The 72089-nt window shown below is 34.3% G+C and overlaps 6 protein-coding genes across 6 annotated transcripts; 2 read left to right on the top strand and 4 right to left on the bottom strand.

Moving 5' to 3' along the window:
• The first annotated feature begins 17900 nt into the window (after positions 1-17900).
• LOC131611898 (3'-5' exonuclease-like) lies at positions 17901-18945 on the top strand. Its single transcript, XM_058883733.1, has one exon. It carries the CDS (start codon positions 18023-18025, stop codon positions 18752-18754), a length of 732 nt encoding a protein of 243 aa, XP_058739716.1. The 5' UTR covers positions 17901-18022; the 3' UTR covers positions 18755-18945.
• Positions 18946-20585: 1640 nt separating this feature from the next.
• On the top strand, positions 20586-22154 carry LOC131611897 (uncharacterized). The gene has a single exon (XM_058883732.1). It carries the CDS (start codon positions 20708-20710, stop codon positions 21419-21421), a length of 714 nt encoding a protein of 237 aa, XP_058739715.1. The 5' UTR covers positions 20586-20707; the 3' UTR covers positions 21422-22154.
• A 241-nt stretch (positions 22155-22395) lies between these two features.
• On the bottom strand, positions 22396-24605 carry LOC131611896 (uncharacterized). The gene is made up of 3 exons (XM_058883731.1): positions 23956-24605; positions 22786-23340; positions 22396-22663 (listed from the first exon to the last, which is right to left on the bottom strand). The coding sequence occupies exons 1-3, from the start codon at positions 24568-24570 to the stop codon at positions 22565-22567; spliced, it is 1269 nt and encodes a 422-aa protein (XP_058739714.1). The 5' UTR covers positions 24571-24605; the 3' UTR covers positions 22396-22564.
• Positions 24606-39058: 14453 nt separating this feature from the next.
• LOC131614162 (3'-5' exonuclease-like) lies at positions 39059-45018 on the bottom strand. The gene is made up of 2 exons (XM_058885788.1): positions 44910-45018; positions 39059-39650 (listed from the first exon to the last, which is right to left on the bottom strand). The coding sequence occupies exons 1-2, from the start codon at positions 45016-45018 to the stop codon at positions 39142-39144; spliced, it is 618 nt and encodes a 205-aa protein (XP_058741771.1). The 3' UTR covers positions 39059-39141.
• Positions 45019-46156: 1138 nt separating this feature from the next.
• On the bottom strand, positions 46157-47410 carry LOC131609341 (3'-5' exonuclease-like). The gene has a single exon (XM_058881024.1). It carries the CDS (start codon positions 46786-46788, stop codon positions 46162-46164), a length of 627 nt encoding a protein of 208 aa, XP_058737007.1. The 5' UTR covers positions 46789-47410; the 3' UTR covers positions 46157-46161.
• Positions 47411-58491: 11081 nt separating this feature from the next.
• LOC131609340 (cuscuta receptor 1-like) lies at positions 58492-67150 on the bottom strand. Its single transcript, XM_058881023.1, has 10 exons — positions 66795-67150; positions 66543-66683; positions 66251-66421; positions 65987-66136; positions 65759-65902; positions 65602-65676; positions 63512-63586; positions 61944-62093; positions 60899-61048; positions 58492-60749 (listed from the first exon to the last, which is right to left on the bottom strand). Exons 1-10 carry the CDS (start codon positions 67129-67131, stop codon positions 58558-58560), a joined length of 3585 nt encoding a protein of 1194 aa, XP_058737006.1. The 5' UTR covers positions 67132-67150; the 3' UTR covers positions 58492-58557.
• Between the last annotated feature and the right edge of the window lie 4939 nt (positions 67151-72089).

The raw sequence follows: 72089 nt of genomic DNA, 5'->3' as shown, positions 1-72089 counted from the left end.
ATCATCATAGTCCCTCGGAATAAAAGATCATAGTCCCTTCGAGTTGCCTACGAATAAAATGATCTCGTCCCTCGATGTTGCCTCGATTAAATGGTGATAGTCCCTACGAATGCTAAGGTATCCTTATTGTTGCCTAATGACTATTATATCCTTCCCCGAGACTACCTGCCCTCTCTATGGTGGGGACAGTCTTGTGGCGAACGATACCTCTCGATGACCCTTCGATGACCCGTACATCCAATTGAAAGACTTCCTGCCCTCTCATGGTATGGATAGATCCTTTCACCCGAAAGACTTAAAGAACACGAAAGACAAACTTAGGGTAGGTAGTTCTTAATTGCTTGCTCAATACAAACAAATTCAAATGCTTTTCACACCTCCTTTTCAAATACTTTCAAACAAGGCTACGCTTATTTACAAGCTAAAGTCCTTAATGAAATATTTTTACTATTCACACACGACACTTCAAACTTTTCAAACAAACAAACAAGTGAGCTAAGCAATTAAGAGCCCATGGATAACCATGGATGCAAAGGGTGCCTTACACCTTCCCTTTGTATAATCTACCACCCGAACTCAAAATCTTTCAAAGGTCTTTCCTGTTCTTTTTGCCTTTCCAATTGGATAAAATAAAAGTCGGTGGCGACTCTTGCTTACCGCGACATTTCGATCGATAAAAAGTCAGTTCACCGTATTACACCCTGGAAAGGGTTAGCCTCCAAAGTCAATTAATAAAAATCTGTTCAAAATATCAAAATTCCCTGGAAAGGGTTAGCCTCCACACATTCCATTCATTTTAAAAAAAACCCCTGGGAAGGGTCAGCCTCAAAAAAATATGACAAATATCCAGCCTTTTACTAAACAATTTCTCCAGCTGAGTCAAAACCCCTGGAAAGGGTTAGCCTCCAAAATCAGTCTTTCAAAAATCAAAGATTCATTCTCTTAGGAGATAATTTCCCCAAATAGAGTCTTCCTAAGTAGAGTCAGCCTCAATTCTGGGCTTCGTACAGAACACCAAAAACTCCTTAGTTTAAATTCTCCCCAGTAGAGTTATCATTTCAATAAGTCAATAAAATCAATCAAAAAGCCTCAAGCTTGGGCCTCATGCAAGCCAGCTAAAGTCAAATCTTTTATACAGTAGATAGACATATCTTATCTCTATAGAGAGATATTTTTACTACTCTACCACATTCAAACAAACAAACATTTCAATTTCAATTTCAATCAAGTCTCCCATTTAGGACTCTGAAAGACATGCTCTGGCACATCCCCAGACTTGTACACTTTCCCTAATTTGGACGAGCATCTTTCTTTCATTTAAGAGGCATCTGACTGGCATACTTGCACACACAAGTAAGGTCCCCCTCTTGAATGAAATGAATCCAGTTATTCTGTCACTCCTTTACAATGTTTGTGGTAGAATAGTACAAATACCTCTCTGTAAAGATGATTTCATGTCTCTTTATTGTAAACAGAGATTTAATTCCAAGCTTCAACCTTGAGTTTCAAGCAAGGCACCAAAAACAATTAATTTCCCTAGTTAGTTCCCCGAACTACATTAAGCTCTGACTTCCACTAGGGATATGTAGGCATGAGGTTCACAAGGAATCTCAGCGAGCTAATAAAATACCAAAAATAGTCAGTTTGTCTATCTGTCTGTCTTTTCAAATCAATTCAATTCCTTCTCCTAACACAAAGGAGAAACTTTCCCAATCATTAGCAATAAACACAATCACAATGACACAGAGAAGGTTCCTGTAGAGTACTACAGATATGTAGGGTGCTTAAACACTTCCCTATGTATAACCGACCCCCCGGACTCCAGAATTTCTAGTCTAGGTGAAATCCCCACACTTAGCAAACTCTTAGGGTTTAGTTGAGATCTTTTTTCCCCTTTCCTATTCGTAGGACAAATAAGAAAGTTCGTGTGATATCGTAGGAAGAACTGAAACAAAATTCATCCCACCACGGGCGCATTCTCCTTCCAAATTTCGCGTGAAGGGTCTAGCGTGCCGTCCTCCCAAGTGAAACGGGGAGGTAAAGAAAACGACACCACAGTTTGCTCGACTTGATTTACAGACAATTCGACTAACCCATGGTCGACTATAAAATCAGCCACAACTTGTCCTTTCATAGCTTTTAAAGGAACATATGTTAAGGAAAATTCAGTTAGCGCTAAGGCCCACTTACCAATTCGACTATGCAAAATTGGCTTAGACAACATATGTTTAATGATATCAAAATGAGAGGACACATACACATCAACAAGATTTATATATTGCTTAAGTTTGTTACTTGAGAAATATAAGCATAAGCATAATTTTTCAATATCATTATACCTAGTCTCAGCATCTACTAGGGTTCGACTTAGATAATATATAGCTCTTTCGACGCCATTATCATCTTCTTGGGACAACATACTCCCAATTGTCGAGCCTGATGCAGCTATGTATAATTTCATACTTTTTGTCCTATTGGGGGGTAGTAAAATAGGAGGCTTGGTTAAATAAGCTTTTATTTGGTCGAATGCCTGTTGATGCTCTAGCTCCCATTTGAACTGATCTTGGTTCTTGAGCTTTACAAGTGGTGAAAAGATCTTCGTCTTGCCACTTAGATTTGAGATAAATCTCCTCAAGAAATTAATCTTCCCCAACAATGACTGAAGTTGTTTCTTTGATTCTGGCGCCTTTAGCTCCAAGATCGCTTTCGTCTTATTTTGATTTATTTCAATGCCTTTCTTGTGAACCACGAAACCCAGGAAATCCCCTTCATGTACACCAAAAGCACATTTTAAAGGATTCATTTTGAGTCCATATTTCCTCATTCGTTCAAAAGACTGTCGAAGATGGTCTAAGTGACCATTTTCAGAGTTAGATTTTATTACAATATCATCAATATAAACCTGCATAAATTTGTCAATAAAATCATGAAACATGGAATTCATGGCTCGTTGGTATGTAGCTCCAGCATTTTTTAAACCAAAAGGCATTACTACCCATTCATAAGTTCCCAAAGCACCTTGGCATCGAAACGCCGTCTTCGGTACATCCTTGTCAGCTATAAAAATTTGGTTATAACCTGAATATCCATCCAATAAGCTTAGGTATTCAAATCCGGCTGCAGAGTCGACTAACATTTCAGTGACCGGCATGGGATATTCATCTTTAGGAGTAGCCTTATTTAAATCTCTGAAATCTATGCATACACGAAGGCTACCATTTTTCTTTATGACAGGTACTATATTAGCTAACCATTCGACATACCTCGCAGTTCGAATAAACTTGCTTTTCAGCAATCTTTCAATTTCCACTTTGATTTTTTTCATAACTTCCGGCGCAAATCTCCTAGGAAGCTGCTTGATAGTTTTCTTCCCTGGGTTTAATGGTAGTCGATGCTCCACCACCTGTCGACTTAAACCAGGAATTTCATTGTAATCCCATGCAAAACAATCTTTGTATTCTTTCAAAAGTCGAATCAACTTGGCCTTTAGGTCATTTGTAAGCCTTGTACTTACATAAGTAGGCCTTTTAATGATCCCATCACCTAAATCAATTTCCTCAAGAGGGTCTTGAGCTTGCATCCTTTTTACTGATCCTGATGGATCCATTTCGAAACCCAAAGGTTCGTCATCGTATATCCCGTCGAGTCGTTCGACTTGGTGATTGACTTCTTGATTGTTTTCATTCTTTACCATCATCATGGCCTCAGCAGCCATTTCTTTCTCTAATTCGGCTTCTAAAGCCGCTCTTTCGTTGTTTTCGGCCAAGTAAGCCGTTATTCGAGCCAGGTATTCTGACTCAGTGGTCATCGTCTTTGACCGTTGTCCTCTGTTCTGGAGGACTTTCATGGTTCAATGGTTCATTAGGATCTTCTTTATTCCAAATGAAACCATAATTTGGATCTAAGTTCAGATACTTAGACACGCTTTCATCAGAAGGATATACATCTTCTGCTTTATAGCAAGGAGCTACATTTGCCAAATGCTGGTCGAAATGTCTGCGACCGCTTTCAGTTGTAATAACTTTGGTCAGCTTCAATATTCTCCACTATACCATCTGACCTCCAAATGGCCACACGCTGATGTAAGGTGGAAGGAACTGCTCCAATCCCATAGATCCATTCCCGACCCAACAGCAGTTTAAAATTTGCCTGAGATGCGATCACCATGAATACGGTCGACCTAACAAACGAACCAACAGCTAGTTTCACTTGAATTACTCCAAGTATTCCACTTGTCTTACCCTCATAATTAGACAGTACCATATTATGGGGTCTTAAGTCTTTATCAGTCTTTCCTACTTTTTGTAGTGAGGAATAAGGCATTAAGTTTACTGCAGCTCCACCATCGACAAACACTTTGTTTATAGGCACTCCATCCACTTTTGCCCTTATGAATAGGGGCTTCAAATGATACATCATTCCTCGACCTGGCCTCTCAAACACAGCTTTTTGTTCTTCTACCACTCCTTTTCCCATCACATAGTAACAAACAGGTGTTTCTTCCACAATCTCGTCAGGAAGAAAATCATCTTCGTTCTCAGATACCTCAGAGATTCTGTCGAACTCAGCCGGGAGTACAGAGACAATCCCACAGTCGATTAGCAATTCATCTGACTCTATGTCAAAGTTATCATCGACCTCTTCGTCCGACAATGGAGAATACTCAGGCTCTTTTTCTGTATTGAGGATTGGAGCATCGTCGTCAACCAATTCTTTGATCAATTTCTTTCCTAGGATCATCCCAGCAGCTAATCTTTCATTTGCTATTTTAGCCCGCTCCTCATTCAACTTCCTATGAAAGGGTTTTGACTGATAGTGAGAAAATCCTGCCTGCACCATTTTCGAACCCTCTTGTCCATTCTTGTGGCTTCTTTGGTAACGCCTCCATTGCGTTCGAGTCATGGGGTTATTTCCTTTGTAGTTTGGAGATATGTAATCCTTTCTTTTCGATCCATTATTCGTCCAAGAACCTTCAGCATTGGTTCCATCGCCCTGTATCTGCCATTCTGGACGTTTACCTTTGAAGTTAATGGGTCTCACCCATTTGTCTTCAGGGACATCCGTTTTGGGACGGAAAGTCCTTCGCTTTTCAAACATCTTCCTGTATTCTCCATCCCTTCGACCACTGTTTTCTCCTGTATACATGAATTGACGATTCTTGCCTCGACGAGGGTCGAACCTCACTTTATTTGCAGCATCAACGTTGAAAACAGCATCACACCTTGGACATAATCCAACTTGAGAGTTGTTATTGTGGCATCTCTCCAGGAATTTCAAAAGACTTTCTTTTGGTTCAGGATAAACCATGTTCAAAACTTTGCCATCAGTAGCACCGTTTTGTTTTCTAACGAAACCATCAGTAGCTTCGACCATCATCACATCAGCAAGCTCAGTATAGTGAGCCTCTTCGACTTGCAAAGGATCAGTATCAACTTGCATTGATGACTTTGGCTTTTCTCCAAACTGTAACCTTCCTTCTTTTAAATCCTTTTGCACCAAATCCCTGAAAATGACACATTGAGAAGTTTTATGACCCAAGAAATTATGAAATTGACAAAATCCTCTTTTTTTCTTTTGTTCAAGAGGAGGATTTTTTAGTCCTGGGGGTATCATGATTTTTCCGTCAGAAACCAACAAATCAAATATTTCATCACATTTCGTTATATCGAATGAATACGTTTTACTAGAAAATTTTTCATTTTTACTTTCGACCAGACTTTTATCTTTTGAAGGTTTAAGCAATTTACAAATATATGGTGGCCCTGGCTTTAATTCAGCCACGTTAACCTCTCCCTCTTCGTATTCATCGTCGCTATTAGAGTCGAACTCACTTGTAGTAACATAAGCTATTTTCTCTTTCTTATGATATTTACTAGCCCTAGCCTTTTCCGCCTTTAGCCTTTCGACCTGGCGTACTCTGTCTGCCAGTTGTGCCATATCTCTCAAATGTTGGGTGTCTAACTTCTTCCTGATAGAATAATCTAACCCACCTGCAGCCATTTCGACTAACTCATGTTCAGGAATTTGTGTAAAACATCTAGCTTTTAGTAACCTAAAACGGTTTAGATAGTCATCGACTGGTTCTGTACCCTTTCGCCTAACTCCAGCTAATTCTTTCAAACTAATTTTCGACTGTCCCATATAAAATTGTTCATGGAACAATCGTTCTAATTGGTTCCATGAGAACAAAGATTGGGGAGCTAATGTCGTGAACCAAGTAAATGCATTTTTCGTTAAAGAACTTGGAAAATACTTCATTTTTAGATTTTCATTGTTTGCTATTTCTCCAGCCTCTGTCTGGAACCTAGCAATATGTTCAACTGTCGACTCGCCAGTCTCACTAGAAAATTTGGTGAATTTTGGAACTTTCCAACCCCTGGGCAATTCTGTTTGCCTTACATATTCTGACAACGGGGAAACGAAATTTGGTCTATGCAAACCTACATTTATCCCATTCTGGACTAAAATTTGTTCGACTACATTAGAGATATTATTGTGTCCAACATTGACATCCTGCTGGATGTTCCTAAGAACATGGTCAGCATCTTGATGCCTTTGTACTATTCTAGGTATCTCCTGCTCAATTTGATCTCCTTGTCCTAAAGGTTCGGCCCCTCTCGTGTTCGACCCTTGAACAGTCGACAGGTTTGGTTGTGGGGGCGCTCTAAAGAAATCTGCAATTCTGGCCATCTGTCCAGCCAATATTTCATAACTTTGATTCGTGTTATTTATCATGGGAGTAAAAACAGTTCCCATTTGTTGAGTAAGGGCATTCACCATTTCATGATTACTTTCGTCCATTTATTGTCGAATTGACAACATTGACGTGGTACTTAAAGATGGTAAAGTCTGGTGATTATATCCTATGCTTATGGGTCGACCCCCCAGATTTGATGTGCTTGTAGCCTTCATGCTGTCAGAATATAATGAAGGATTTGTGTGCAAACCTTGCATCATAGACGTGGGCATCCCAAACTGAGGGTTAAAACCTGGTGGAGGTAGCATTCCATGAAATGGCGGTCGTAACGGGTTAAATGATGACCGTACATTCGTTGGTGATGATACCATTATTGCTGCCGTCGATCCACCAGTATTCGTTGCTCCAACTGGGGATGAATCTGCGGCATTTTGTGGTGTTGCTCCGGTCAGAACACCTCCTTGATTTCCAGAAAGATCAGAATTATTTGTATTAACTTCAGCCATGTTAGTTAATTTCCGACCACTTCTTAATATCATTCATAACTATTATACATAACGAAAAATAAATAACAATCGACGAGTCCCACTGGGCGTGCCAATTTGTTTACCCAGAAAACTGGTAAACAAGCGCTAGTTTCCTTTTTAAAGGTTACTTTTGCGGAGTCAACTAGAATACTCCAGGACTGATTGCTTTATTTTGTTATATTATATGTATCTGGTTTGTATTAAATGCAAATAGTGACTTTAACGTAAAAGTAAACACTGAAATTAAAGGCTTTAAAGTAAACCAAAGCAATAAAAAGGCAGTAAATGTGCACTGAAAGATAAAATGTAATGTAAAATGATTGCATTAATTAAATTGGTACGCATACGTACATTCCAAAGTTGCACTCGTTACTCATTATTGCGCAGAGGTTTGAGTTTACTTGTGTTTATGTAGAAAATGCGGACCCCTAACTATTCCTATGAAACTTGCTTAAATAGAAAAAATAAAATAACTACTACTAACGGTCGACTGATTGTCAGTCAACACATGTCTTCGACATTCAAGATCTTCAATTGTGAGACTTCCACGCGTCCTGTGAGAACTGCCAGAAAACTGCCTGGAACTGCCTCTTAACTTCTAATGCCTCTCGACTTCCACTTCAGTTTCTGCAGCCAAAAATCCTTAAGTCTTCGCATCCTTTTGGTCTGGTCGAACGTTGAAACCTCAGATGATCTTCCTAGTCGAACAGCTTCGACTGCTAAGCGTTATTTAGTCGAACTACTTCGACCCAAATGGCAATGGAGATATTAACTCGAGGCCCAATTACCAATTTAGGGCCTTCTTACCAATTTGAGGCCCAATTGCCAATTTTGGGCCCTAGTTGCCCATTTATTAATAAGTCGAAATCCTAGGGTAACAGCCACTGAAAGAGAAAGAGAGACCTATGAAACAAAAGAACCCTAACTTTCCCTTTTATAATAAAAATGGGAGTTGATTTTAGCATAGGTAGTATCAAAGTACATTAAATGTCTAAAATTTATGGAAAACAATGCGTGCGTAAATCCAATCTCAGACCGGCCTATGGCTACCTACTCAAATACAATGTTAACTATAAATAAATTTGTAAGACAAATGAATTGGCAAAAGATCCATAAAGGCATGAAATCAAAAAGCCTCAGAAGGGCCATGTTTGGAATACATACGGGCGAATTCAAAAGGAGGACATAGTCACTCCACAAAAGACATTACATAATTGCATCCATAACAACTGACTAACATAAAATCACTTAAAACTTAATCAAACATTTTCCTGGTTGAGCTCGGTATCATTGGCGGGTTTGTTCAAGGCGGGTGGAGGAGAAGGAGTGTGTTTCGGGTCCTGTAGCTCCACGAGGCGGCCATCCTGCACCACCTTAAAGAAGTCTACCTCAGACAAATCCACTTCAGGATATAGGCACAAAACTTGCTCCTTAGCTTTGTGAAAGGCCTCATCACCAACTGTTAGCACTTCAATCTGCGACTTCCTCAAAGATTCCCTCAAGTACTCATTAGAATCTATCACCGGCTTTAAGTGTTCATTCAGGTCGGCAATAGTATTATTGAACTTGGAATTAGAAGATTCCTTTTGAGTCTTCAGCTCAACAAGGTCCTTCTCTAAACTAGAAGCTTTATCCTCCGCGTCCTTCAAGCTTTTTTCCAGCTTGAATATCTTGTCCGACTGGAGCTTATGGTCTTTCTCCATATCACGGGTTTTCTTTACGTAATCATCCCAAAATTCAAAGAGACCTCGGACCAGGACCATACTCCTCATGAGATAGGAGCTGAGGTTCTGGAAGAGTTATTAAGGACCCACCTATTTAGCTCTTTGGACATCTCCGTCAAGATTCATATGGTCATAAGCATATTTGACTCCATCAAAGTCATTTGACCATAACCTGAACTCCCCGAGATTACCACCACTACTCTCACCTTGGCCTCGCATCAAGGCAAGAACGTCCAAGTCTTTTTTATAGACGTCATCGTTCATAACAATTTGGGCCTTCTTTGGAGTAGGTTGGGGAAGCTCCTCGAGTATTTCCTAAGCAGATATCTCTTGCTCAGGAAGTTCCACTAGCGAAGCTTTCGAGCCGATAATATTTTTACGCTTCATGGTCCGGGTCTCTAGGCTGGAGAGATCTGACTTGTTCTTGGACGGTCCACCAGTGCCTCTTCGGGCAGCGCGGGCCGCAGCCAAAACTTTCCTCTTCTCGGTAAGAGACAAGTTAGTCATTTTATCTGCATAAAAGAAAGTCACATGGATTATAAATGCATAAAAAGATAAAAATCTCTATACATCCGATAAAAGGGTCATTACCAAGAAAAGCAAGGAGTTCCTAGTCGGGAATGGGAAGCAAAGATTTAATTTTCATCACACGGAAAGAATCTAGAGCTTTCAGGAAGCTACGCTCCACTTCACTCAGCTTCTTATATGAAAAACCACATATAGGGACCGGGTCTGTAGTCCAATAGTGGGGAAAGCAGGCATGGCCGTCAGCGGCACAGAGAACTTGTGGACAAGTCAGACTGCCTTTCACCCTCACGAACTTACCCTTATAGTCTTGTAATTGCTGGTGAAAGCTATCAGAAAGCTTCTGGAAGGGATGTCGATTATCTGGATCCAACTGCTTTTCTCTAAGCCCTTTACTTCAAAAAAGGAGAAAAACAAGCCTATCGTGGGTACAATCGAGATAGCCTCGCAAACCCTTTGAAAGGCCTTTATAAATCCCAAACTATTGGGATGAAGTTGTGAGGGTGCCACATTCACAGTTTTAAGGATGTCAACTTCAAAATCCGTGAAGGGGATCTTCACATAAAAGGTCTTTATCACACTCGGATAAAAGTAGAACAAGTCGTCCTTAGAACTCGGAGGACGTAGGGTAAAATCTCTCTCTCCTGGTCGACAAGGTTCCAATGTGACATCGTTTTCATCCCCGGTCGAGGTTATACCTCTAAGGGAACGAAGCTTTGCAATCTCTACTTTGTCAAAAGAGCTTATGTAGTAGCTCATAACCTCATCGTCAAAAGGGGCGGTAGTCTGCATGATAAACTCTATAGAACCTAATGAAGAAGAGAAAGAGGAATCAGAATCATTATAACCCTTATTTAAGAGTTGATTCATTTATTCTCTGCCTAAACTCTCCTTCATGTCTCTCAAAACAAATCCCATAACTCTTTCCTCTTGGTGGAGTTGGTGGGATTGGGAATGCCAAACATTTTGTGGTACTCACCCATGCCTACCATATTTCTAAAACGCCTATTTTGGAAAAAAAACTAAGAGATTAAAGGAAGGAAAAGGGGGAATACCTGAGGTTGAGTACTTGTTGAAAACTTGAGAATCGGGGGAGGAGAGAGCGTTTTGGTGAAGAAATTGCTTGCGGAGAGTGATGAAGGAAGATAGTGTCAAAAGCAAGGGTTTATACAGGGTTTAAAGGCAATGATGAGGGCTAGTTGAATAGTTGTCTATTTAAGCTTGCTCCCCATAAAAGCCATCATTGCTAGTGCCTAAAAACCCGCGAGACACACAACCTTCCATTCACACTGACACGTTGCAACGACTATAAAAGAATCCGAGAACTTCATCCGAGTACATCTTCTTGACAAACAAGGACTCATACTCGGGGGGCTTGTTCCATACTTGAGATTCTTATAAAGCCGCGGCCTGAGTCGAATACTGTGTAGGTAGGCATTTGAGTACCTAAGCCGAGTATTGTCCACAATATAAGCCGAGTACCCTAGTCGACCAGCAGGTATCGTCAAGCACCAGCATAGGCCGTGTCCTAGAGGCATATGAAGGGTCATGGTACAACCCAGAAGTAACGCCTAGCAGTTACGGTCAAGCCGATTGTAACTTATGATTGAATGTGTCATCAATGAATCTCGCATTAATGATAAAGCCAACGCCTGTAACGATAGAAGGCCAAAAGGCACCTCTTTGATGAGGTTCTGAAGGTCAAAATCTATTATTAATATATAAAAGTAATAGTACTTGGAAATTCCAGTAAAAGCCCTCTTATAAATGTACTGAAACTTTTCTTATTCCACGGGTATAAAAGTCTTTTGTCAAAATAACACAATAATATTGATTTGGCATTTATTGTTGCTGATGTGGCAGTCTCTTATTTTTTTTGTTAGTTTTTTATTTTTCCTAATTGGTTTATTTATTTCTTCAAATCTACACGTTAAAATATGTAATACTTATGGTTATACCCTAATAATTATTTCATCATTGAATGGATAAGTTTTATTACTTTGAAAACATCAATTCCTCCACTACCCAAAAAATCAATTATTTGCACCCTTTCATTTTTCTATACGTTTCTAAGTTTTGATTCTCACTTTCTCTTTTACACATTTATTGAAAATGCATAGCCATGGAACATGAAAAGCCACTACTCAATAACCATAAACACACCTTCCCATATCTCTTTGATCCATTTTACGAAGTGCATCGTTACAAAAGAGAGAAATACCTCTTCATTTCAATACCACGAAGCATCTGCCTCTCCAACCTTCAATTTTTACTAACAACAAATTTGCAGAAGAAAATAAATGCAGCATCCATCACCAATGGGTACAACAAATTTGCAGAAGAAAATAAATGCAGCATGGTATCATTGTAGCAGTGCAATTTGATCAAACAACTATTCTCTGTTATTCCTGATTTAAAATGTTGTATTAGCTAAGCTGGCGTTCAGAGTTATTATATGGTTCTGATTTCTATTTGCTTATTTATCATTTTTCAATTTCAATATTAGGCGTTTGATCAAGTTGTATAGTGTTATTGAAAATAATTTCATTTATTTATATTGCTATTTTATGCAGTCAACGATCCTGATTTTGATACTGAGAGTTAGCCAAGTTGATGTTGGAAGATCTTCTCCGAGTTGTTTGAATCTTGAAGAATTGGCTCATATGCCTCATACTGCCGATATGTATGTTCTTGGGTAAGTTTCTGATTTTGTAAACTAAATGTGATAATGGTCATAATATGAAATGATTTACATTATACTTCCCTCATGTTTCAAGAAATTGTACCTTTCAATGCTAGAAATGTTTTAGGAACAGAATAAAATGGTTCGGCTAGAAAATGGCTAGCTCTTTTTCGGAAGACGCTAAATAGTCTCCTCAGAACAATTGGTGAATGCTACACTAATTTAATGATCCCTGATCCTATTTTTGAGTTAGATCCTTGCTGAAACTGTTGTTGCAAAGAATCTCTCAAACATGTTGCATTATGTGTCTCTCCAGTCAAAGGTATACTAAGAACATTAACATTCTTGTGACCTTGATAGAATTTAGGTAATGATCCTTGATATAGTTTTGTATCTGTGTACCAAGCACTTATATGAATTCCACCACGATAATCGATTCTGATCTTTTTGTTTGGATTTCTTGCAGTGATTGATAAGTTGAATGTGGTTGATAAGCTATTGTTGCTTGAGAGATTGAACAGCGTGATATGCAGTTCGTTGACAGAGTATTTTGGATAGAAGGTGAGGAAGAGGATTCCGATTGCGATAGCGATGGCGATCCTGATGATTAGAATCAATAGGAGGCTGCATAGCCAACAGAAGAATCGCAGCAACAACTTCTTCTTTTCTTTGGTGATTTTAGATAATGGTTCATATGAATACTAGGTTGTTGTGCAGGAAGAGGTTGACATTTTCATTGAATCAATATTATTTTCAGCCTGGCTGCATTATGTTTGTCTATTATTTATTTATTTCAAAACATCCTCTCAAAGCTTTATTAAAACTACAGTGTAATTGTTTTCAATCAAAATTTGATCGTTCCGCCCATAATATATAAATATAAATAATTTTAGCGTTTGATAATTCATTACAATATATTACGCATTTTTTTAAACATGAAATATTTGTTAAAGGTCAGACTTAATATCACATATTTAACTCACAGTTTTTTTTTTTAAATTTCAATATAAAGAAAAGCTTTATCGTACATGCATCACATAATTCAAAATTTAAAACGAGAAACTTTTTAATGATTTTAACATTAAAAACAAAAAATTGAAAACAATTTATTGTCAATCAATACTTCTGATTTGATTATAGGTCAACTTTTATTATCAATCAATACTTTTGAAAATAATTAAATTCATTAATTATAGTCAATTTTTATTTATAGGTTTTCAATTTTTATTTATATGTTTGAAAACTATTTATTTAAAATCTGTAATTAAAAGTTTTACACTATTTTTTTTAAATTTTATTGTTGATCCAATTTAAAGTAAGTGATAATAAATAAAATAAATTATTTTTGATTGATGTAATTGAAATTTTATTTATATCATTTTACAAATTTGCTTATAAAATCAAATTAATAATAACCAAATTGTCATTTTGATTGGTAATTTTTAAATTTCTTAATAATCTAACTAACTAAAATATATTTAAAAAAATATTCCGTGATTCAATTTATTAAATCTAATAAATTATTATAAATTTAATTTTCTTATTAAACCAATAATATTTTTTTATGTACTTATAATATGTTTTATTTTGAAATCTTTATTAATAAATAAAACAAATAATTTTAATTTTCATATTATATGTTTTTTATTTAAATATATTTATAAATAGGAAATTCAATCTTTTTAGCTGTTCATTCAAAAGGTAAACTTTTTTAAATCTAAAATTCAATTAAATGATAGTTATAATATTGAATGAAATTATTATTATTGAAAAGTTTTATCATACAAGCATCACATAATTCAAAATTTAAAACGAAAAACTTTTTAATGATTTTAACATTAAAAACAAAAAATTGAAAACAATTTATTGTCAATCAATACTTCTGATTTGATTATAGGTCAACTTTTATTGTCAATCAATACTTTTGAAAATAATTAAATTAATTAATTATAGTCAATTTTTATTTATAGGTTTTCAATTTTTATTTATAGGTTTGAAAACTATTTATTTAAAACCTGTAATTAAAAGTTTTATACTATTTTTTTAAATTATATTGATGATCCAATTTAAAGTAAGTGATAATAAATAAAATAAATTATTTGTGATTGATGTAATTGAAATTTTATTTATATCATTTTAAAAATTTGCTTATAAAATCAAATTAATAATAACCAAATTGTCATTTTGATTTAATACCAATGTTTTTTTAATTTCTTTATAATCTAACTAAATCAAATATATTTTAAAAAAATTCTATGATTCAATTTATTAAATCTAATCAATTATTATAAATTTTAATTTTCTTATTAAACCAATTATATTTGTTATGTACTTATAATATGTTTTATTTTGAAATGTTTATTAATAAATAAAACAAATAATTTTAATTTTCATATTATATGTTTTTTAATTAAATATATTTATAAATAGGAAACTCAATCCTTTTAGCTTTTCATTCAAAAGGTAAATTTTTTTAAATTTTAAAATCAATTAAATGATAATTATATTATTGAATGAAATTATTATTATTGAAAAGTTTTATCATACATGCATCACATAATTCAAAATTTAAAAAGAGAAACTTTTTAATGATTTTAACAATAAAAACAAAAAATTGAAAACAATTTATTGTCAATCAATACTTCTGATTTGATTATAGGTCAACTTTTATTATCAATCAATACTTTTGAAAATAATTAAATTAATTCATTATAGTCAATTTTCATTTATAGGTTTGAAAACTATTTATTTAAAACCTGTTATTAAAAGTTTTACACTATTTTTTTAAATTATATGGTTGATAAAATTTAAAGTAAGTGATAATAAATAAAATAAATTATTTGTGATTGATGTAATTAAAATTTTATTTATATCATTTTACAAATTTGCTTATAAAATCAAATTAATAATAACCAAATTGTCATTTTGATTTAATACCAATGTTTTTTAAATTTCTTAATAATCTAACTAAATAAAATATATTTTAAAAAATATTATATGATTCAATTTATTAAATCTAATCAGTTATTATAAACTTTAATTTTCTTATTAAACCAATTATATTTTTTTATGTTCTTATAATATGTTTTATTTTGAAATGTTTATTAATAAATAAAACAAATAATTTTAATTTTCATATTATATCTTTTTTATTAAAATATATTTATAAATAGGAAACTCAATTATTTTAGCTTTTCATTCAAAAGTTAAACTTTTTTAAATCTTAAATTCAATTAAATGATAATTATAATATTGAATTAAATTATTATTATTGAAATGAAAACTAAATAATTTCTCATAATTCTTAATTTAAAATATATTTATAATAAAATTAAAAGTTCGATATATTAGTAGATTTATACCTAAATTTTTGAATTTTATAAGAAATTAATAAATATGTATTTAATTGTATAAATAAATAAATGTCAAATTGTTATACAATATTTTAATTGATTTTAGTTATTCTTATATCTGATTTTTTATTTACCAACTTATATGTACACTAATTAATAAATATTAAATTATTTTAATTTTATTTACCTACTTATAATTATTCGATATTCTTAAAACAAAAAGATTTTTGTTTTTTCTCTTTCCTATATAAAATTTAATACTCTATTTAATATATTATTTATAGTACATAGGTTTTAAATTTATATTTTTTTATAATTTTACATATTCAAGATCTAATTACTCTATTAAAATATTTATATTTTTATTATTTGTTTAATTTTAAATATTTTAAGTATACATTAAACGTAGAAACTTTTAATATTTTACGGGAAATGTCATATATTTTAGATTTGAAAAAAATGAGCTAATATCTGAAATAAGTTTAATAAATTTTATTCTCTAACTATGTTTAATTTCTTAAGCATTTGACGGGAGTTGTCATACATTTTACATTTGTAAAAATGAGCTAATATCTTAAATAGGTTTAATAAATTTTTAGAATTAAAACATTTGGATTCAACTGGGGTTTCTTACCTCATCTGAATTGACGGGTAGATGTGAACGTATGTATGAGATACCAGTTATTGACGGATCATTTTAATGTCTATCTTTTAACTATTTCTTTTGTTACTGTTTTATAAATTTGAAGTTATAAAAATAATTGACGGGTAGATGTGAATGTATCTATGAGATAACAGTTATTGACTAATCATTTTAATGTCTATCTTTTAACTATTTCTTTTGTTATTGTTTTATAAAATTGAAGTTATAAAAATAATTGTATGATTTATTATAAATATGAATCAATACTTAAAAGTTGATACATATTATTAGTATATAATTGAAATTAAATGAATATTTATGAACTGCAAAATAAGTTATATTATCTTTCATATTCCAAAGACATGAATTAAATTTTGATAAATGATTATAAGTTATAAACATATTAATGTTATCTAACTTAAAATATGATGTCATATTTAATATTTTAGTCATTGATACGTGTAATATGAATCCATATATTTATTGTTTTTACTTAAAGAGCTAAAAAAAATTGATGTATTATTATCTGTTTCATTGTTTGCTATTATGTTTTTGGGATGCATTTTGATTAAATATATATGGTTGATTTATATAAAAGAACTTTACAAGTGATATTTGGATACATGTAATGTGAAACCTCGACCAGACCCGTGCGATAGCACGGGTTTCCTACTAGTAAGCTATAAAAAGAGGCTCCCGCCAGAGGGATAAGCAAGACACTCCTCTTGGAACAAAGTGCATGGTACACTGCTTCCAAGTCCCCAAAGCTACGCATAAACATCGAAGTATTTGCAACTTCCCTCACCTCTAAGGGCAAGCTCCACCATACTCAGTTTTTTACACAAGAACGTTGGCGCCCACCTTGGGCCCTCGATGAAATTTATCCCAGGCCACACTCAACAAACCAGGAACAATGTCTGAAGATATGACACCAAACATGACACAAATGCTGGCCAAGGTTAGGGGTGGCAAACGGGCATGCCCGTCCCGTTTAGGCCCGCCCCGCAAAAGCCCGCGAAAAAATGGGGCGGGACGGGCATATTAGAGAGTGCGGGTCTAAAACCTTGCCCCGCCCCGCAAAAAAGCGAGGGCGGGGCGGGAAAAGCTTGCGGGCATTGAATCTTTTAGGCCTAAAAATAGTAAAATTGTATGAAAAAGCTCATGCCCGCAAAAGCCCACAAAAAAACGGGGCGGGGCGGGCATACTAAAGGGAGCGGGCCTAAAACCTCCCCCCGCCCCGCGAAAAAGTGCGGGTAAAACGGGCTTTGCCCGCGGGCCGGACCTGTTTTACCACCCTTAGCCAAGATTGATGAATTGCGCCAGCAAAATGACATGCTATAGACAACGTACACCACCTACAATTCCAATCTCAGGCTGATCCTCCTCCGGAGGACGAGCCTCTAGAGGCCCAGCCCTTGTCTCAGGAGATTTGGGAAGATGTCGTTCTTGAAAACTTCCGGGCACCATTGCTCGCCACTTATGACGACAAAATCAATCCACATGAGCACATCATCACCCTTAAGAATCAAATGGGAGTAAAATGGCCTACCGAGTTCTTAAAATACAAAAATTGATGGCCAACACGTTCAAAGATGTGGCCGTCCCTAAATATATTTTAGTATTAATTTCTTTTTTAATTTTCAAATAACGCCTTTTTTTTAGTTTATAAATAACTATATTATTTAGCAATTTTAATTTATTTATCAAAAAGAAAATTCAACAAATCAAATACAAAGATTCAGTAACTTTAAAAGCGTACACAATCCCCACTTCCGTGATTTCCTCCACTCACTATATTCTTTCTTTCTCCCCACCATCACTCATCATTCAAATTCCACCTTCCCTCTTCACCGAAAAACCAACCCTCACTATGCCGATTTCCATCGTAGACCATACCGGCCGCCACGTAAGCATGCGTAGCATCATCGCCGATCCCACACCACTTCCAACCCCCCTCGCCATCACCATAGTCGACCACTACCTCCCTTACGATACCCACAACACCTACGCCATCACTGTCGATTCCGCCGTCACCATCCAAACCCTCCTCACCTCCTCCCCTTCCCATGTCGAATCCTGGATCCTCGAAACCCAAGATCTCTCCCGCTCCCTCCCTTCCCCCACCACCATCGGCCTCGACATCGAGTGGCGCCCAAACTCCCAACGCGGCCAATCAAACCCCGCCGCCACACTCCAGCTCTGCGTCAACAACCGCTGCCTCGTTTTTCAAATCATCCACTCCCCTCACATCCCCACCTCGCTCCTAACCTTCATGGCTAACCCTAACAACAGATTCGTCGGCGTCGGAATCGAAAACGACGTCGAGAAGCTTATCGAAGATTACAACATCTCCGTAGGAAACTACGTCGATTTGCGAAACCTTGCCGCCGAAGTGCTGCAAGATCGGGCGATGCTGATGTTTGGGATCAAGAAACTGGCGGAACGGATTCTTGGGAAGATTGTTGAGAAGCCGCAGAGGATTACGAGGAGTAGGTGGGATAATCCGTGGCTTAATGTTGATCAGGTTAAGTATGCTGCCGTTGATGCGTATATTTCGTTTGAGATTGGGCGTCGTTTATACTCTAACCAGGTTATTGAATGATGATGATGATGAGGGTGATTCCTCTGTTCTCTGCCGTTTTAATTTGTTTAGTGTCGTTTAGTTTTTTAGGTTAACATTTGGGGCTTTTGTTTCTTTCTACTTGTGTTAATTGAATTGATGACAGTTATTCTGGATCTAAGTTGTGAAAACTACACAAAAAAAATATTATGAATTGTTGGCTTTATATTATATGTTTTACATTTTCTGTAAAGTAATATTTGAACTTAAACACACTTTTATTCACACAATCTATAATTTGTAGAGTTTTTAAACTAGTTTCAATAAAAATGAAAAAAAATGTAATCCACTTCTGAAATTTAGAAATATCAAAAAGATATTTTCAAGAATGCATTTTTTTTCCTTCAGAATTTTACATAAGAGATGAATTGAAAAATTTTCCTTACAATTATACTTGCGGAACAACGGCCACTTCCGGATCAAATCCTCTCCATTTTCTAGAAAATTGCATGGTCTATTACTAAGGTTTACACTATATAAATGTTAAATTATACATATACATGTCACAAATTACAATAATAAATGTATTTATAAATCAAAAAGCTTAGTAATTGAACTCTCCATTTTTTTTGAGAAATGGAGAGGAACTTAACTCGGCCACTTCATCCTAAAACAAGATTTTAGAAAAATAATAATAATAATTTGAAACAAGAATTTGTGTGAAGTGAATTGATGACAGTTATTTTGGATCAGAGAAGACAGTAGAAGACATAATTATGAAACAATTATGGTTATCGAACAGTAGAAGACATAATTATGAAACAATTATGGTTATCGAAACGGTTAAGACCATTGTGTTGGTACAACAGTAGAAACTAGAGAATTTTGATAAAGAATTCGAGATAATTATAGATAATATCCACAAATGACATTACTATTCTCTAGTGGAACTTAAATAGATGAAAGGCCGAGACAACCACCCTAATGATGTTTCGACATGACATTTATGGTTATTTGATAATATGGGATATCTATATGGTTAACAATCTAGCACTCAAGTTAGTGTTTGAAGGAGATGAAACTTTCCAAGTGTGTGTAAAGAATACCATAAATGTGAGTCATGGTTACACTTATATAAATGAGACTAAATGAGACTATTAGAACATTTCATTGTTGACCCGACCTAGAATACGAGTGATGAGTGATTGAGTGATTGTTGGATGTAGATCAACAATCGAAATGAAAAGTAAGGTCATGCTCCAGTGCGGTAGCTAGAAATGAAGGTTCGGCAGTTGGTTAAAGAATTAAACACTCTTGTTGGATTGAACTATGAACTTGTTTGTTGAATTGAACTATGAATTTGCTTTTACTTTCACTATCAGTATAGTCTAGTTCGGGAGTCAATTCTAATATCAAATGGTTTCAGCCTCCTTTCGATCGAAATTATGGGTCCGATTGAATTATAAATTTAGTTGGTCATATTGAACGTCTTATCTACCCAAAAATAAATTATATGCTTGACATATTAAAATTAGTTTTAGTAACTTTCTATGATTTTCCACATACCATCTAAGTCTCATAAAAATAAATCTAATAGCAATTCATATTTCAATAAAACCAAATATACACTCTCCTATACAAAAAGCAATAATCAAATAGTACTACTCAACTTAAAATAAAGATTTACTTTAATATCCCAAAATGTAAGAAACTTTGTTTTATAGTTCATGCAAACACATTTTCAAATAATTTAGGTTCTTAAATATGTAAAATATTACTCATTTTAATAATTAAAAACATTTTTCATTAATTAATTTAATTCATAATAAACTATTTAATCCGTAAAATTCCCATACCACCCTTTCCCTCTTGTTTTGTTTTCCTCTGTTTTCTCTCTCCTCACTCACACAACCTTTCTCTTCCTAAATTTTCAAAGTCCACCCTTACCTCTCTTTCTCTTCTTTCTTCACCACTAAACTATAGTAGTAATTCAGAATGCCAGTTAATCGTAGAAACCGTAACGGCACACTCACTGCCACCCCCAACCCTAACCCCAGACCACAACCACCACCACCATCCTTCGTCATCACCGTCGTCGACCATTCCCTCCCATACGACACCCACAACATCTACTCCATCACCTTCGATTCAAACCCCCCTATCCAAACCCTCCTAACCTCCACCCCCTCCATAGTCGACACATGGCTCCTCGACACCCTCCGTCTCCAATCCCCCTCCCCCCTCCTCGTCGGCTTCGACATCGAATGGCGCCCTAACTTCCAACGCGGCCAATCAAACCCCGCCGCCGTCCTCCAGCTCTGCATCGACAACCGCTGCCTCGTTTTCCAAATCATCCATTCCCCTTTCATCCCTGACTCCCTCCTAACCTTCCTAGCCAACGCTAATAACAGATTCGTTGGAGTTGGGATTAAAGCTGATGTAGAGAAGCTTCTAGAAGATTATAATATCAGCGTCGCGAATTTCGTTGATTTACGGAACCTCGCTGCTGATGTGTTGAATGATCGGGAGATGTTGAGGACTGGTATTAAATCGTTGGCGCTGCATGTGATTGGGAAATCTGTTCAGAAACCAAAGAAGGTTTCTATGAGTAGATGGGATAATGTTTGGCTTAATGCTGAGCAGGTTAAGTATGCAACTGTTGATGCTTTTGTTTCGTTTGAGATTGGTCGTCGTCTTTATTCTAATTAGAATTGATTTCAATGTTTCGATAAGACAATTCAGTTGGTAGCTATGCATGAAAAAATTGATTTGGATGATTTATGTGTTTTGTGTTTGGTTTTGTTTTATCTCTGGTTTTTCAGTGCTGGTTATTTATGCATACATGAATGAATGTCTTATATTTGGGGGATTTTTCTTTTGTGTTTGTGTTTATGTGTTAATGACGGTTATTATTGATTGATTTTGGATTGAAGTAATTAATACAATCTTAAGATTAAAGAACATGATATTACAGGCTCATAAGTTGTTTTTCAACTTTTTTCCATAAGCTCTTTAGAATGATTTACAAATATGTCAAAGGGGTCATGTTATAATCATGTTGGAGATTGGAAGGGGTTACTCCCTCCGGCCTGAAAAAGAGAATATTTGCTTATAATTATGGCCAGAGGGAGTATATAAATACATCACATAAATGCTTACATCCGAATGTCATGCCAAGTGATTAGTTTTGCAGGATTGCTAGATTGCACTCCTTAAAACAAATTCAGCATATTTGAGCTAGATCATCACTTTATTTTTATTTATTTTTCTTGATTGCAAGCATCGTTTTAATTTGCGGTGCAACCACAATTGCAAGGACAGGACAATATTGTTGATGCGATAGTTATAGTCAGTGTTTTAAAAAATGGTCTCAAACGCGTAAAAGTTTTCGCAATTTCGGTCGGTAAAGATATCACGACAATGATTGCTGTTGTTGCGAATTAACTATAATTTGTTCTTCAATATAGAAAACAGTAATAACGGTATCAGTATCGACATTTACCGAAACCATTAATCGCTTAATTGCTTAATTATTTAATGCTTTGGGGTTCAATGATGTGAAGCTCATTGTCCTTTTTTTTTGTCAACCAAAAACAGTTAAATGCTGCTCAAAATTCAGGAAATAAATTGTATTGTTGAAGGAAAAAACTGAAACTGATATATATGAACTGATAACATAATGAAGATCTACAAAAAATGGAATAAAAATTCAGAAGCAAATCTAAAAAAATGCAGAGATCTACAACAAAAGCAGACAGATGAAAAAAATGCAAAAACAAATCTACAGGACTAAAGGAGATGAAATTGAAGAGTAATTCAGAAACTCATAAATAGCAAAACAAAGAGCCATCATTATCTCAAAGGTTTCGCTTTACTTGTTGCGAGAAATGGACCAAGACCATGAGTGAGAGCTGTTGGTGAGATCAAAGAAGCTTTCAGAAGACTATGAGCCTGCAATCCCACAAAAATTTCAAATAAATGTAACATATAATCAAACATTTTCACACTCACATGTATAGTTATAATGAACTTATTGAAATAAAAGAAATTTAATTGATAACTCCACACTTTACCTCTTTATTGCCAATTGTTATCAGTTTTTCTTCCAAATCAGAGAGAGGAATTTTCGATTCAGTCAGAAACGAAATAGCGGAGGCTGAGGAACCTGGCGTGACGACCAAGTCATCTGTTACCATATACATTGAGGGACTCTTCATGATTTTTTGTCCATTAAAGTTAGATTTGAGTTGCTTAGACACCATATCTTTTCTGGATTTCATATACCTTTTGGGATCCAAGTCAAGCATGCTCTTGAATAAATTATCTATGTTGTCATAACCAGAGTTTCCATTTAACATATTCTCAACTCCTCCCAAAGGGAATCTCAGAAACATCAGTAACAAGTCTGCGAAATCCTCTTCACCTAAAGCATACAGAATTTTGCTATTGGACTTTCTTACCATGGCCTTTATTTCTATTGTGTTCCTTACAAGCAGTGCTCCGTTTCTACAATCATCTAAATCAAGTACATTGACGGGTCTTGGATTCTCACAAAGAAGCTTCTTTGTCACGAATACATCTGTTAAAGGTGTTGTAGACACTAAGGAGCACTTCACCAGATCGATTATCTACGGAAAAAAAGTGAAAGTTAGATATCTTTAGTAATAACCAATGTATAAATTGGGCTTAGATGGATTATCTATAAAAACAAGTGAAATTTAGATAACTTTAGTAACGAGCTATGTACAAATTGGAATCAGATCAATTATCTAAAAAAACAACTGAAATTTAGAAGTTTCTATAACTTTAGTAACAAGCAATGTACAAATTGGACTTATATCAATTATCTACAAAAACAAGTGAAATTTAGATAATTTTAGTGATAAGCATTGCACAAATTGGACTTAGATCGATTATCTACCAAAACAAGTGAAATTTAGATGATTTTAGTATCAAGCAATGCAATTGGACTTAGATAGATTATCTACAAAAACAAGCGAAATTTAGATAACTTTAGTAACAAGCAATGTAAAAAATGGACTCAGATCGATTATCTACAAAAACAAGCAAAATTTAGATAACTTTAGTGACAATCAATGTAAAAATATGTAGATAACTTTAGTAACAAGCAATATACAAATTGGACTCGGATAGATTATCTACAAAAACAAGTGAAATTTAGATAACTTTAGTAACAAGTAATGTATAAATCAGACTCGATAGATAAATAGGCAGGTAAATACCTCTCTACGAGTGACATTGACCGTTAATATCTTGATAGTATCTACATCTTCACATCCAAGATACTTAGCTATAGAAATTGGACTTTGAGAATTATCAGGCTTCACACTCAAATCATCAGAAACAATAAAGGTTGCGGTTTTTGGAACAAAACCTTTTTTATGGTATGAAACGCTGCATAACTCATCTTTCTTATCCATAAAACACCTACAATTCCAACACCCGGATACAAGCTCACACTTTTTGTCACGGCATCTAAAAGATCTCAACTTCTCGGTGTCGTCAACGTTGAGTTTTAGAAGCCGGCAATACTGTTCCATCGAGTTAATCGGACGGACCAATAGTTCTCTTTCCAAAGCTGATAAGAATTTCCCTTTATCAAGTTTGGTCACACTTTCATATAAAAAGCTTATGCTTCCAACATCAATATTTTCCATGTTGGATTCTTGGCTCACAAGCCTTGCAATGGTGCCTAATGGTAGGGTTAAGAAGCTTAGTAATACATCAACAAAGTCTTTCCCTGCTTGGAGAAATAAAACCTTGTTTCTCAGTTCATCTACCACGATTCTTACCTTGGTTGAAGTACACAAATTCAACTTACGTAGAAGAGTAGCCATAGAGAACTGAAGTAATAATAATAATAATAATAAACCTAAAGATCGAAAGGTTCAATCTATTTTGATTTCTAGAAGTGATTTCCAATGTTTGTGAATCAATTAAAAGGAGCTCTTGTAACAAAAAGTCCACAATTGTGGGAATCGTTAGCGGGTATAAGGGAAGAATTATTCAATAAAAAAAAGGTTAAGTTTGTTAAATAAAATTTGGTTTCAGTTATGAATTGACACATAGTATCATAGGGCGAAGGAAAAGGTATTATACTATTATTGTTGCAAAAAATCAGGGATTTCGATTAAAAGAATAATTTCATTTATTTATATAATAATTTAAAGACTTATTCTTCCAAAAGAAGAGGTAAAAGTTTTCTATGAACTGACACATGTAATTAAAAAATCTGGAGTTTAGATTATTTATACAAAATTTTCTTAAATCTGTTTTATTATTATTATTATTATTATTATTATTATTATTATTATTATTATTATTATTATTATTATTATTATTATTATTATTATTATTATTATTATTATTATTATTATTATTATTATTATTATTATTATTGTTATTATTATTATTATTATTTATTTATTTATTTATTTATTTATTTATTTATTTATAAAAGTAGATAAATATGAACTACTCCATCCCTAATGAAATAAAATATAAATAAAACAAGTACTTACACATTTATTTATGATTAGTTACAAAAAATTATTATTATTTATTTAAAAATTGAATTTTATTATCTAAATTGTGCTTCATCTCATTTAGTTGCATTTTTTATTAAAGATAATTATTAATAAATGACAACTAATTAACAACACACGAAAATATGTCTCTTTGCAATCATGAAACAACAACAAAATTAAAGAAAGATGGAGAGTTTAAAAGCATAAAAAATAAATTCTATCATTTGACATATATTTACAAGGCGATCAGGACAATAATAAAATTTGGCAAAATACCCTTTTTGGTCCCTTAACTATACCCCAAGGTACATTCCGGTCCCTTATCTTTAAAAAGTGTCAAAGTGGTCCTATAATTATTCAAAAACGTCCACGTTAGTCCTTTCCGTCCAAATTTTGCTAACGGCGTCAACTTTTCCATGCTGACATCTGATGTGTAACACATGTTTATACACGTGGAGTTTGACATGGCATATGATTATTAAGGTCATTAAAATTCTAAAAAAACATTCCAAAATATTGGTTTTAACCAGGATTCGAACACAGGCCATGATACTTACAAGTGATAACAACTTACCACCACACCACTTTATAATTAATGTTTATTGTATCATTCAAGACAATATCAGTTATTGATTTGCAGATCTTGTAAAAAAAATTCCCAGTTCTGTAATTGATTTTCTTAATGTTTCTCATAGCAACACGGTATAGCCTAAGAACACCATGGCGGCGCCACTGTCCCCAACCCAAAAACCGGCCAAAACCTCATCTAAACACCTCTCCAAACACAAATATGAGTTCAAAATAACCTAAAACCTTCTTGAATACTTAGATTTGTGCCAACAAATGGAAACCCTAATTTCCTTATATCCCAAAATTGAAAAAAAAAAGTGAAACTAAACCTCCATTAATAGTAGAAGAGGGAGACGAAGAAGAAATTAAAATAGCAGAGAGAGATATCAGAAGGGGAGAAGGAAAGCAAACTCATCGATTTGGTTTTTTTTCTGGATTTGATTTCATCTGGATTTAGAATTGGGTTTTTTTAAGATATCAGAAGGGGAGAAGGGGAGAAGGAGAGCAAACTCTTCGATCTAGGTTTTTGAAGATTTTGATTATAGATTGTATGAGATAATTTGGAGGTGGGTTAATTTTTAAGTTTTTATAATTTGGGGCAGGTTGGTGATTTTTTTTGTTTATGCAAGAAGAAGAACATCCTGGCGTTCTTCAATAATTTAGCGTGTTGTTCATAATTTGGGGCATGTTGCTTTTTCATGTGAGTTCTTCATTTGCTTAATCCATATTTTTAAGGGATCTTAAATAAGTGGACAATAATAATAATAATAATAATAATAATAATAATAATAATAATAATAATAGTATTGATAATAATGATAATAATAGTATTGATAATAATAATGATAATAATAATAATAATAGTATTGATAATAATAATAATAATAATAATAATGATAATTATAATAATAATAATAATAGTATTGATAATAATAATAATAATAATAATAATATTGATAACAAAATTGAATGAAACATTAAGTAGCAACTATGAACTGGTGTGGTGGAAAGTTTGTATTGCTTACAGGCTAGGTGGTATGAGTTCGAATCTTAGGAAAATATAAAATTTTGTAATGTTTTTTCAGAATTTTAATGAACTTCAAGATGACTGTGTGCCAACTCACGTGACACGCCTATGACTCAGCGCCATGTCAGATGACAGCATGGAAAAGTTAACGCCATTAGCAAAATTTGGACGGAAAGGACTAACGTGGACCTTTTTGAACAATTAAAGGACCACTTTGACACTTTTTAAAGATAAGGGACCAGAATGTACCTTGGGGTATAGTTAAGGGACCAAAAAGGGTATTTTGCCATAAAATTTTTTTGGTAAATATATTTATCTCTCACTTTCAATTTGTTTGACTCACGAGAGATAATAAGAAGGGGGGAGAAAAATAAGATTACGGATCTTTTGAGAAATGATCACATTACAACGGAAAAAATATATCTCAATAAACAATGAATGAAGAGAAACCAAATTACTTGTCATTTTCAAACCATTGACTAACTAAAGAGCTCGACCTAAATAAAAGTTGATTGATCAAAGTTACAAGAAATCCTACTAACATAAATTTCCTTAGAGTGTGTTTGGATGGAGCATTTTAATGAGGGAAAGTAATGTTTTGAGGGAATTTAAAATGATTTTACCAAAATCCATTGTTTTGATATAAAAATGAAGAATTGTTAAAATGATGGAAATTTATGGAGTATTTCATCTAAGTTAAATTTAATCATTTTGAAATGACACCAAAAACCAAAGAATTTGAAATTTCTCTCATGTTCCATAGAATGTATTTGTTATTATTATTTCTTCAAAATTTACAAATTGGTCCTCATATTTTTCAAAATTATAAAACTGACCCCAATTTTTTTAAAAAAATTGCAAATTGGTCTTTAATAATTTTTAAATTTTACAATTTGGTCCTTCAAATTTTTAAAAATTACAAATTAGTCCCTACTTTTTCATTTTTTTAATTTGGTCCAAAATTTTTAAATTTTATACCAAATGACACCAAAAATCTAACAATGAATTATCCTAATACTCCATCCAAACTAAACAATTTAAAAATGAATGAATTTGAATTGAATCATTTGAATTGCTTTGAATTTTAAATTACTTTAAAATTTCTAATTACCTCATCCAGACACACTCCTATAGTCCTTAATAAAACTCTTACAAGTTGAAAGCCATGTCCTACTAAAATAAGATCATTTGATATGGAGTTTAAATTTTTTAACAGGAGGAGACTTTTATTTCACATTGATAATAATGCTTCATTTGCTTAACTTTAAAGGATAAATAAAATAAAGGGTTAAATAAGTTTTTGGTCCCTCTAAATATTTCAAATTTCGTTTTTAGTCATTCAAAAAATTTCCTTCAAAAGAATAGTCCTCATAAACTTTTCCGTCCACACTTTTGGTCCCTCAGGTCTAACGCCGTTAACAGAAGCTGATGTGGCACGCCACGTGACAATGCCAAGATGGCAATATGCTGACGTGTCATGCCACGTGGCCAAGGTCAACATCACACTTGAACCTATAAAATTCCGTAGCTAATCAGTAGCTAAAATCGTAACTAATATGTAGCAAATTTATTTCAAGAAATTTAGTTTTTTTAAAGAATGCAGTATGTTTATGTTGATAAACCCTAATCTTTGTTGACAAAATGACAAATTAATTCCATTTGCATCTCTCTCAAATGCTTAAGTCGATTACTCTAAATCTCTAACCTTAAAATAAATCACCATTACAATATTATGCATGCTAATGTGAGAAGAAATTGAGAATATTTCTAGCTACTTGTGATTGTTCTTGTGCAATTCCTTGCACTTGCAGTGTTGAAACGGGTCTTTGAAAATACAAGGAGCAAGGCAAAGTGATAACATGTTTTTATATTTACTGTCAACAAACAAATCATATAGTTGAAACATGTTTTCTGAAGCATGACTTTTCACAAGGGGTACTCTTCCATATAGGCGAAACTTGGGCCCGGCTAGGGTGGGCCATTGCCCAGGCTGTGGCCCAACTATTTAACTCATGTGCTCGCTGTTGTGTTAACTTTTTTACTTTTGCTTTTTTATGCCACATATGGAATCAAAATAGGCGGATGTTTTTAGTAAAGAAAATTATAATAAAAAACTAGTGTGGAGTGTGGACGCTGTCCCTGGTGGTTCTGTTGCCTTTTGTTTTTGTTTTTTTATTCATTTATTTATTTGTTTGTTAGAAGTTGAATTGTGGTTTTAGAGACCCATATTGGGCCTTGGCCCTTATTTTTTTCTTTCTTTTCTCTACTTTCACTAACCTACATCATGATTATGTCTTAGCACTCCTTATATTTTAATTTTATCTAGTTTCATCATTTATTTAATTTAGTTTATAATTTTAGCTAATTAATTAGTAAGGTTAGATTAGTTTTTAATTAGATTAATTTTCAAGTTTGTTTGATATTGATAAGCTTGTCCGTTTTACTGATATTTATCATGAAGACTTTTGTGGTGATGACCGTTGAACAATAAGGAATTAACTTGAAATTTATGTTCTTTAAGTGAAAAGAAATGTTTCCTTTTCCACTTGTGAAGATGTTTAAAATTTGACTAAGAAGATGATACAAATTGAGAAAAATTTGGTATTTTTATTGATTTATAAATTTATTGAGTTAGCTTTGATATAACCGGTTTAGACAGCATCCGTTGAAGAGCCTTTTCAGCAATGAAGATTATCAAGTCTAAATTGCGCAATAAGATCAACGATGTGTGGTTCAATGACTTGATGGTATGTTAAACTGAACGAAAGATATTCAAGTCACTTGATGATAGTGATATTATTCAAACATTCATCGCAAAGAAGTCTCGCAAAGGACATTTGCTGCGTGATTTTATTTAACACCCTATTGTAAGGTTATCTTTCATCTCTTTTATTATGTTTGACTACTATTCATATATTATATACAATGAATTTGAGATATTTAAAATTTTGCCCAGGCTTTAAAACTTTTCTGGCTTCGCCACTAAGTTCCATGAATCCTAAAAAATTTGTAACATGCTTTCTAAAGTGTGGCTTTTCATGAGGGGTACTCTTCCAAGAATCCTAAAAAGTTTGTAATTAATTTTTCTGAGGAAGATAATGATAACTCAAATTTTCCAAACAAATATATTTGGTAGATATTCAAAATCAATATCAACAACTAGCTAGTATGTTTTAAAGCAACATGTCAAATTCTACGGATTAACTATGTAATTCCTAATATTGGGGCAATGGATTTAATCTATGGACCTCCAACAAATAATTTATCTACTTCTTGGATCATAGACACATGGAAACTAATCAGTTTACTTATTCACTTACTCATTTTATACATTTTCATTCTATAAAATCTTTTACAATTAGATTGTCAAATGATTCTCAAACTTTATCATATATTGTTGGTTCTGTTGTCTTGTCACCTTCATTTACTTAAGAATTTTTTTTATTACATTCTTGATTTTAAATTTAGCTTAATGTATGTCACATTCCATTTTCAGCTGCAGTAGCTAGTTTTATTTCACCAGGTGGAATTTATATGAACAAAAATAGGAAGATTCTTATGCACCGGTATCATATTTATTATGAATTCATGAGCCTCAATATTATTAGGATTATCACCTAGTGGTTGATTTGGTTGGTAGTTGGTGGTGTTCAATAATCTATGATAAAATTATACTTTCAACTTAGAGCAACATGTTGGAGAAAATTATACTTTTATACTTTCAATAATCTATGAGAAAATTATACTTTCAATTTTGCTACGGATTAACTACGATTTTAGCTGACGATTAGCTACGAAATTTTATGGATTCAAGTGTGATGTTGACCTTGGCCACGTGGAATGACACGTCAGCATCTTGCCATCCTGACATTAATTTTCACGTGGCGTGCCACGTCAGCTTCTATTAACGGTGTTAGACATGAGAGACCAAAAGTGTGGACGAAAAACTTTATGAGGATCATTCTTTAAAGAAATTTTTTTAAAGGACTAAAAACGAAGTTTGAAATATTTAGAGGGACCAAAAACTTATTTAACCCTAAAATAAAAGATGGTGATGAACATAATGTAGGTACTTCTAATGATTACTCAAAAATTGAAAAAACTAGTTAATTTCTATAATTTTCCAACAAATTCGTTATAATACAAAAGAGAGTATGTGACTTTCATTGATTAGTATCGATTAAAGAAAATTAAATATTAAAAAAGATAATTTTCCTATAAATCGTTAAATGTGCACAATCTGTAAGAACATGCATAATGATATAAGAGTGTTAATTTGAGAAATTTGGTCTAGTATTTCGACATAAATGTGTGATATAAAGTATTGATATTGCTAAGTACTACTCTGGCCTGATTTATTAGAAAAAAAAGACAATTTTCACGTTTAAGAAGAATGGTAGTTAAATACATTTAATTTTCTTGATTTCATGTAGAAGACATAATACAATTACTAATATAATATTAATTAAATTGTCATCCACTAATCATATTAAGTAGTTAATGCAAGGATAATTTTGGAATAAAATCATTAAATGCACCTAGATTTGTTAACTTTTGCTTATATTTAAGGCCAAAAAATTTAAATTTTTTTTGCTTATAAATAAGGCCCTAGGGAGAAACCAGGGTGGTAGTTGAAAGACTTAAGCCCCATATGTCGTATCTTGTTTCTCCGATTCAAACGAGATTTGTCCTTGGAAGAAGGGTAAAAAAAGGTTATTTCGCTATTAGGATTGATCTTGCTAAGGCCTATGATACGCTCAATTGGGAGTTCATTTGGAGAGTTCTAACTGAGATTGGGTTACTAGACAACTTGACTAGCGTTATTATGCATGGTGTTACGAGTGTCGAGGCCAATATTAATTGGAATGGTAGTAGAAGTGATTCCTTTCATCCCAAACATTTCTTTCTGTCTTGTACAAAGCCCAAGGTTGAGGCTAACTTATTGGGGAAAGATCCAAAGGTTTTGAATCTTTTGACTCAGGGGAAAATATGTTGTTTATCTTGTACAAAACCCAAGGTTGTGGCTGACTTAGCTGAGGAAGAAACTAGAGGTTGACACAACTGGGAAAATGGATCTAGAGATTTGAAATATTTTTGACTCTTTTTGGGAAAAGATGGGTGATAGAGACTGTCCATGTCTCTCATTCCAAAGAGGTTGAATCCAATAGGGATGACTAGGGTGTTAAGAGTTGAGACTTTCCATGTCTTTTACTCTGCATGGGAGAATCTCAATACAGAGATTGAGTGAACACTTGAATGTTTGTGATTGTGTTTTTGAAGGATTTGGATTCTCACAGGAGTAAAGGTGACTAAAGACCTGCCATATGCTTTTAGGAAGCCTGAAGGTCCTTGTATACAAGCTCGAGAGGAAGCTGGAGGGAAATGCTTATAAGAAGCCTGTGGGTCCTTGCATTGTAAGCCCAAGAGGAGGCTAATCAAGGGTCATCGAGGATCCTTGTTATAGCACAAGAGAAAAATATGTTGGCTTGCCTAATTTGGCCCTAAGCAAAATGCGTAAGAGGTTTCATTGGGAATAATTCCTCTTGGGTGAATGTAACCTATTGTTGATCTAAGGGTTTCAAGATGTTTCGCCGGGAACAATTCATCTTGTGGCAAGAATATATGTCATTCTAATCAGGAGAGGCTTCACCGGGAAGTAATCCTCAATCCCAGGTCATAGTCCTATAATATATATATACATGTTTATTTGTCTTAAGGTTTTTCTCTGACGAAGATTTAAATAGTATATATTCACAGTTTATATTTGACAAAGTATTTAAAGCAATAAATGAAAGCTATAAAAACTTACCAGGGTGAAGAGTAGGCCTAGGATGTATGTACAAAGCCTTATTGAACAGTTGAATGTTTTATTAAAAATAGTTGAATATTTTATTTGAAAGGAAAAAAGAAAAGGTGTTGGGTATTATAGCTCCAGGAGAAAGCCCATTTATTTACTGTATGAATAAAAGGTGTTGGGACTTATACTCAAGGAGAAGCCCAAATGATTTTAATTGAAAATAGATGAGATGTTGAATTGAAAATAGTTTGAAAGATTGAGTTTGAAAACTGTGGAAGTTTGATTGAAAATAGTTGAAGAATTTGATTGAAAACTGTTTGAAATATTGAATTGAAGATAGTTTAAAAGTTTGAAAATAGAAGAATTGAAGTTTGGGGCTTATACCTCAGAAGAGGGGCCCAAAGGTCTAAGAGCAGTTTCACTGAGAATAATGCCCCTCTTAGTACCAGAGTTTTGTTTTGAAAAACAGATGAAAATAAAAGAAAAGAAGGCTTGGGACTTATACCTCAGAAGACGGGCTCAAATAATCTAAGAGCAGTTTCACCGGGAATAATGCCTCTCTTAGTACCAGAAATTTAAAACAGATGAGAGAGTTTTGTACAGAAGAACAAAGTTTTAAAATAGACAAGTATGTACAAAAACAAAGGGGTTGAGTCTTACACTCTTTAAAAATCAAGAGGCCCAAATGATTTTAATATTGTTTATGAAAAAACAATTGAAAGAAGATGATCGAAAGATGCAAGGTTTTGTTGTTTGAAAACCCCGGCCATCTATTTAAGTTGAGAGTTGAAGAAAATAGTTTTGAATGATAAAAATAAACAAATTAAGGTAAGACACAATGTCTATACTTAATTAAGACCTAAGATATTAGAGTTTGTTCACAAAAATATTTACAAAAGATTAGGTTTTTGAAAATCAAATGAAAACTATATTTTTAAAGTGTTTAAAATACTAAAAAATACACCATTTTAAACCTAATAAAAATATATCAAATAAATAATATTTTTGTGATTTTTTTTGGATATTCATAAAATAGGTATAACAAATGAGTAGTGTGTAAAAAATTATTTGAAAATGATTAAATTTAATAGGTGAATTAATTAAATGAAGTTGGTAAAAAAATGAAGAAAAATAGTGGCAAAAATAAAGAGTTGGCCTTGCCAAGGTTTGAACCTGCGCCCTTAAGGTTACCAAGGTAAAAGAGTAACCAACTGAGCCACGCGTGTGGCTTGTAAGAAGGATGCGTGCATTTTATAATATTTTAAACAAAATCCAAAATTTGAAAATGGCGCCACCACCATCGTCGTCTTCAACCTCAAGTTCATGGATTTTGAATTTCTGAACTCTCTCAATTCTCAACCAAACTTGATGATTCAAATATGAAAATTATTCTAAATTTCCTCACGTTTCAAAAAATATAACTAACATGAATTTATATTAACTATGGTTCTCTAATTTCTCAGAAAACCTCAAGAACCCTAAAACTAAAATGAAATGATGAATATGATGAATAAATGAATGTTGATAGAGGGTTTTTAATCCTCTCATGATGTTGAACAATATAGAATCGAGCCTTATTGAAATAGGTACAAGAATAAGGGAGTTAGAGTTTGAGAACCTACCTCTGAAACTAAAGATCCAAGGATATGGTAAAGGACTCCCAACAATGCTTTGATGATTGCAAAAGCTTCCTGGTACCTCAATGATGCTAAAGGGATCTTTACTTCACCTTAAATCACTCTGAATTGCTCTACTCGACTCCACTTGCTCAAGCTTGAAGTGAGAATAGAGGATTATGATTCTGGTGTTACATATGTGTTGCAGGTGTAACACCCCTTTTCTAAACCCCAAATATTACATATATAATAAGAGAGTAATAAGCATATAACAAAAGGGCGTCACATTGTGGTGTCATTTTTTTACCTTCCCGTTTCACTTGGGAGGACGGCACGCTAGACCCTTCACGCGAAATTTGGAAGGAGAATGCGCCTGGGGCGGGATGAATTTTGTTTCAGTTCTTCCTACGATATCACACGAACTTTTTAATTATCTTACGAGCAGTAAAGGGGAAAAAGATCTCAAATAAACCCTAGGAGTTTGCTAAGTGTGGGGATTCACCTAGACTAGAAATTCTGGAGTCTGGGAGGTCGGTTATACATAGGGAAGAGTTTAAGCACCCTGCATATTCGTAGTACTCTACGGGAACCTTCTCTGTGTCTATGTGTTTGTGTTTGTTGCTTATTATTGGGAAAGTTTCTCCTTTGTGTTAGGAGAGAGAATTGAATTGATTTAAAAGAAAGACAGACATACTATTTTTGTTTTTCTATTAGCTCGTTGAGATTCCTTGTGAACCTCATGCCTACATATCCCTAATGGAAGTCAGAGATTTTTGTAGTCCGGAGAACTAATTAGGGAAATTAATTATTTTTGGTGCCTTGCTTGAAGCTCAAGGTTGAAGCTTGAATTAAATCTCTGTTTACAGTAAAGAGACATGAAATCATCTCTACAGAGAGGTATTTCTACTATTCCACCACAAACATTTAAAAGAGTGACAGAAAAGCTGAATTCATTTCATTAAGAGAGGGACCTTACTTGTGTGTTTGAAAGTGTGTTTGAAAGTATGCCAGTCATGTTTGAATCGGAAGCGGAATCAAACCAAACTCATTCAAAATCCTCAATCAATAGAAGATAAACGGAATCAAATATTAACATAACAAAATCAAATCTGATATTTATTAAGAAATTGAATCAATTTACAATAACAAAAATCAAATTGTAACACACAAATGAATAAATCTTTTCATCGAATCAAAACGTAAATTACAGAATCATATTACAAACGGATCAAAACCTAAATCAATCTAAGTTTTCCTAATTAATCTAAACCCTAGGCTATATAAACTAAAAGAAAAGAAATTAGAAGGGGTCGAAGAAATTTCTGGAGAAGCACTTGAAGGCCGCCGCGAATACGAACAAACCCTCGCCTTCATCGTACCTGCGAAAAGAGAAAAGGGAAGAGAATTAGCAACTAGGAGCTTACACGATCCTGAATACAAGACAAAAAGCTGAGATCTCATAACGCTTAGCTTAGGGTTTGCTTTGTTGCATGTTGATGTGTTGTTTATTTGTGAAATCTGGGTTCAATTTGAGGGTTTAGGGTTTGTGTTCATGGGTTAGAGATGAAGATTCATCGGAATCTTCATCGCATGCCTGGGTTTCACGGTGGTCCATGGCGGAGCCACAGTGGTTTTTATTGGGTTTCTGGGTTGTACTCGAAGGTTGAGTTTGGGACGATGAAGATCATGAGGATCTTCATCGCGAACTGGGTTTGAACGGCGGAGAGAGGGGTGGTTGTTGGTGGCCGACGGTGGTTGGGGGTTGATTTTTTGGGTTGTTGGTGAGAGAGGTTAAGAGATAGAGAGAGTTTAGAGAGAGAAAGAAGAAAAGGAAATGAAAGGGAGAGTGGAGAGAACGAGGGGATAACCTTCCCTGGTACGCTGGATCTCCGTCACGTGGCTTCACGATAGCCACATGGTTTGCATAGTGGACTTGATCCGATGCAGATCCCTAAGTGCGCACCTTCAACGCCAAACACATGCAGGCGTAGGATGCAGATCAGACAGTCCTGATCTTGCTCGCATATCATAACCCATACGCCTTCCCCCACCGGATCCAACGGATCCTTGCTCTTTTGGGATCAACCAAATTACTATCCACACATCCCCAAATTGCTAACCTGAATAAAATACACCCTCTGTAGAATTTAAAATTTTAATTAATTAATTTGTAAAAGCTTTAATTGATTTTTTCTGTTTGTTTTTGATAACTCAATCTAATTTTCTCCTTAAACCGACTATACCTATTAGTCGCAGTTAGACGAGAAATAATTTTTATTTAATTAATTTGTTTTATTAATAATTCAAACAACTCTCGAGTAATTCTCTCCTCGACCCGACTAAATCCATTAGTCGCATTAGACGAGAGATAAAAAATACATAAAATTTAAAACACATTTAATTTGCTGCCCGCGACGATCGAATCTATCGATCTGAGTAACCAACAATGCCCCATTAATCCGTTAGCTATACTGATCAAATCTATTGATCATCGCATCTAACGGTGACATATCAAATCCGGGTTGTATGCCAAACCTCAAAACTTTTTCATCTTCAAATCAAATTCAAAACTACGATAGGCAACTCAAAAAGCCTTTAAACAATTTCAAACCACAAATTCTAATTCTAAGGCGTACAACCTTGTGCGCGAACTACGTTGACTCTGATTCTCCATAAGGAGATACGTAGGCACTTGGTAACAAGGCGAGTCTCCCCCTTATAATTTCAATTCATTTTTAAATCTCAATTTTTACCCTTTTCATTTCATTAGCTATAAACCTCATAAACATTGCCATAAGCCTTTGCTTTACAATGCAGCCTTTAGGAAAGGGTTGAGGGTGCCTAATACCTTCCCTCAACCTGATTATAATAACTTACCCTGAATCTTTATACTACGTAGGGTTTCCTATTCGCCCTTCAAAATAGGTGGCGACTCTAAACCTTCAATTTTAGGGCAGGTTGCTACAGCTGGCGACTCTGCTGGGGACAAATCACTATAGGTGAATTATTATGCTCCTAAGGCTTGAGAGGGTTTAAGTTTGTGGTTAATGGTTTAGGTTTTGGCGAATTTTAGGGTTTGGAAAATTTTGCAGTCCTTGAGATACGATACTTGAGATTTTCCCATTACTACTCCATAGGCAAAATAGTACACTTACTATTTACCTATCAATGATCAATGACCATTGTGCCCTTTAACTAAGTGGCATTTACCTATATGCCACTTAGTTAGTTTCTAACTAAATACTTGGATTCCTACCAATTTCTCTTTTCTTAATCTTTCTTAACAGCTCTTAATTGCTAATAGGTATCATATGCTTTATTCTCATGCTTAGAAAAATAAGGATGTTACAAAAACTTAATTTTTTTTTAATGACGTGAAAGTTTCGTCATGAAAAGCGTTATTTGTAGTAGTGTTTGTTGTTAGAGAGGTTGAAGAAAAAGGTGGGAGATCTTACCCTCAAAAGGGACATGTTCGGAGGGGGCTTGAGAGGTTTCCGTTATGGTCTCGGCCATAGAGATTGTCCTAGAACCTCTGGGGCATTCTAGTTCTTTGAGTGAAAGGGTAAATATGCTAGTTCAAGTAGTACTTAATAAGGTTGAAGCTTTAGAGGTTTCTCGGAAGTGGAGTCAAGAGTTGGAGAAGAATTTGAAGGAGTCCCAAGATGATAACCAGAAGATTGAGGTCTGCCTTGCCCATATACGTGAGGAAAACCATTGATCATTTTTTAAAGAAGTGTCAAAATCTTTACAAGAAAGTTTTTATGGTTCGGGATGCTTTTGAAAATTCGCTCCAACAAGTTGAATGTTTTTATTCGACCGACCACATTTTTTGACCTCATGTTAGTCTCAACCAGATTTTTCGCAATGCCTGTTGCTGCTGCGACCAATCGTTAAGCAATGGAACGAGTAACTTTTGATGGTGTTTGGCTGTTTGCATAACGGTTCTGGTGGATGAATTTGATTGCAAAATCTCTTTACATGGATTGGAAGCTTAACTATACAACCTAAGTGAAGTATATATGGAGCTGAGAACCGTGGTAATCGTAAAAATCTGATGTCGAATCCCACGGACATCGTCAATGTTCTGCACAAGAACAAGATGGTGATTGAATAATCTAATTTGAGAATTTTGTTACAATAGAGCTCTAGTTCCGGATTAATTGAAAATGTTAGTGAAAATTTAAATTTCAAATGGAAGTGATATTAGTGTAAGAGTAGAAAATTTAAATTTCAAATGGAAGTGAAGTTAACTAAAAATGACGCATTTTGTCTTCATTTATAAATTATAAAGTGGTTTTATTTATAAATGGCACGCTATTTTTGTATAAATGAAATGTGAAGGGAGAGCATGAGATACAAATAGCTGAAAGATAAATATGAGGATGGATTGTTGATCTCAAAATGAATCATAGACAACAAGTTAGACTATCTTTGCCATACTTTGCTTCCTTTTAGATTCAGCCTTCCACTAGTATAAAATTAAACATAAAAGATTTATAAAGCCTATACCAACAACATACTAGAGATCCACAGGGAAAAGTAGTCTATGCCTACAAGTATTTTGTCTGTCATTGTTAGTCTCCATTTGTATATAGTACTATCAATTTCTTATAGTAAATTGATAATTTATACAAGAATTACTATTATTCAAAAGTAAACATAACATAATGAAAATAACAGAGTAATATTTTAAGGTGGAAAAAAATATTTAATAAATTCAATACTTATAACTGCATTGTACAATGAACTAGAGCATCAATGTACTCACAAATCACAATCCTTCAAAAAACATAGTAAAATAAAAGAGACCCCATTGGGAAACTAACAAGACCAATGAAGTAAAAACAATCAAGAAACCAGCCTATCAAACCCTAGTTTCCAGCATTAAGAACCCTTCCAATCTCAAATGAAACAAAAGCATCGAGACAAGCATACCGAACCTGCTGAGGACTAAGATTTAAATCATTCCATTTACTCATGGTAATCTTCCTAGGTTTCTCCATACCCCTACCAAGAACATGTAAAGCCAATGTTTTAAGTCCCACACGTTTCATATGATCACCCAATCTCTCAGCAGCAAGCGTGCAAAGTTTAACAAAGTTCGCAACATGCAAGGTGTAGTCTCTAAGAAGCTTCTCCACGTCTTCTCCGACACCAACACCAACGAATGTGTTGTTTTGGTTCTCGAGAAAAGCAACAAGTGAATCTGGGACATATGGAGCGTGGAGGATTTGGAAAACAAGGCATTCTCTGTCTACACAGAGTTGGAGGACAGCGACGGGGTTATCCATAGAGGGCAGCCGGTTTAGGAGCCACTCCACGTCTATGCCAACAAGGTAGCGGCGGGTGTGGCTATTGCGGGAGAGATTGGAGAGCCAATCTTCAAATGTACACAGTGGAGCATGTGGGGCACATCAAGCAGGGCACAAAATGAAATGGCTTCTGTTCCGATATGGAATGTATTGGCCTTATATGTTAAAAGACTGCATAGAATTCGCAAAAGAGTGTCAAGAATGCCAAGAGCATGCAGGTATTCAACACGCTCCAGCGAATGAGTTAAGTTCAATAATAAAGCCTTGGCCTTTCAGAGGCTGGGCATTGGATCTGATTGGAGAAATACACCCTAAATCCTCTAAGGGTCAAAGATACATACTAGTAGGAATAGACTACTTCACAAAATGGGTCGAAGCTATACCGTTGGCGAACGTGGACCAAGAGGCCGTGATCGAGTTTATTCAGAAACACATCATATACATATTTGGAATCCCAGAAAGTATAACCACAGATCAAGGATTAGTGTTCACTGGGCGGAAAATGCAAGACTTCGCCAAAGAAATGGGTTTCAAGTTGTTCACTTCTACACCTTACTATGCTCAGGCAAATGGACAAGTCGAAGCAGCAAACAAAATAATAATCGGTCTCATAAAGAAACATGTGGGAAAAAAGCCTAAGAGTTGGCACAAAACTATAAACCAAGCGCTTTGGGCTTGTCGAACATCTCCAAAAGAAGCTACAAACACTACGCCTTTCCAATTGACATTTGGACATGACGCAGTACTCCCAGTTGAGATATGTTTGCAGTCAGTTCGGATACAAAGACAGGAAAAAATCCCTCCTAACATGTATTGGGAGTTGATGATGAATGAATTAGTAGACCTGGACGAAGGCAGACTTTGAGCATTGGAGATGATAAAAAGACAAAAAGAAAGAGTGTCTAGAGCATACAACAAAAAGGTGAAAGGTAAAACTTTTATCAATAATGACTTAGTTTGGAAAGTTATTTTACCTATAGATCGAAAGAATCAAACACTTGGTAAATGGTCTCCACACTGGGAGGGACCCTTTCGAATCTTGAAAGTATTCTCGAATAATGCTTACGAGATAGAAGAGTTAGCAGAAGATCGCAGGATTTTAAGAGTAAACGGGAAGTATCTGAAAAGGTACAAACCAAGCATGCATGAAGTAAAGATTGCAAAAACATAGATATTGAGGTATACTACGTAAGCCAAAATGGTTGAACTAACACCAAAATGGCTTTATGTTCAAACAAACATGTATGGCAAATAAAAGAAGAAGACAAAGAAACTTCAAAACATCTTCCATTAATATTAAGAGAGTACATTCATTACAAGAGGGTTGGTTTCCAAAACATGGAAGGTTACAAAAAACTAAAGCAAATAAAAACCTAAACCAAACTACCTCCTAGTTGATCCTTTGGTCTAAACCTTCTAGGGGCAACAGGGGCAAGCTCTCTGCCTCGAACATGTTCATGGATCCGGAGTTGCGCATCCTCCTTACTATTCCCTTTTTAAGGAATATGTAAGACAAGAGCCTTCCATAAGGAAGACAAGTTACAACCCCTTGACGGGCAGCAGCCATGGAAACGGCTTCGACAAGCCCTTTGAAAATCATTAAGGGGGAGTTGATTTTCTTCCCATGAAGGGCACAGAGGATAAATTCCAAGTCCTCCACCATGATGTTGTTTTGATCATGGTTTCGTGGTTGAAAGTTACCCACGAGCAGTTGATGCCAAACCCTGATGACTTTGGCGCTGTAAGGATCGTTGTCCATAAGAGTCCTCAACAGAAGATGAGTCGTCATGTTGAAGCTGTTGTCATCAAAGGTTTCACCAGAGTTGTTACATCTCATCAAGTTAGAGATGGTGGAAGGAGTGATTCTGATTTGGGCACGTCGAACCTCAGAAACTATAGTAGTTCTGCCCTCTGGATCTATGCGTAGAGACGCAAACATCCAGAAATCTGCTAGCATGTTGGGATAAACAGGTCCCTCTAGGATTTCATAATAGAAATCGAGTTCTTGATTAGCAAAAAGAGCACTGATGCATATGAAGTTTTCATCAAACTCCTCTTTAGAGAGTTTGAATTCCTTCTTTATGCAAGCTCTAATGTTATTGTAGGTAAGAGGTTGCGCCATGTGGAGAAGAAAAAGGTTGAAAAGGTTTTTCTTTTAAACTCTGTGTTTTGAGAAAACCGAGGAAGAGAAACAAAGTCTTGAGCAAGAGTTTGAAGCAAGTGTGAAGGAAGAAGTGTAATGTTAATCCTTTATATAGACCTGGGGAAATAAAGGAACGGTTCAATTTTAATGATTGATTAGACTGCGTTTGATATTCCAAAGAGAAGTTATGGCTTCCGCCGTTTCCCGCCCTGGGAAGTTGAGATGTAATCATGAAAAACTGGTGCACGCACGTCTTAAAGAGACGTTTTGAAGAAAGTGACATCATCACTTAATGATGGTTACGGCTAAGGGAGTAGAAACGTCAAGTCTAGAATAAAAGGCAGGTTCGAAAGGAACAGGTGAAAGATTGGCCACACCAGCGTATCTGGCAATTTTTTACTCACATTCTTCTTCAGTCAGATGTAAAGTGTGTAAACACATATGGTTCCTCTTCTCATACAGACATTTGGGTTTTACTTGAACCAATCCAAATTGCCTCGATACCAGATTTGGTTGGTAGCAGATGAGAAAACATTGGCTTTTGGAGGGGCGAAGACGGTGATAGAATAACCTTGGGGTAAGGAAAGCTTCCCAAATAATCATGGATTCAGCCTCTTGATCTTGAGATATTGTTGGAAACTTTCGAGTGAACCATTCAGGACCCACTGTCTTGTTTACGAATGGAGCCATCAAAGGGATGAATTAATGACACTGAGCAAACATCATGACATATGCTAAAAAATGTTCGCGAAGCTTCCTAGTCTCTTCTTTTGGGGTTAGCAAAGCCAACCTGGTTCCTTCTACAGTTCGATTTTTAATGTTTGGATCTTCTTCGTTCACAACGCCGCGAAATGGGAGTTGAGCCTCGAAAGTAGCATTGAGCCACAGTTGTAGCAGCCAGAAAGGACCAGCGAAAAGCAAGGAACCTGCTTTATAATTCTTAACAAGGTCTGCTACTTCACCTAGGTTCTCATAGAGAAACCCTAGAATTAACTGGCTCAAGTTTAGTTTTGTTCCAGCATGTAGTTGATTGGCCATACAAAGATACCTTTTTGCTACTTGTATGGACCTAGAACAGAAGACGCATCTCGAGAGCCATAAGGCTAAGAAAGCAATATGCTCTTCGTCTGAGACTACCTCATTGTTTTCGTCATGATATTGTTGAATGAATGCATTGTAAGTAACGGTTGCTTCGTTAAAGTTAATAGTATCAGTATCCATGACGTTGGGGTTGAAGATCTCTCCGGTTGGTCGAAGCCCCGTGATAGCAGCTATGTCGAAAAGAGTGAGGGTGATCATTCCACATGGAAGATGGAAAGTGTTATGGGAAGCATCCCAGAAATGAACTGACGCAACTAACATGGTTTGGTTGTATTCTAAACCAGTTTTGGACAGTTGGATTAAATCGTAAATGCCCAGTTGTTTCCAGAAAGAAGCCTTGTGTTTCTCTATTCTTTCTAGCCAGGCATAGTACAGTTCAGGGTCTTTTGCTAAGGGAATTGACCTAAAAACTTTCACAAAATTGGTTACATAGTTTAACCTAATTTTCTCTAGGGCTGAAGGGGTTACGGTCGAAGTATCTTCTACACCATCAGGATCTGCTAAGATAGGACGACCATCTTCATCTATTTTGTTCTTACTAACTAAAGGCCTAGTTTTATAATAAGCAGGAAAGAATTTATTCAGAGAGGAGTTAGTTTCTCCTGGTAAAGGACACATGAAGGCATGAGTTTTTCTAGAAAGTTCAAAGGGAATGATTACCTGAGAAGCGTAAATTGCGCGCACTTCTGCAATATTTGGGTTTGGTATGCACTCTTGATTCCCCATCCGTGTAGACTGTTGAAGTTTCAAAGCTGGTTGAAGAACGTTTGAGGAAGACGCCATGAGTAAGTTTGATTTTGGGAATGGGTTTGAATATAACCAGGAATGTTCTTTTTAGTGGGAAGAATGAGGAAATAGAGGTGAAAGTTATATGAAGGTAAGGGTTCAGGTATTTAAAGGTTTAACGGAAACCCTTTCAAATCTTTTGGGTAAAAGTGAAGAGACACGCGGCAGGCGTTGATTTAATCCAACGACGGTCGAACAGTTATTAGCTTCATTCCTAGTATATAGGAGTAATGATCATGAAGTAAGACCAGAACATGGGAATGTAAGTTATGAGTAGACATCTTTGAAAATGACAAGACGTTTTGGAAACAGAGTCATAAATGATTATGACGTCAGTCAATGGTCTCGGAACTTTAAAAATGAAATCTTGTTACAGCAAGAAACACCTATTTCTCTTGTTTTTCGAAACAAACATTTAGTGGGGGCAATTTGTTAGTTGAAGATTTCGTTTGAGAAGAATGTCCTTCGAAGGTTTGGAATTCGAAGGAAGATGGTTATTGATGATCATCTTTGAAGATAAAAATGGCTACTGATGGCCATGCTTCGAGAGTGATGTTTAAGTTGGAACAAAGATAGTGAGCGCCGAAGCTAAATTCGAAAAGAATGGTCTTTGGGACTTAGATGTTTTTGCGAAATATGTGAAGTACTGAAGCTTAGCGTATTTTCGTGGCATTATCGATTATAATTATGTTGCCACGCGTCGAAGGAAGATTCAGGCGGGATGATTTGAATTTCGAAGTAGTTTATGTAACCGCACGAAGACAGATGACGTCCCTGGATTTCCTATGGGAAACGTGGCATTAGATTAGTATAGGACCGTTAGGGTCGAAACTAGTATAAATAAGGGTCTTAATGTTAGGATTCCATGTGTTCATTTTGTACAAATCACTCACATATTACTCAAGTATCAAGTGTTAAGAGAAAGAGTTCGCTGAGAAATGTATGTATGACACCAACACCAATTTAAATACATGTGTATTTTCCTTTATTCATGTTATTTAACTTTCGAAGCATTTAACTTTTCTGCACTTTAAGATTCTCGCACTTTTACAGTTTTGTCTTATGTTTTATCTTTAACTTACCTTTCGCTGATGTTATATTTACGTGTATAACAAGGTGATTGTTAATCTTTATTCCTTTGATTAAGTTTTTCCTATTTCAAGACACACCAATCATAGACATAATTCGAACTATCATGAATAACAACCTATTTGACTATGTCCTAGGATCAATCTAGTCGATCCTGCGAGTAACCAAATCATATTTATTATAGTTTGGAAAACTAGCGGTTGTTTACCGGAAATCACCGTAAACAGAGGGTGGGTTGAGGGGGAGTGGTTTTGGGGAGATTTTGGAATTCCTGCAACGTATGTTGTCGATACCGCAGCTGGTCTGAATGATGCCATGGTTACAGCTACTGTTTCCGGGCTGAATATGGCCGTTGTTTTGGCCCCAGATGCTGCGGTGGGAGCTGATGCCCGCGACCAACTTTTGTCCAGCTTATATGCGGTTGTTTCGAAGTTGGAAACGGATGGTATTTTTAAAGTTTCTTCTTGCTATCATTACCTCTGTTGCTTTTTGGTTCCTTTCGGTCCGGTTAATAGATTTGATGTGGCGTTCAATGAAATTTGGAAGGTGGAAGTTCCATTGAAAGTGAAGTCTTTTGGTTGGAGGTAATTTATCAACAAAATCCCAACTAAGGATTCTCTTTGGAATACCTCGAATCTTAATTGTGTCTTTTGTGATAATTGCAACGAATCTCTTCTTCACTCTTTCTTATCTTGCCGGAATGCCGGAATTGTTTGGAGGGAAATGGCCGAATGGATTGGATTATCCTTTAAAATCGGTTTAGATTTTAAAGAAAATTATTTATTATGGAGTTCCTTTTGCCGTTCGAAGAAAGTCAAAAACGGGAAAGTTAGTACCGTTTGACTTGCTATTTTATGGAGCCTTTTGTTACGTAGGAATGACATGGTTTTTAACAACGGATCATGGAATTTGCGGGATGTTGTTTGGAGTTGCAAAACGCTCGTTTGGAGGTGGTCGTACATCGGGAAAATTACTCATTCCAATTATAACTTCTTTGAGTTTAGCAATAACCCATTGTTTTACTTAAGTTAGGTTTTCATTCGGTGTATATTTTTATTTTCTCGTTTTGTTGGGTGTAATTTCGACTCTTTGATACTTTAATATATTTCTTGATTTCAAAAAAAAAAAAGTACACCGTATAATAATACGGTTTGAATTTTTTAAATCTTTAATAATTATTTTTTATTTATTCTCACACAAACAATCATATGGGTTATATTGTATTTTAACAGGGTGTAAACGTGGGTCTAAACTTTTAGTGTACATATAGCAAGCCATAACAGAGTAATATGTTAAGGTTGAAAAAAAAGTATTTAATAAAAACAAAACTTAAAACTGCATTGTAGAATGAACTAGATCGATGTACTCGCAATTCAAAAAACATAAAATAAAAGAGACCCCATTGGGAAATTAACAAGACCAATGAAGTAAAACCAAAGGAGAAATCAAGCAATCAAACCCTAGTTTCCAGCATTAAGAATCCTTCCAATCTCAAATGAAACAAAAGCATCGAGACAAGCATACTGAACCTGCTGAGGACTAAGCTTCAAAGCATTCCATTTACTCATGGTAATCTTCCTAGGTTTCTCCATACCCTTACCGAGAACATGTAAAGCCAATGTTTTAAGTCCAACACGTTTCATATGATCACCCAATCTCTCAGCAGCAAGGGTGCAAAGTTCAACAAAGTTCCCAACACGCAAGGAGTAGTCTCTAAGAAGTTTCTCCACGTCCTCTCCGACACCAACACCAACGAATGTGTTGTCTTGGTTCTCCAGAAAAGCAACAAGTGAATGTGGAACATATGGAGCATGGAGGATTTGGAAAACAAGGCATTCTCTGTCTACGCAGAGTTGAAGGACAGCGACGGGGTTATCCATTGAGGGCAGCCTGTTTGGAAGCCACTCAACGTCTAGGCCGACAAGGTAGCGGCGGCTGTGGCTATTGCGGGAGAGATTTGAGAGCCATTCTTCAACTACGGAAGGAGTATGTGTGACAGTTGTGTGAATGATTTTGGAATGAAAGTTAATATTGTACTTATTGTGGGTTTGGTCTGGAGCAGCATGGTCAAAAGTGGTAATAGACATTGTTTTTAATTTGGAGAACGATTTTATTTTTTTGGTTTAAAATGTGTGATGATGCATGGAAATGAAGATCAATTCCTATATACACTGGTGAGAGAGAAAGATAAAGAAAGCAAGCAAGAACGATTAATTAGCTGTCTCTCTATTTCTTTGCCAAACGCTTCGGTTTCTATGACATTGTATTCCCAAGGCTATTGAAGAAGTAATTTGATAATTAAACGTTGAGTCATGAGTGTTGTAGTAAATGTAGTATATAGGAAGTGAAAAGGTTACACCCAAATGTGACTCCGGTAATTCGTCAACTAATAGTCAATACCAATAGAATATAGATACCCACAATTATATATTTCTTCTATTACTAACTACCCTTTTATGTAAAATGTACGTGAGAATGATCTAACATAAGCTAAATTTAAGAAATGAAATAATGTTGTATAAGAATATACTAATACTATTACTAAATTTATTTTATTTAAAACTTTGTATAGTGTACTAAAATATAAGAAAAAAAAACTTATTTTTGTTGTTCTAATTAAGTTACTATTAGGAAAAAAATTTAATTTATTTTATTATTTATTCAAAAAATAATATAATTTTAAAGTGAAATTAGATACACATTATATTTAATTTTCTCTTCATTTTCTTTTTTAGAACTTATGACCAATTAAAATTATTTTATATTTTTACAAAAAAAATTATTTAAAAAGTTATAATCCATTTTCTTCTCTTTGATATCTTCATTCATAAATATTAATATTTTATACTCACTCTGTAATTGTTTATAAGAAGAAAAAAAACATAAATTTTTTTAAAAAGTTATATATTTTATGTGCATAGACATATAAACAAAATAGAGAAAAACACTTATTCAGTGCATCGATGTCAAACATATAGATATAAAATTTTGAACACACCAAAAATTTATTTTCTAAGACTCTTATATTATAATTCTAATACAACGGTTTTCTACTCTGAAGATGACATGTTTCGGTCTGCATGCGCTTCGCCTCTTGCAAGCCTCCACGCGTCCTTCTCAAGGGATAAATAGGGCCAAAAATCATGCCACTAGCCTGTTTCAAAATCCTATTCATCGAACTCCAAGTCTGAATGACTTAAAATATTTCTAAGTCCCAGATGTAGTGTAAGTTTATCATCATGACTATCTGTTCGCCATAATAGCTTGTCGAAATATCTTCAGTCTTCGCCAAAGTCAGTTTTCTTAATTAAATTAAATCCTTTGTCTCCTTAATACCTTTCTTTTAGTAAGCATCGAATTTCCAGCTAACAAATTTTCCTCCAAAAATGTCTTTTTGGATCATCTGGGAGATGACATTTTTAGACAGTCTGCGACGCGACTGCTCAATCACGGCTAAGACATCATGTTCATCATGACTATCTTTTGTAAAACGTCTTATCGAGATGTGCAACTTTGCAACCATAATCATTAATCTTATTTTCTAGGAGTAGTGGTGGCTAATGAATAGGCAACCGCCTGCTCCACCTCTCAGAAGCATACACGTGCCCCACTTAAATTTTTTTATTTTTCAGAAAGGAAGTGGGAACGACCCTTTTCCCTCTCTATATAAAGTTTTCCTCTTCAACTTTCCACAGTTTTCCAAACTCTAAACTTCAAACCTTCATCCCTTCTTGCGATTTCTTACCCAGAAAACAAAACCTGACAGATTTTCACTTCCGATCTCCTAACATTTCATCAATGGTGTAACATCCCAATTTTATTTATTAAATATTTATTGGTTATTTAATTATTTAATTGTTAAGTGGTATGATAATTATTTAATTGTGTGTTATTGTGTTAATTATCATAGCTATTGGCCTAATTATTAGAAGTGATAGTAATAAGAGGGTGTGTGTGACTAAGTGTTTACCTAAAATTTTGGTAAACAACCGCTAGTTTCTTTTTAAAGGTTACTTCGCTTGATCAAATAGTAAATCCTAGGACTCTATTGTGCTATATTCCTTTCCTATCTTGGTTTCACTTATATTTAATGCATAAAAGACAAATTGTAAAGAAGAGATTATGCACAGGATTTAAGGCATGACAAAAAATAAAGGCGTGTAAGGAAAATTGGCAGGAAATAAAGGTATCAAAGAAAGAAGATGCAAATATGTGTAAAAGACAAGAATGAAAATCTATTGCATAATGATTAAAATGGTACGCATACGTACATTTCCAGAAAGTAATACTCGTTTCTCACTTGCACAGAGATTTAGAGAATTTTTTTTGTAACATAAAAATGCGGACCCCTAAAACTTACTAACAACACTGCTTGTATAGATTTCTAAACAATAACTTCCCTAACGGTCAACCAAGCATCTGTCGACACGTGTCGCGATCACACAATCTTTTCCTATCGGACCTCCACGTATCCTAGAGAAATAACTATAAAGTCTTATCCACTACCTTCGACTTCGACTGATTCTATTAAACACATGAGTATTTCTCAATTCCTTCTTCTAAGTATAAAAACTTTACCGTCGACTGTGAGCTCAACTGAGGTCGAAGACTCTTCAACTCAACAAAGTCCCTCAACTCCTCTCTTTAGATCGACATGCTTCCAGCATCATACTTTAAATAGTTAGTCGAAATTATAGGGTAACAAATTGCCTCCTCAAAAGGCCAATTTCGACTAAAGTCTAAAGGAGAAAAATGACGTTTTGAATTCCTCACAATTTCGACTTCCATTACTGACGTCAACGCCATAATTATGCCACAATTTCTAAAGCAATACTCATTACATAAATCCTAGGTAGTGGGCTATTAACTGCCCCCACTTCCTTATTTCAGTTTCCAAAACAGTTGAAATGACGTTTCTTTTCAGACTTTTACCTTGGTGATGCAACCCCTAGGTCAAAAAATCTTCCTATAAAAGCCCTTCAACGTTTTCTTTCAAAACTATCCTTCACCCATATTCTCCTAGCTTTCTCTGAAAATCTTTTCCTTTCCAACTCTTAACGCTCAAAGCTCTTAACAATGGCTGTCGTATCCACTGTCTACGACACTGGCGCTAACCCTATGGATGTCATTATATCCCGCGAAGAAGAAGAAAAAGGGTTAGACTTCGCTCCCCAACCTGCATCAGATGAAACGAAACTCACTATCTGGAAGAATCAAATGTTGATTCCTTTTCAAGCTTCTAACAATCTTTTGGCATTCTCAGGGCCATATCCAGATCACCGGTCACACCCTCGCAAGGTATAAACGTTCTTTCACTCTTTTGCATCCATTATGCCTATTGCATTTGAGAAAACTCGTCAACTAGACTTGAAGTTCATGGATCCTACAATGAGAGTCTTTCATTCGACTCCTCCTCCTAGAAACAAAGATTACCTAACTTGGCTTAATAAAGTTCAAGCGAAGAAACAACGAAGGTGGAGAGAATTAGGCATCTTTGACGCCATTCAACTGTCGAGGAATGGTCATAAAGTTAAATCCAGCATGTTGCTTGCCTCTCTTTTCTTCTGGGAAGGCTCGACTAAGACTTTCCATCTTCCTTGTGGAATGATGACCCCCACACTTTTCGATGTAGCGGCGATTATAGGGCTTTCGCCTTTAGGGGAAACCTTCGACCCTACACTTCAAATAGAAATGGAATTCAACTTTAGTAACGCCACTATCACCAAATATATTATGGAGCACCATGTTATAAACAATCTTGAAGTGTTTGATGAAGAACATGTAGCCTTTTTAACTTTCTGGTTATCATATTTTTTGTTTTGTTCTGGATGCCTTAAGGTAGCAAAAGCTTATATTCCCTGGCTATTCAAATACATGAAGGTCGAAAAATCTCTTTAGGAAAACTTTTATTAGCCTACCTTTATCATTCATTAGGTTTAGCTTCATTAAGGATTAAACACCTTCATTCGACTCCAAAACAATTATCTTTATCAAGGCCCTATTGGTTATTGCAACATTGCCTAAATGCCACATTTGAGTCACGTATTGGTTTTAGTGTATCATCAGCCATCCTGGCAATCATGCACGATCGACGTGTCGAAGGTGTTAAACTCGCTCTGTAGACTCCTCAATGTGAATCTAACAAGACGAACTTTATGAAGTTCATTAAACTTTTCTCAGAATGTAAGGTTTTCCTTTCGTCTATGGCTCCCTTTTCTAACACGTGTTTTGGCCCTAGCTGGTTTAGAGCTATCTTTCAAGGAAAGACACCGACAACACATGCTCACCTGAATGTTGTATGGGAGGAATTTTTGAATCCCACTCTTATATCTTATAGAATAGGATCGACTGACAAGTGTTATGGGTTCATAGGTTATCAACCCAACTTGATGTCTCGATAATTTGGCCTCAGCCAAATGTTACCAAAAAGTATTTACACTTGTGAGAACGACATTTGTTGGTCGGGGAGAACCTTCACCTCTCGACAACATGTGGACTGTCTAAAGTCTCATAACAAACAATTTCTAGAGCTCCCAAAATTCACCTTTCACACTTCTTACCTAACAACAGAAGAATTCGAGCATTGGTGGCGTCAATATTACCAACTGTTTGATGCCCCCTTTTTGTTGAAAAGATGAATATTGCCTTCACTGTGTTGGGAGATAAATTAAACATAAGTAATCTTTCTTAACCTTAGCTTTCTTTGCTGTTTTAAGAAAATATTATTATATATTTTTAACTTCCACTTTCACAGGTCTTGAAGATGATGAACCAGTTGTCGAAGTTGAGCCACCTCTGACCAGACAGGTATTTCTATCTTAACTCGTGAGAATATTTCCTATGATTATGGTTTCTTAATTAAACCTTTATTCTCAGGGTCGAAAACTTCAGAGTAGCTTGAACACCACTGCCATTGTTAAAAAACCCAAGAAAAACAGTGTGAGAAAGGTAAATCCCTTCGTTCTTCTTTCATCTCTTGTCGAATCCACCTTATAACATTCTTATGCCATTTTTATTCTCTCACTTAGTTAATCATAAGCGGTGATTCTGGGGAAACCACTTAACCACAAAATGATGAAGGGGAGATTTTTTCTCGACCTCCTATCCCGACTCCTGCAAAAAAGAAGAAAAAGGTTGCTACCAAGAAACCTCCACCTCCTCCAAAACCTGTTGCGAGCAACAAGAATTATCCATCTTCGTCGAAATCCCCAACGGAGGTAAAGACTTCAAGTGTATTTACGCTAATTCTCGACTCTGGCTGTTTTTATTTATACTAAGTCATAACTATCTATTACAGGAACCGATATTGACTTTGGAAGCTTCCAACCAAACGCCTAAAAACACTGATGCCACTGCTAAGGTGATATCAGAAAATACCATCCACCCAAGCCCACAAAAAACAGACGCTTTTGAAAGTGTCGTTGATTCAACCAACACCCTTCTTGGTCGAAACCAAGAAGTGATGATTGTTACTCAACACACTAACCAAGGGAATTCTGAAACTGCCCATATGGTTCCAACACTTGGTAAACATGCTATTCTTTCCCTAGTCGATAAAGAGAGTAATCCTCAACCTATCACCAACACCACCACTCCAATTCAAAATATTGAACCTTCTCAATATAATCCAAAAGTTCAAACCAACATTGTGGTCGAAGATGATAATTCTAACAGCTCCCTTAATCAATCAGAGATCTTGGACCTAACAAGGACTAATCCTTCAGAAGCCCTTTTACGCCTGCAAAAACTTAAATAAATTTCCGTTAGTGTCAGCACCCTTCCTCAAGTCGAATCCCATGAAGAAGAAATTAATGCTCAAATTATATCTTTGATTTGTCAGCTCCGAGACCACATCTTTGAACCTGACTTCCTATTGGTTCTTGAGGAATCAGACATTCTTGGTGGAGAGATAAGGAAAATGCTCGAAGAAATCATCAAGGCATCCCTTACCGCACCAGTTGTGCAATATTTCTTTAATTTTGAAGCGTATTTAGACCAGGTCTGGAGGGATGTCATATTTAAGAGGAACACTGATATCCAAGTAAAGAATAAAATCCTTGAAATGCGTAGAGAATGGGATTTCAATGCCAATTCATCCAAGAAAGTCCAAGAGCTTCAAGAAAATGTTCAAGAACACTCCGACAAGGAAACATAGATCAACACCAAAATCTCTGAGTATCAAGCCCAAATTGCTGAACTTAACAGGAAAATAACTAAACTTGAAAAAGAGAAGACTACTCTGGCTCAAGTCAAAGGCCTCCCTTCCTTTGACAGCATTAATCAAGAAGCTCTTAAAGGAATTGGCCATGGCGAAAGAGCCCTTGGTCTTAAAGAGAACATTCAAACCCTTAAGATAGGTGTAACACGGTGAACTGACTTTATTTGAAATGTCGCGGTAAACAAGAGTCGCCACCGACTTTTATTTTATCCAATTTATAGAAAGGCTAAAAGAACAGAAAAAAATCTTTTAAAGAGATTTTGAGTTCGGGGATAGGTTATACAAAGGGAAGGTGTAAGGCACCATTTGCATCCATGGTTATCCATGGACTCTTAATTGCTTAGCTCACTTTATTTTCAAAATGTTTGAATTGTTTGAAAAGTAGGGTGTGAATAGAAAAAACCTTTGAAGAAGAACTTTAGCTTGTAAATAAGCGTAGTATTTTTGAATTTGATTTTTGAAGAAGAGTGGAAAGAGTTTTGAATTTGAATTGAGCAAGCAATTAAAAGTTACCTACTCTAAGTTTGAAGGATCGTTCTTTTAGCTTTTCGGGCGAAAGGGTCTATCCATACCATGAGAAGGCATGAAGTCTTTCAATTGGATGTAAAGGGTCATCGAGATATCGTTCGCCACAAGACTGTCCCTTGCCATAAAGAGGGCAGGTAGTCTAAGGGAAGGATATAATAGTCATTTTGTTTAGGCATCATGCGAGGATACCTTAGCAATCGGGACAATCATCTTTTACCGAGGCAACTTCGAGGGACTAGATGATTTTCAATCTATATAGGTAACCTTGCTTTAGGTATCCTCGGAATCGAGGGACTTGACTATTTAGTACAATTAGAGGCAACAGGCAACAATAAGGCAACAGTATAAGGCAACAAGAGGAATTACCCTAAAGGTGTGTGTGTGTGTGTGTGTGTGTCACAATCACGTGAGTTCAGTTCGAATATTTATCTTTGCGGTTTATGAGCTATGTTCAATTATTAGTTGTCAGTCCCTATTTTACTAACCACACAGTTTAAAAATGCAAAATTAAAGGCATAAATTTAAAGTCCTACGCTATTACAATAAACACCTGTGGGCGGAAAATTAAAGGCGGATATATAAACCTAAACTATTACAATATCTTAGTGAGATTAAGCTTAAACTTTAAGAGTAATATCACAGTTGTAATTATAGCTTTTTAAGAAGCATTCTATAACTCTTGTAAGAATTTGTTTACATTCATTTGTAAAGAACTAGAGGAGATCAAGTTGTGATCGGATTCTCTAGAAAGTCTTAGAGGGTATCTAAGCATTGTGTTTCTAGAGGGATCAGGTTGTAATCAGAATACTCTAGAAGACTTAGAGGGTATCTAAGTGGAAAACCATTGTAATCAAGTGTGATTAGTAGATTAAATCCTCAGTTGAGGTAAATCACTCTAAGGGGGTGGACTGGAGTAGTTTCGTTAACAACGAACCAGGATAAAAATTATTGTGCAATTGTTTTTATCTTAAGAGTTTTCAAAGTACACTTATTCAACCCCCCCCCTTTCTAAGTGTTTTTCTATCCTTCATATCTCTGTTAGGTTAATCAATTCACACACATGCTAATCAATTCATACTACACTATTACTAATTTTTTTCCTGCTATTAACATACTGCCTTTGTTACTGATACTTTACATTTTCCCACTACTAATTTCTAACACTAAATTTGTTGCTAACATAATGTCTTTGCTAACTATTACCTCTGTTATTAATTCACTGCTACTGATATACTACAGCTAATTATACTGCAACTCATGCCAAGATTAATTAAACAAATGTGTACATGAAGAACAAACAAAAAGGAAAGGAAGTAACATAGGTGCCCCTCGGCACCAAAACGCTGTGCCTAACAGCACATTGGTCTCTTCACAAGGGTGCCGATTGGCACCCCCTCCCTACCGGCCGCCACACTCTCCTAGGTGTGCCCCTCGACACACTCCCTGTGCCCCTCGGCACAAGGCTTTCTCCAGCAACTCTCAGACTTCCTTCGATCACAATATTTCCAACCCAAACCAACACAACACATAATTATAGCAACATGACGACTATACCCACCTCAACATAGAATGATTTTTCAACAATAATTCATTCAAAGTAAAATGATTTCATCAATTTCAGAAACACCCACAACAAATCAACACACACAGTAACAGTTTTACACAACCCGAACATACAACAATAATTTTACAACGAATCAAACATACGATAATTTCATACAACCAATCCCCACATACTATCCATCATATACCCTGTTATAGAGTTAGAACCCCACCCTTACCTTGGATTGGAGACCGCTCTATTCTGCTGATTGAACCTAGCTTTTTCCCTAGCTTTCAACCTTTACTCTTCTAAATCGGAATCACAAGTTGAAAATTTTCCTAAATATGCAGCTACAGTGAGATGATGATATCTCACAACTCAGACCTTATTTTGAAGATCCCAACGGTCAAAAGTTATATATAGGTGTTGCGAACCTACCCTCAAAATTTGGGCACAATTCAACGGTTAACGAATCAGGGATCGTCGATTTAGTGAGACTGCTGCAAGAAAAACAGGAATGAGTTTCTCTCCTCTTTTCTCTCTTCTTTGCAAATTTCCATGACCAATTCCCCAAGACTTTTTTCCTTATAATTAACCTAATCCTTATATAATTAACTTAACCTAATTTCATTAAACCTATTGGGCCTAAGATTCACACCCCCACTTATACTACACACAAGCATAGAAATAATCCCAACAAAATCTTATATTATTCTAATATATTACTACTACAAATCAACTTAAATAATCAACTCAATAATTTCACTAATTAATCAACTTAGCAACTCATCACAACATTTCACAACTTCAACAATTAATCCAAAAATAATTTAATTAAATAATTAATTAAATAATCGGGCGTTACACGTAACAATCGCCTTAGGCATCTCGACTTGTTGCTTCAAAAGTGACCGACACACCTCCAATGCCCACCTAAAATTATCCTCATTTTCACACTCCATAAAAGCAAAACCAACGGCGTACGTCTTTTCAGTGGATGTAACACCGACCATCTCAACTAATGGAAGTCAATACTTGTTGTTTTGTAGGTAGAATAAAAAAGGAGCACTGTCGAAAAAGTGTTGAACCACTTTATCGAATCCGGATGAGTCCAAAAAAATCTCGGATCGTAACCTCATCATCGCAAGTTCTGTACCGCAACACGTATTTATTGTCATCCAACATTTTCAACAGTTGTTGCATCTCACTAATCTCTCCCGTACTCGCCTTATTATTGCGGTACCGTTGATTATACACTTTCCTTATATTCGATACATTGTCGGGTTCCTTCCTTTTCAATGTGGCAAGTATATTTTTCGGTTGGACAAGATTCAAGGAGATGTCATTAATACATGTCTTCTCTTCCGGATTGAGCCGACATACACTAGGATGTCCTTGTAATTTTTGCGCACAAATCATGGTTATGTAAACCACAAATAACAGAGAATCTCCACTTATTATTAGCCAACATGTAACCACTGGTTTTAAATGGACACTCGCATTTCTTAGCACCCGTGTCGTCTCTTTTAAAATTCCTTAGAGGAGGATGGTATTTCCTGCTTCTTTCGCACAACATTGTTAGGAAAGGGTTTCTTCTTGCGGTACCGTTATCTAACTTTCCTAATACTGCACCAAAACCAAGGTTAGTTACATTTTCTACAAATCTATGTTAGCATGCTTTCACTATCATCAAAGTCTTGCTTGCTATTAAAGTCATCGCCGACATCTACCGCCTTTGTGACTACCTCTTCAACATCGACTAAAGGAAGTACTTCTCTTGCGATATTATCGGGGTGCACCATACCTATTTGCAAACAATTGCCAAAATAAAAAAAAAAATACAACACTGCTAGAAAAAACAACACAGGCATTGTTTCGTAGATGCACATACGGAAGTGCTCATCTTCAACACGTACCGTAGATGTATCCACGGAAGTAATGTTACTTTTTTTAACAGAATTTTAATGTATAATGTGAGCAATGCAATGGTTGAAGATGAATATTTACCTGGAATTCAGTCTTCTCTTGCTCTCTTTGATTTGTTGCACCAAAAAGTTTGAGTTTTGAAGTGAAAAATGGTATTGGAGAAGTAGGGTTTTTAGGTTGTGGAAAGTGAGTGTTGATGAAGAAATGTAACAATGGGGAGTGATCAAGCTGGTTCAAACTATATCAGATACTTCCGTAGATGCATCTACGGAATAATGTGGCACTAAGCCGTTCAGTAGATGCACCTACAGAATAATCACTGAACTGAATTTATGTGTATTTTATTCTCATTTGTACTAGTTTATTATACTTCCATATATGTACTTATGGAAGGTGATAAATTTTTAAAAAAAAAATGTGTTTCCGAATATGCATCTACGAAAGTAGGGGGCATGATTGAAATTTCACGCGGTACGTAAGAGAATCATGAATTGCATTGAGAAATTCCTATTATATATGAAATGTTATGGTGTCTCAATGTGAGGTATAAGGACAAATATAGAGCATACAGTACAGTACGTACATATAAGTGTGTTTTATTTCATTAAATTTATAAGCTCTTCTATTTTTTTACCAAAATGCCACTATTGAAAACCGACAATTTTTTCTGTGTTTTTAACTTGGTGAGAGATTAAAAACATAAAACTGAAAACCAAAATAATAGAGTACTTTAAATTTTCACTTTTAAAAAAGTCATTTTCAGAGCGATCTTAAGAAACAAAATTTTAAAATTAAGTCAACCAAACAGATTTTTTAATTTTAGAAAAAAAAATTGTTTTTAAAAAGCTATTTAAACAGGCCCTTTCTAGTTTCCCTTCTTTGTTTTTGCGAGTTTTCTCTTTGTGAATTGTTCCTTCTAGCCGTACAGTAGATTACCCCTTGTCCTTGTTTTAATTCATCTCTCTTTCCTTAAGAAAAACTGTATGTTGCAGACATTTATTTGGGATTAAATAAAAACATGATTAGTGGATTTAATGTAATTTACATCTTAACTAATACTATAAAATATATAATTTTTTGTTAAGAAATGTATAATTTTTTTTTGATGTTTTCTCTTTTTATAATATGCTTAAAATTCACCAAATATTCAAATGGGAATAAAGTTTTGAAGAATTTATATTTACAACTATATATAAAAAAAATTGAAATTCAATATTCTTTCACAATATATATTTAACAGAGCTCACTAAAAAAAGACAAAACAAGATAAAAAAAAACTAATTAGTTGAAAAGACAAAATGAAACTAATTATAGAGCAAATTCGAATAATTACAAATTCCAACCCAATGGAGTAACAAGAATATTATGGTTGAGTTTAATTCAATCTTATGAATCTGATATGTGAAAATTACTCTCATTTATAAAAACATATTAAAATCATACACTATTCGATGAAAAAAAAATATAGAGATATTAGTTTATAACCACAAAAAAACAATTTTATAAGAAGATGACCATAACCTTATAAATCATTTTCATACAACACCAATTTAACTATTTATTGACTTACACACGGAACAAACAAAATATATATTTATCACATGAAACTTCACATATTATGCATTCTTGATACAAAAGTAACTAACATAGATTATCCTTCAAGAAGTAGTAGCAATTCATGCCCACCAATCCTATATGGTAAAACCATGATTTCCTCCAATAAGGATTGATGAACAGAACAATTGCAATTACCAACAACATTGATGTGTATGCTACAACAAAGCTCACACGAAAAACATACATGTCTATCCAACTATCGTTATCTCCATCCATGTTCACGTCATTTGGTAATGGATTAGGTGCTTCTCCACTAGAATTGCAACTTTTTGGAAGTGGAAATCCACACAAAAATTGATTACCCTCATAGCTGCTTTCATCAAAGGTAATAAATTGCCCTTTCCTTTCTGGTGTCGTGCCTGATAAATTGTTGTGTGCAACACTGAATACTTCAAGGGAAGTCAATCCACTTAGTTGAGGAGGAATTTGGCCACTCAACATGTTGAAAGAAAGATCTAAACTCTCCACTTGCACCAAATTGGAGAATGTAGTTGGAATTTTCCCAGAGAAATAATTGTTGGACAAGTTCAATGCTAGAATTCTGGTCAAGTTTCCAAGCTCAGATGGAATGCTTCCATTTAGTTGATTGTGAGACAAGTCAATCCCAGACATATAAATAAGGACATTTGTGGTATAGGTTTCTATTCTTTTTTTTGAAGTAAATTTTTCTTTATCTTTCCCAAATCGAATAAATTCATCTGCTCTAATATGAATGACACCATTGATTTGATCCCTTAATGCCTCTGGATCCTTATTCTCAAAAGGAATGTTACCCAAACAACTAGGTATTTCTCCAACAAAATTGTTAAAAGAAAGGTCTAGTATGCTTAAATTTGATAGATGGCATAATTGTTTTGGTATATTCCCTTTAAAGCGATTACCTTTCAAAAGTAGGATGTTCAATCCTGTATTGCGAAGGTCGTGTATAAGATCATGAATTCCATTTGTTATTTCATTGTTGCTAAGATCTAATGTAACTATGGTACATTTTACTCCCCAAGAAGGCAAACATGAGGAGCTAGAAGACCTTTCTCCAAACATATTTTTGGACAAACAACTTAAATGATTGTCACTCAAATGGATAAATGTGGCAGAAGAATTTACAAAAGATGGAACACAACCCGACAAATTATTTTGGGAAAGATCTAGATAAGAAATACCTTCAAGTTTTGCCAAATCAGATGGAATAGAACCTTCAAAATAATTATTGGACATTGAAAGCTCAATCAAGTTTGTACTATTTTTCACTTGGCTTGGAATTTTTCCAATGAAATTATTATTACTCAAGTCCAAATGTTCAATTTTTGACGAGTTAAAAAAGTTACTTGGAATTTTACCAGAAAGACCATTACCATCCAACAACAAGTACAACAAAGAATTGGACATTGACAACATAAGAGGTATGGATCCATGAAGATTATTATTCGAAAATCTCAAGAAGGTGAGTTCACCCCCGTCTGCAGATAAGTTATGGGGAATTTGACCAGACAATTGATTATCAGACAAATCCAATTTAGATAAAGAGCTTAAGTGACTTATCTCATAAGGAATAGGACCATGGATTGCATTTCCAGACAAATTTAGATAATTCAAATTGGGGAAAATTGAACTAATGTTATTGCTCAACATTTGACCTGATATAGCATTGTTAGATACATCAATTGTCACCATGTTGAGACATGGACGAGTGGGAAGCTGAAAGTGTCCAATAAATGAAGAGTTCATAAGTATAAGATCTTCCATTTTTGTGTTGTTTTCCAATAACCAATTTGGGAACTCTCCTCTAAGTTTACAACTAGTGAAATCCACATAAGTCAAGTTGTATTGATAAAGAAGAAATTTTGGAAGTGGAATGGATTTAGCCTGAGTTACTGAAGACAATTGGAGCACTTGCAATTGAAATTTGGGAACCAGTGTTTTCAAAGATGAGTCTGAATCAGAGATGACTTTATTTCCATTACCATATATGAACTTAAGGTTCGAATGATTCGAAAATAATTTGAATGAGATTGGAAATTCAAATTGGTTCCCTTCGAAATTAAGATACTCAAGTGATGCAAGACTTGCAAGATTAGGACCAAAATTGCCAATAAAATGATTATTGTAAAGCATTAAAGTCCGAAGTGATGTCATATTAACAAAAGATGTGGGAAGTTTCCCCACAATTTCATTTTCGGATAGGTATAACTCTTCCAACATCTTAAGCTCAAACCAATCTGAAAAATAAAAGGTTGAAAAAAATTCTATTTTAAAAAGGGTATTTTGATCAAATAGATTTCCACTGATCAAAAAGGAAAAAAAAACTATAGGTTGTGATGCATATCGTAAAAGTTGTACTAAAAGTTTAAATGATAAAAACGATTACCTCCATTAGGAAGAGTACCATTTAGGCCACATTGTCTTGCTGACAAAACTTTTAAAGAAGGCAAATCTCCAATTCTTTTGAAAAAGTCGTTACTTAAATTAGAACTACCGTCCAATGCTAAGTATTCCAAGTTACTTAAACTACGTAAACCTACACACACAAAAAAGAAAGGCATGTATTGAGAAAAAGGAAATGAAATTATATCAAAGATAAGTAAATGTTTAATTTGTGTTAAATAAATATGGTTGAGCCTAACTCAACCCTACAAAATCGATTGGTAGGGTGAGGATTGTCCCCCCTCACACCCCCTACAAAACCGATTGGTAGGGTGAGGATTCCCCCCCCCCCTCTCACACCCCCTCATACCCAGGAACACATAACTGGAGCCTGGAAATAAATGGTGGATAACCTTATAGCGGAAACCATAATAGGTGGCCCACCAAATCTTAAACGAGACTCTTGATACCGTGTTAAGAAGTGTGGTTGGGTCTAACTCAACTCTACAAAACTGACTTGTAGGGTGGAGATTTCCCCCACTTATAAGGACATGTTCAGGTCATATATTGTCCGATGTGGGGCTCTTAACACACTCCCTCATGCCCAGGACTAGACAAATGGAGCGTGAAAATAAAAGACAGGTGGCCCGATAGCGGAAACCATAGAAGGTGGCCCACAGAATCTTAAACCAGACTCTAATACCATGTTAAGAAATGTAATTGGACCTAACTCAACCCTACAATACTAATTGATAAGATGAGGATTGTCCCCACTTATAAGCACATATTTAGGCTATATATTGTCTCACGTGAGACTCTTAATAATTTGTAGGAACCATTATCATAAATATACGAACAATCACATATTACAATATATATATTTTTAGAAAGGTATTAGAAACTAACAAGCTATAGTAGCATTATAGCTTTTGATGTAATTGGATAAATATGTAAAGTTTGCATTGTATGTACATACCAACAGGTAATCCCATAAACAACACTTATTTTAATATGGCAGGAGTAAAAAATTAAATAAGATGCATTATTACCTCCGGCAAGAATTGTTTCGGTAAATTGGTTTCGAGATAAACTAAGCTTCCTTACTGATGGAAAAACCCACAACGACTCTTGTAGATTGCTTCCATTTATCATATTCGAATCTAGCGTAAGAATATCCAATTTGCTCAGAGTTTTTGACCCTGAAAAATAAATGTAACTTTGTTTCACTGAGGAAGTATTTGTTTCAAATATTAAAACTTCTATTCTAAATATACTCTATTATTTTTCAATGGTCTTAAATATAAGAAAAATTATTTACGGTTATTATATTCATTGTCATTATTTCAAATACGTCTTTATTATTTTTCACATTTTCATGATTTTAATATTTTTAAAGTAAAAAATATGAGTAACATTAGAAAAAGTTTAACATTTAAATGCATTTAGACATTTTTCTTAAAGGATAAGTTTTTTTTTTTTAAAGTTGACAAAGTAAAGAAGTTATTGAAAGTTACCTCTTATTCTCATAGAAATATAAGATTTCCACATTTTACATGGGAATGAAAAATAAAAATATCAAGTGCAAATAAAACTCTCAAAAATAAAAAAAAAATCAAAATGTAATTTATAAATGCTTGAAATAAACATCAGAACATAAAAAAAATTAAAATCACTGAAAATAAATCAGAAATCCATCAAACAAACTCCCCTTAAAAATGTTGAGATTCAAGTGCGACGAAGAAGTCTCACATTGGTTAGAAAACGAAAGATATGATACTTTATAAGTGAAAACACCCACACACCTATCACCTTAAGCTATGTTTGGGAGTTTGGAGGGGAAGGGAGGAGGGTCTTTAAACAATAGAAAGAATTGAAGGAAATGAATAGAAAGATTTTAGTTTTGAGGGTTTTGGAGAATTTGATTTTCTTTGGTATCTCAAAAAGTAAATATACATTAATAATAAACATTATTTAATCATTCTAAACAAAATCTTTTTTAAAAGAATTGTTTAAAATTTCTCTATATTTTTTTAAAAAATTAATTTTCAAAGTACTGATCCATTTCTCTCCCCTTCAAACTCCCAAACATAGCCTTAAGGTTTTAGGTGGAGAAGTGGTGTGTCTCTCACAAAGTGTGTCACAAAGTTGAAAATCAAGTTTGAAGAAGAAGTCTCACATTGGTTAAAAAAAGAAAGTATATAATACTTTATAAGTGAAAGAACCCACACACCTATTACAAGTGTAATATACTCCCTCGTTATCTTCATTGAGTTGCCTCCAACAAAAAACTCAACATTTATTTTTGGTAAATTCTTATCTACCCAACTCAAAAAGTTGGGTAAAGTTACCTTCAATATAAAGTGTCTTGGAAAATATCAAAAAATATATTATTTAATAATTAATTAAATAAGATAAAACTAAATGATGCAATGTGATTAGTGGAATGTACATCCAACTTTTTGAAGTTGGTAGAGAACTCGTCCCTTTTATTTTTATATGCTCCCTTGTTAACCCCATCGAATTGCCTCCAACAAAAAAACTCAACATTTGTTTTTATAAAAAAAATGTTTGACTAAATACATGCTTCTAAACTTAAGTTACCGTCATGTTTAAATACCTTTGTGAAAAATGAAATTCACCAATCGATTATCACCCAAATCAAGACTCCTCAACCTCGGTAGAGTCAACAATCCTGCAAAAAGATAACAGTAATGATTTACTACTAGTATATACTATATAGAACGATTTATGATTTAGTATGCATTTTTTTTTTCAAACAATATTTATGATCCGATTTATATTAAAAAAACGGAGAGAACATAATATAGTCAAATTAATTGTCATTATAGAACCTAAAATAGGAGGTAAGCACTTCCACATTATGAGGTATTATTTTCATGGTAAAAAATAGTAGGTAAGTTGGGCTTAGGCCCTCCTTTATTTAAAAAAAAAAAAAAGAGAAAAAAAGTAAGCACTTCAACATTATAGGTATTATAAAATAGGTTTGATTAATATTTATCATATTCATATAATTATTCATGGTAAAAAATAGTAGGTAAGTTGGGCTTAGGCCCTCCTTTATTTAAAAAAAAAAAGAAAGAAAAAGTAAGCACTTCAACATTATAGGTATTATAAAATAGGTTTGATTAATATTTATCATATTCATATAATTATATATAAAAATATAATATAAAGAGTTATTTATAATTTATTCCCACAAAAAATTATTTATACCAATCCATTATCTTAGAAATTAAATTATAGCAATATAAAAATTATTTTATTCTTAACAATATTATATATCTATTAATCAAATTTTTTATTCTGATACAAGCATGAAAATATGTTTTTGAAACTTTAATATTTTTGAGAATAAGTTTTATATTCTTAAAACAAATACTATTAGAGTTTGACCTAACTCATCTTTACAAAACCGGTTAGTAAGGTGAGAAATGCCACTCTATATAGCCTCTTTTAACCAATGTGAGACGTTAGGATCTTCCTAATACACTCCCTCACGCTCAACATTCTTTTGGATTTGGTGAGTGGATATTAATGGTAGGCGGTCCATGATCTGATCGGTAAGCTCTGATATCATATTAGAGTTTGACCTAACTCATCCTTAAAAAACCAGTAACTAAGGTGAGGAATGTCACTCTATATAAACTCTTTCAATGCTCTATCTCAAACCAATGTGGGACTTTAGGATCTTCCTAATAAATACCTCTAGTAAGAGTTTTTATTTTGAAAATATTACTCTTTCGTTTTGTTTTAAATATGAGCGGATAAACTCAATTGATATGTGTTAGCAATTAATATATGATAATAGTATTTACTTATTTACATTTATTAATTAAAATTAGGGATAAATATATGTTATCCTTGTCATTATGGCGAACTTTGGTTTTTCCTCAATATTTTTTTTTAGATTCTCTTCTTATAAAATAAAGATTCTAATTCCTGCAGTTCCTAATCCTTTATTTGGCCGATTGCGTGTGGAAAAGTTGGCTACGTGGCATGCTGGACTTGCTTACTGTATAATATAGTGTACAAGAGTCGTTGATATTTCTATAAAATAAAGATTCTATTTTCTACCGACCCTAATCCTTTGATATTTCTATAGTGTACATTAACGCTTTTTATTAATGGTTATATAAAAAACGTTAATGTACACTATTTTAAATATTAAATAAAATTAATATTAAATGAATAAAATAACAATTAATATTAAAACGTTAATGTACTTTATATATAATATTAAACATTAATGGATAAATTTATATAAACTATTAAAATTAAATTAGTATTAATGTACATTATAGTAATTTATAAAATAGCAGTAAACAAATAAATAATTTATGAAATATTTTATGAAATAGTAGTAAAAATATAATGCAATATGTTATAAATAACAGTAAACAAATAATGAAATAGTTTATGATGTAATAATAGTTTATGATAAATTGTTTATAAATAGATGTAAAAATAGCAGTAAATAAATAAAATATTATAAAATAGTTTATGAAATATAGAATGCACTATGTGAAGTATACTTTCAGTTTAAAAATTAAACAACTAATGCACGTAACCAGATTTTCCACGTCCAGTCATCCAAACAAGGATAGAGGCAACAGAATCTTTGATATTTATAAATAAGTTTTTCCAAAGACAAGCTTGTAAACTGGTCTGATAAAAAGTAATACTCACCACTTATATCAAGCGTTCCTTCTAAATTGTTGCTGCTTAAATCAATGATTTCCAAAGACCTCAGTTCTGATATATCTAGCAATACATAAACTTAGAAGATGATTAGAATCCTATGTACTTTTAAAATAAAAAATAAAGATTAATAAGCATGACCTACTATGAATTTCTTTGGGAGTAATTTCACTAAAGCCTATTCTTAAACTCTTGAGTGAAGAACCGCTAAGAGCCGATCCAATATCAATGTCAGTGAAGTTGTTTCCGCTTAAATCAAGTATCTCCAAATTTCTCAGTTTTGATATATCTAAAAATATATACACATATATGAATGATTAGAGTTTAAAACAAAATGTAAAGATTAATGATTAATATGTAAAGTATGACATACTATGAATTGTTTTGGGAATAATTTGACTCTCTCCTAAATTTAAATTCTTGAGGGAAGAAAGTCCACTAAGAGCAAATCCAATATCACTGTCACTGAAGTTGTTGTCGGAGATGTCAAGGATCTCAAGGTTCTTCAATACAATGCATAATCCTACACGTTAGTTAATATATTGTGTTACTGATATGCAGCTATCTTAATTAAAAATTACCGGTTAGTTATCTTAATGGAACAGAAACTGTTAATAAGTCCTAATGTATAGCCTACCTTGCATATGAAGATCTGAGTCCAATCCAATGTTACGCAAATTCAGTTCCTTCAAAGATGTGAATCCCCTTAGTGAAGGAAGTATTTCATTTGTCAAATTGTTGAAACTTAAGTCAAGGACCTCCAGATGCCGCATCTTTGACGAAATTGTTTCCAAAACAGGCTGAAAAACTAAGGTTCAAATGTGTATTAGTGTTACTGTTAGTTAATTGGTTTGTTGCAGCAAATAAAAAGTATTGATTGCCTTTAACTATTTATTTGTTTTAAGAAAGAAAACTATATTTGGCCTCACTGTGTAATGAAGATTTGTAGTATGGGTCTCCAGAAAATGATAGAGACCTAAGAGATGAAAGTCCATCCAAACAAGACAGAAGGCTCATAGCATTATCGAAAACACCAACACCCAAGTTAAGAACTTCCAAACTTTTTAATCCTGTATAAAAATATGTAAATGGTAATGATAGTTAAGTGAAAATAAATTAATTTTTTAGCACAGTAATTGAGATAATTAATGACGAGAATATTAAATTTAATGAGAAATAACCTTGACGAGTTCTTGAACAACTGGATATTGAATTTGATGACAAGTCGAGAGTGTTCAAATCATTGAAGATTATAAAATCAGAGTAGTTAACTTGCCGAGTATCACCCCAATTTTGAAGATTGAGTTTGGTGACTCTTCCAGTGATGGTGTTGCATTCAACTCCATCCCATTTACAGCAATTAGTACTGATGCGTTCCCAAGGATAAGTAGCATTTTCAAAATGGGATTTCAGGGTAATAAGAGCATCTCTCTCTTGCTTCCAACAACCCTCACAACACATTAGTACTTCTACTAAAACAAACACACATACTAATAACCTCTTCATTTTCATCTTCATAGGTTTTGTATAGAAAATGAGATTATTTGGCCGTTTAAATAGACTAGATCCTTTGAGTCCGTGTATGTTACGTTTATCTCAAATTTGGGGATATTATTCCTTTGAAAAGTTCAATATTTTTTAAAATTAGAGATAGGAAATAATGACTTGATTAGAGTAGACTTGCTAGTCAACTCTATTGTTTTTTATGGGATTGGGAAATTAAAGTGCAACATAATTTCACCGACATACACTATATTAACTTAAATTTAAAATATTTTAAATTATAGCCGATATTAGTTCCCATATATTAAGGAATTTAATTTAAAAATATAATTATAAAAATAGTTTTTTTCTTAACTTATATTTTCAGTATAAAATTACTATTTTTTATCCCCTGATATATTTGAAAAAAATTAAAATTATAATCAACTTACACTAAAGGTACTGGTACCAAACTAAAACTCATGGGTACCAAAGAATTTACCTTTGAAAAATACTTGCATGAGCACAAACATAACAGGTGGCTATACAAACAACCAATCACAATTTTTTATTAATTAAAAAATAAGAAATATTTGTTTCACTCCCCTGTTCAATCACAACCACCCCATGAATCCAATTAAAAAAGAAATTAAATTTTAAATAAATTTAAAATTTTCTCTTTTCTTATTGGTTGTTCATAACACTCATGATTTATGTTGGTATCCATGCAAGTTTTTCTCGATATATTTTCAATCTAGCATTATATATATATATATATATATATATATATATATATATATATATATATATATATATATATATATATATATATATATATATATATATATATATATATATATATATATCAAACTTGGGGATATCGTTCATTTGAAAAGTTAAATTTACTATTCAATAAAATTTGAAAAAGAGACCGAATGACTTAGAGTACATCGTTCATTAACTCATTTGAAAAATTAAATTTTACTATTCAATAAAATTTGAAAAAGAGACCGAATGACTTACAGTAGGAAGACTTGTAGTTAACTACTTTTTCTTTTGCATTTTCCGTGTTGAACACTTCCATTTATTTATTGTACTACCTTTTTTAATTCTTTTAATCCTATCAAAGTGTGAATGCGTGTATTTGGGTTTGATTATCATGTATTTAAAAATAATAATAATTTATTTTAAAAAATGTGAAGTATGTTAATTGATAGATTTTGTTAACCAACCAAATCAAAAACTATAAAAAAAAAAAACTCCATTTGGTTCGATTTTGTTTACACTATTTTCTAGCGAATTTAGTAAATAAGGTGAACAACACCAACAATAATGGAAACCAGTCAGGAAAGAGATATGAGAGGAGGACATGTTAGGGGTAAAAATTTCGGATAATCCAAATTGCATTCTATGTCCACCATCTAGAATGAATCAAACAGGGACAATAAAATTATCAGGCCTACAAAAGCCATCTCATTTTATTGATTTCTTTTCTTAGATGAAAGTTTCTAATTTACACAGTTTGCAAAAAAGCTCAGTACCTTGCCTTGAGAGTAACATGCCTAAACTAAAGAAGTTGAAGACAGTTCTGTTAAAGAGACAAGGACCAAAATTGTCAAAGGGACAACAGATAATACTGAAGTAAATTATTGTGATGATGAATTTGGTTTATATGAAGGAGATGAACAAGGGCGTTAATGGAATAAGAGTCTCACAATCAATTGCAAAAATAAGCTCGATGATAATGGTATTTCTGCTTAATTTGATTCTCGTACTGAAGTGAGTGAAGACCATTTTACAATTACAATTGCTTTGAAATATGAGGAGAAATGTCTTTTCCTCAATCACCTTTTCCATTTCACTCTTGGACATATTATCCAAGTTCTTCCCATAACAATAATGCATTCTTACATGGAGAACTGCATAAAGATGTGTACATGATAATTCCACCTGGAGTTAAGAATACTAAGCTTAATCAAGTATGCAAACTTATTAAGTCTTTGTATGGCTTAAAGAAAGCATGTAGGAAGTGGCATGACAGATTAACTTCATTCCTTATCAAGCACAAGTACAAACAAGCAATTGCATATGCTTCCCTATTCACAAAACAGAACCAGACGAGTTTTACCATAATGCTTGTTTATGTGATGATGCCATTATAGCGGGAAATTACGTGGAAGAAATGAAACATATCAAATAAGTCTTACACAAAGTAATCAAAATCAAGGATTTAGACCAATTGGAGTATTTTCTAGGAATTGAGGTAGCTCATTCCAAGCTTGTTATATTCATGTGTCAAAGAAAATATTGTCTAGATCTTTTACAGGATTCAGAAATGCTATGTGCCAAGCTAGCCTCAACACCATCAGATCCATATGCAAAACTTCACAAAGACAACAATGCACCAAACAATGATATTCCGACTTATAGAAGATTAGTTGGGAGGTTATTATACCTCAATGCAACAAGGCCTAATATTAATTTTTGCACTCAGCAATTGAGTCAATTCCTGTTTGCACTAATTACAAACCACTTTAATGCTGCTACACGCGTGCTCAGATACTTAAAATCATGTCCTAGTAAAAGAATATTACTACCAAGAGATTCTCAAATCAAATTGCAAAGGTATTCAGATGTAGATTAGGTGGATGTTAAGATACTAGAAGATCAATTTTCAGGCAATGCTTCTTCCTTGGCAGGTCTCTAATTTCATGGAGAATTAAAAAGCAGATAACTTCATCAAGATTATCAAGTGAAGCCGAGTATAAAGTGTTGGGTGCAGCTACATATAAGCTTGAATGGCTTATGTATTTTTTTCAAAGATTTGCATTGAATGCATCAAGACACCAGTGTTGTACTTCACAATTAAAGTGCTTTGCACATTTCATAAAATCATGTGTTTCATAAGAGAACAAAAAATTTAGAGATTGATTGTCGCATTGTTAGGGAAAAAATGATGGCATGATTAATAAAGTTGCTACCATGTCCTTCAAAAGATTAATTGGTTGATTTCTTCACCAAACTATTGTTACCTCAACCTTTCAATGTCCTTTTATCCAAGTTGATGATGCTCGATATATATCAACCATCAACTTGTGGGAGGGTGTTTTAAGGTGAAGAAGTGATGACTTGAAGTGCAACGAAACTAATTCAACATATGATGAAATTCAAAATAAATAACTTAGAGTAGTTAGTATTATTAGACAAAATAAATAACTTAGAGTAGTTAGTATTATTAGACAAAATAAATAACTTAGTGTAGTTAGTATAATTAGAGTTAGTTGGAAGTTATGATCCAATGTTAGAGAGTACACACTCTTAGCATGCATCATTTCTTACTCTATAAGTAACCTTTGTAAGGGAAATAATTTCGTGGATCAATTATATAAAATTAGAACACCAATACTTACTTATTGTAGACATGATTTAGAAATAAGGATTGTCGTTATTGTCACCTTGATTCGATTCCTGAAAAGATGAATGACTGGTTCTTCCTCTGGATCTCACACTCCCGTTCACAACTCTCAATGAGGCTAGTTGTGGAGCTGTCAGCTATGTCTCTTATTTCGTGATTACATAGGGGACCTAGCCAAATAATATATATAATCCTAGTCCCTACCCATTATGGGCCAAGGGTTAAAATCCCACACTTTTCCCACACCAATCAGGTTTCAGATACTCAGGCTTTAATTAAAAGGATCACTTAACCAATAAAGGAGTCTATTTATGCAACCTGATCAAAATCATGATTAACCCGTTTTTCACAAATTAAATAACAATTGATTGTAGCCCATAAAATATTAAATAAATAAAAAATTCTCCCACTTGGGCAAAATCAATTGTGTGATTTTAACTTTAAAAATACATTTTGAAAACGACTCTCGGGTAATGACCAATTCCTTAAAATGCGGTCGCTTTTTAAGGAAATGCATGATTCCAGGTGCAATATCTGAATATGACTTCACACTACGCCAAATTTGGCTTTTAGCAGCACCCCTACGAAAGCGCTTTTAGGAAAAGCGCTGGCATAGGCTTCGCTAAAGACAAAATTAAAAAACACGCTAAAAAAGCGCTCTAATAGTGGGGGGGTATGAAAGCGCTTTTAAGAAGCGCTCTGGTAGGGGGGGGGGGGTTATGAGAGCGCTTTTCAAAAGCGCTCTGGTAGGTGGGGGGTACGAAAGCGCTTTACAAAAGCGCTCTGGTAGGTGGGGGGAACGTGGGGGGAACGAAAGCGCTTTTCAAAAGCGCTCTGGTAGGGGTGTTTAATGAGAGCGCTTTTTGTCAAAAGCGCTGGTATAGACCAGGCTATGAGAGCGCTTTCCAGAAGCGCTTTAGTAGCCTTATTACTAAAATTTGATATTACGCGTTCAGAATCCCTAATTCATCTTTTTTCTCCCATTGACGCTAACTTGCCCAGAAAACCCAGAAAACCCATTTTGTCTCCCCCATCTTTTTTCTTCCACTTCGTCTCCCCCACTTTGTCTCCCACAACTCAAAGTTCTTCACCGCCGCCGCCGCCGTGTAGCATCTCGCCTCCACCGCCGCCGTCATCTTCATCTTCATGTATGTCACCTTGTTTTCTTTTGCTTTATTTTTAATTGTTTTTGTTCGACTGGCTATGTTTCTTAATAGGTTATAATCCATGAACACAATTTCTTGTTGCTTTGTTGTTGGGTACTGAATGTGTTGTGCTGAAGAACACAATTTTTCAAGAATAGAACACATTAGTGCCATTATTTTAGCTAAAAACAGAACTTTGATATTTTTATATCTAAATTGCAAACACATTTGTCAAGAATAGAACACATTAGTGCCATTTTCGTTTTTAATTATAATGGGTTGTTTGAAATGAAAGCATGAAATGAAAGCTATAGTATATGATATGAAATGAAAGCTATAGTATATTATGAAAGCATGAACTACTTGCTGCATAATTTCTTCTTTGTCATATCATTGAGTTATTTGAATTGTAATGGGTAGTTCAATTGAGGGTT

Source organism: Vicia villosa, linkage group LG6, assembly GCF_029867415.1.
Source record: "Vicia villosa cultivar HV-30 ecotype Madison, WI linkage group LG6, Vvil1.0, whole genome shotgun sequence".
Lineage (NCBI taxonomy): Eukaryota > Viridiplantae > Streptophyta > Magnoliopsida > Fabales > Fabaceae > Vicia > Vicia villosa.
The sequence above is the reverse complement of the archived record's forward strand: the minus strand, read 5'-3'. Positions and strand labels throughout refer to the sequence as shown.

Bases quoted from the DNA above. Each gene is read 5' to 3' on its own strand.
- LOC131611898 (XM_058883733.1), top strand. From the start codon at position 18,023: ATGCCGATTTCCATCGTAGACCATACCGGCCGCCACGTAAGCATGCGT.
- LOC131611897 (XM_058883732.1), top strand. From the start codon at position 20,708: ATGCCAGTTAATCGTAGAAACCGTAACGGCACACTCACTGCCACCCCC.
- LOC131611896 (XM_058883731.1), bottom strand. From the start codon at position 24,570: ATGGCTACTCTTCTACGTAAGTTGAATTTGTGTACTTCAACCAAGGTA. The intron at 23,341-23,955 runs GTATTTACCTGC...TTTTTTCCGTAG, and splicing joins TCAATGTCACTCGTAGAGAG to ATAATCGATCTGGTGAAGTG. The intron at 22,664-22,785 runs GTAAAGTGTGGA...GTGGGATTGCAG, and splicing joins TAACAATTGGCAATAAAGAG to GCTCATAGTCTTCTGAAAGC.
- LOC131614162 (XM_058885788.1), bottom strand. From the start codon at position 45,018: ATGGCATCATTCAGACCAGCTGCGGTATCGACAACATACGTTGCAGGA. The intron at 39,651-44,909 runs GTAAACAACCGC...GTACATTTGAAG, and splicing joins TCTGTTTACGGTGATTTCCG to ATTGGCTCTCCAATCTCTCC.
- LOC131609341 (XM_058881024.1), bottom strand. From the start codon at position 46,788: ATGTCTATTACCACTTTTGACCATGCTGCTCCAGACCAAACCCACAAT.
- LOC131609340 (XM_058881023.1), bottom strand. From the start codon at position 67,131: ATGAAGATGAAAATGAAGAGGTTATTAGTATGTGTGTTTGTTTTAGTA. The intron at 66,137-66,250 runs GTAGGCTATACA...ACTAACGTGTAG, and splicing joins CTCAGATCTTCATATGCAAG to GATTATGCATTGTATTGAAG. The intron at 63,587-65,601 runs GTGAGTATTACT...ATCTTTTTGCAG, and splicing joins AGGAACGCTTGATATAAGTG to GATTGTTGACTCTACCGAGG.